At 51.3% G+C, this 70,250-nt stretch overlaps 4 protein-coding genes and 1 pseudogene across 4 annotated transcripts; 2 read left to right on the forward strand and 3 right to left on the reverse strand.

Annotated features, from left to right (window-relative positions):
• Positions 1-10,455: 10,455 nt before the first annotated feature.
• On the forward strand, positions 10,456-11,064 carry LOC139828726 (olfactory receptor 14J1-like). The gene has a single exon (XM_071812865.1). It carries the CDS (start codon positions 10,456-10,458, stop codon positions 11,062-11,064), a length of 609 nt encoding a protein of 202 aa, XP_071668966.1.
• A 6,432-nt stretch (positions 11,065-17,496) lies between these two features.
• LOC139828727 (olfactory receptor 14J1-like) lies at positions 17,497-18,039 on the reverse strand. The gene has a single exon (XM_071812866.1). It carries the CDS (start codon positions 18,037-18,039, stop codon positions 17,497-17,499), a length of 543 nt encoding a protein of 180 aa, XP_071668967.1.
• A 5-nt stretch (positions 18,040-18,044) lies between these two features.
• Positions 18,045-27,939, reverse strand: LOC139828728 (olfactory receptor 14J1-like). The gene is made up of 2 exons (XM_071812867.1): positions 27,379-27,939; positions 18,045-18,062 (listed from the first exon to the last, which is right to left on the reverse strand). The coding sequence occupies exons 1-2, from the start codon at positions 27,937-27,939 to the stop codon at positions 18,045-18,047; spliced, it is 579 nt and encodes a 192-aa protein (XP_071668968.1).
• Positions 27,940-44,748: 16,809 nt separating this feature from the next.
• Positions 44,749-48,930, forward strand: LOC139828729 (olfactory receptor 14J1-like; annotated as a pseudogene).
• A 1-nt stretch (position 48,931) lies between these two features.
• LOC139828730 (olfactory receptor 14J1-like) lies at positions 48,932-54,585 on the reverse strand. Its single transcript, XM_071812869.1, has 2 exons — positions 54,085-54,585; positions 48,932-48,940 (listed from the first exon to the last, which is right to left on the reverse strand). The coding sequence occupies exons 1-2, from the start codon at positions 54,583-54,585 to the stop codon at positions 48,932-48,934; spliced, it is 510 nt and encodes a 169-aa protein (XP_071668970.1).
• Positions 54,586-70,250: the final 15,665 nt, after the last annotated feature.

Raw genomic sequence — 70,250 nt, forward strand, 5'->3', positions numbered from 1 at the left:
GTGGAGAAGAGGTGATTGCAGCATTATCTGATGTTGATCCAGGGTCTCTCCTAAGCAGGTCTGGACTGGCTGGAGAAGCTGTCCCTTGAGCTCTCACACTGTGTGGACAACCTTGCTCCTCACCTCCCCAACCCCATCGTTTCTCTCATTGGCCCCCTGGGCCTTGCATCCCTTTTCCTTACACCAGATTTCTCCACTGCAGTCTGCAGCTGGATGTGCCAGCTCCTTTGCACCAGCTCCCACCTGCTCTCCTTGGAGACCTGGCTGCACACAGCAAACAGGGACTTTGCTTTACCTTTGAACAAACAAAATACAACTGATGAGAGTCATGATTTAAAGAAAACACACTCCTCAACTGTACACCAAGGACAAACTGCCACCACTGAGGTTCACCTTCTCCAAGGCAGAACCACGCAAGTAATGTTGTAGAGAGAAAGGAAACTCTAAAATAAACACAATAAAAGAGTTGTGTAAAGACAGAATTAGACAGACTACTGATAGGCAAGGAAGCTTTTAACTCCTTGAAGCTGAAAGCAGCAACTGGGTTGTTGACAGGTGCCTGAGTGATCAAACAGTAAGAGGAAGGAAAACCCAGAGAGCAATCGCAAGTGCTTGTGTGCAGATAACAGAGAGAGTGCAGAGAAGGGAAATGTTGTCGAAGATCAGAAGTTCTCCTCTTGTTCTTAATGCACAACCTGAAAAGTCTCTGTTTTCTCTCTTTTGAAAACACTGGTATTTAAAGTATTCAAAACAAAGAAAGGAGAATTAAAACACCAACAACATTTCATACCTCATGTTGCAAGAATACATTCCCTTCACTCTACATCTTCCATTTGGTTTTTCTCTCTTTTTCTTTTTTTTTATGTTCTCTAGATTTCTCTCCTATCAAAGCCTCCAGCATTAAGAAAGACAATCCTTGTGTCTTGTACAGAGTCGAAGGCACCAAACAATCGACTGCCATGGACTGTCAGTGCCACTTTTTACCCCTGGCACACAGTGAGTCATGCTGGAACCTGTGGACCACTCTGGGCTGATGGAGGAAAGAAGGAGAAAAAGGTTAATTGGAGTGTTCTCTTTTTAGATGGCCATATTGACAGTGATCTCAACAGATCTCTGTTATCTGTCTTTCTATGTGATCATAAGGAAAAATAAATATATATATGTGTTGGTAAATATATAGGAAAATACATAATTGTGTCCATTTACTCAGCAAAATACATTTCCTACCAGCACTCTCAAAGGAAGAATCTCTCTTTCGAGAAACTGCTGCCTCCCAAGCCTCTGTGACTGGAGACAGGAATCTGGAGAACAATCAGCAGTGGATGGGGATCAGGTCAGGGTCACTGGAACTAACACAACCCTCTCCAGTCTATGGGACAGCGGGGGCAGCATCCCAGGAGCTGAGACAGCAGGACAATGTCACAGTGAGGCCACTCTGCACCATCTTGGAAAGCTCATGGACACTGGGGGGACTCCCTGAGCACTGGCAGCTCTCACACAGTGTGTGCACTTTTCAAAGTGGCCAATGGGTGAGCAGTGGAACTAAGGGCTGTGCCCCAGAACATGTCCACTGGGACCCAATTTCTGGGTGTCTGGAAGAGAAGGTGACAGGGTTTACCCAGGGCAGGTTGTGTCTGTCCATCCTCTTTGCTTTCTGTGAGGAAAGAACAGGGTTGTGGACGTGGGGAGAACACTGATGGTCTGTTACCTGAAAGTCATCAAGACATTCAGTGTCACCCTCTAATATTCTTGTATCCAAGATAGGACATTATGGTCTGTGTCAGTGTGTAAGTAGATGGTCAAAAAGCTATTTGCATGGTTGGACTTGGAAAGGTGTTGTAGAAAGGGAGAAACTTTCCATTCCTGAGGACAGTCAAGCACTGGAAGCTGTTTCCCAGGAGTGCGCACTCAGTCTGTCCCAAAAAGTGACCAAGATGTGTTTGGATAAAGTCTGAGTGATCTGGACTGACCCTGCTTTGAGCAGGAGGTTGGTCAAGACACCTCCTGAGGTCCCTTCGAGCCCGAATGACGCTGTCCTTTCATCCTGTTCATGTTTTCAACTCAGAGAAAATTCTCAGGTTCTCTCTGACTCCAAGAATAATTCACATGAGCTGCAGGGCTGCTTTACAATTACCCTAAACAGCCCTGACCACATCTTGTGCATCCCTTTTCATTTGCCTCAACCCAGGGTCTTCTTGTTTGCTGCCCTAATACCCTTCCAGAAAGAACAGCCCCCCTTGTTGATCCTTTCAGAACAGGTTGTTCAAGAGGTGTCAGCATCCATGTACAGAGTCTGCACATCAGCCAGGCAGCAAAGCCACCGTTACAGAAATTGAGACGAGACACTTGACCAGCTCCTTGAACCCAGATATCAGCGTGACATGTCTGCTGAGATTCCCGGGAACACCTGAACTGTAAGAGCAGAGCATGTGAGTCCTCTTTGGGTATTCTGGCTCAAGTCCTGACCCATGTGGTGCTTCAGGTTGTGAAGAGAATCAAAACCAACTTTTTGACGGGGTTGGTTTATTTCACACGTGTCACAAAGAGCAGATGAAGGGAGCTCAGAACTTAAATCTCTGCTGTACTATAATGCTTGATACCCCATCCATAGTGGTTCTGATATTTAAATGGTTCTGATAAAGGGTGGTCTGGCAAACGTCACCCTTTGTGTCCCCAGGTGCATGGACACTGCTCATGTGCCTCTGTAGAGAACGACAGAAGCTGAATCCCTTTCTCAGGAGAAACTCCTTGCTGGAAAGACACGGCTACGGGGCTGGCTGAACAAGGTTTTATTGCATTTCACTCGGTATCAGATTTGATATATTGGATGCTATTCTGTGATAACACCAGTACAGATGATCACAGAAAGACAACCATTTCATAAGAGAAGGTTACAAAGGCCTGCCATGAACAACAAATGTCACCATGAGCTCTGGAGGCAGTGAGGAAGATTATAACAAGCACCAGGAAAAAACAAGGAGCTCCAGGCCTCTTCTGAACAGCTGGAGGCCCTGAGCAGCAGTGACCGGACATGTGTGGTGTGGGAGAAGGTCAGGGGATGTGGGGTAGAAAAGAGTGATGGCTGATGACTTCAGCAAATCCTTATAACCATGTCTGAGCCTGCAAGTGGAATGTGGTTGATGTCTGAGGGTGGAGGGGGAATAGGAGGAAGATTTTTGAGGGGTTATGAAAAGAAGGCATGCTACTCTTGGACTGATCTTAAAGGGCAGTGCCCTTTGCATGCTGTGGGCATGGCTGTGCCTGGGAGATGGGGAATGGCTGCTGCTGGCGTGGCTGTGCTCAGTCATGGCCCATGAGCTGACCCTGCTCTGCTCCTCTCTTACACTGCCCACACTTGGATGGTCCTCAGGAAACATCCATGAACCCGGAGGAAGCACCAGCATCCTGGAGTGTTGGCCCATTACTGGAGGACAAGAGTGCAAGGTTTGTGAGACACATGGCAGTGCAGGAAGAGAGTGGTCTATGTGTAGCAGTAAATGTGTTAAAGAAGAAGACCTAAAGACCATGGTCCAATCATGCTAATGTGGAATAGATTGATTTTCTTTTCTATTTTAGGGCAGCAGCAGGAGGAACGTGTGCATTTCAGTGCTGGGGCATGGATCCAAATTGAGGATTCAAGAGAGTTTGGGACTGGGACAGCTCAGGTGATTGGTGGCCAGTGCCAGGTCTATTAAAGAAGATGGGTGGGTTTTAAGGACCTGACAGGCATTGCCAAATCCTCAGAAAACCATAACCTTGTGGTTAAAGTGACAGCACTTGGCACCAAACTGATCCCCAAAACACAAATACCCTCCCAGTGACCCAAGGCAGAGCCTGAGAAACATTTGACTGAAAGGGTCTCCTTTGTCAGGCCCTGGGGGTCAGGACTTGGCCATTCTGATGAAGAACATCAAGGGCTGACGTGGCACCAGAGCCACCTCCACATCGCCTTTACCACCTATGACCATTGTCTCCAGGTTTTTCCTTGAGCAGCCTCCAGGGACAGGGACTGCTTGTGTCAGTGATGGCCCTTCATGGGGTCCCAAACACCCTCAGAAACTTGTGCTTTGCTTCTGCCTTTCACTTTATCAGAGCTTGTTCATTCTTTCAGTAGCTGCAGTTCAGGATCATGGCAGCAGAGGGCTCATTAACATCCAAAAGGCGCTTACAAGCCAAGTCTGGTGTGGATAATTAGAGAGATTTCAGGAATAGTCAAGCAGAGAGCATTTCCATAATAAATAGTAATAAAGCCATATTTCTTATATTTCCATCCCCCTCCAAGTGCCCTCATTTCCAGAACATCTGGCATCAACAATCTCCAGTAAATATTGATCTAGAGAATCTCCTGATAAGGACTGAATGTGTTAGAGAAGTGGGTGCCTAAATCACCACTTGAGCAAGGAGACAGTCCAGGACAGCTCAAGAGGAATCACACTCCTCTGGACCAAGAGGTGAGTGTTCCTGGGAATCTCAGGTGCCACAGCACAGCGATACCTGTGTTCATGGAGCTGGCCAAGTGACCCATCTCCTGTTCTGTAATGGTGTCTGAGTTTGCTCAGGTCACCCCTGACTTGAGCCCCATCCACTGCTGGGTGTTCTCCAGACTCCTGCCTTCAGGAACAAAGGCCTGGGAGACCATGCAGGAAAAGAAGCCATGAAGTACCTCAATCCTGTCTAATTCTACTCTTGTGAAGTTCAGCAGCAGGTTAATATTACCCTGGTCTATTCTTTTACTGTAAGCAAGCTGTGTCATCTTGGTGCCCTCAGCCTCCCCTGCAGGCATCATGTCCAGGGCAGCTTTGGCATCATTCCAACATCCATGGACAAGGTTTCTAAATTCCTCCTTTGCAGCTTCCCCTGCTTCCACCTCCTGTGTGATGCCTTTGTGCCCTGGAGCTCCATCAGTTCAGACAAGCAGCCTCACGAGATAAATGCTTCTTTTCATGGGTACTTGGAGAGATCATTCTCGTGCTTAGGAGCAGGCTGTCCTGTAAGGCCTGCCATATTTCCTGAGCTCCTTCACCCTTCAGATTTACTTCCATGTCACCACCTCGCCTGCCGTCCCCCAGTATGTCAAAGTCTTCTCCTCTGGAGCCCACCAGCCTGTGCTCTGCTGCTGGTCTTCCTCCCACCCCTCTGGTGCCTGGGACCCCACTGTATCCTGATCACAACAGCCAAGGTGGACACTGATGTTCAGATCCATCACCAGCTCTTCCTTCTTTCCCCGTTCCAGATCTGATGAACATCAATCTTGTTGCCCACCAGTCAGCTCTGTTAAGCATTTGGCCCACGATCCTCTGGACTGTTGGCATCTGCACCTTTGCCTGGCCAGTGACTGTCAGGGTAATTACAGTTCCCCATAGGAAGCTGCTCATTGACTGGTGACTTCCTTGAGTTGCCAACAAAAGATCTTTTCCATTTCTTCTCCATGATCAAGTAGATTATAACACCCAAAACATAGTCACCATATTTTGGGTTTACATGGCAAAGTCTTGGAACTGGGGTGAGTGTGGGTGTGCTACAGTTGTCGCCTCTCTAAGAAGACAACAGGAGTTTGACCGACGTCAAACGGAGCCGATTTCAGCTGCTCCAAGATGGACCCACTCCTTGCCAAATCTGAGCCACTCAGTGATGCTGGCAGCACCTCTGGGATATTGTATTTGGGAAAGGGTAAAAAACGCTGCACAACAGCAGGTGGGAGAGAGGAGGGAGGAAATTTGAGAGAAAAGCACTGCAGACACCAAGGTCATATCCCATAGGACCCAAGCAGGTCCCTCAGCAGGTCAAAGCTTGCTCTCCTGAAATCCTGCTCTTGGCCTTGTGATCACCTCCCAGGAGCCTCAGCTCCACTTTCCCATCCCTGGCTGTTCCATCCTGACCAACTCTTCCTGGTTTGTAAGTGTGAAGTCCCACAGGGCACCTCACCCCACTGACCCCTCAGTCACCCGTGTCAGGAAGATGTTGTCAATGAGCTCCAGCCCCTCCTGGATGGCTGGTTCCTTGTAGATATTGGGATATCTCAGGTCTGCCACGAGGACACCGCCCTGGAAACATGAGGTTTCTTTCATTTGTCTGAAGGAGGCCTCATCTAATTCCTCTGCCTGATCAGTGAGTCTGTAGCTGATGTCCAGTGACCACAACATTGCCCATGTTGTTCTGCCCTCTCTTGCTGACTCCTCAACCTTCATCTGACATTGTCTGTCCCCAGGCAGAGCTCCACACATTCCTGCTGCTTTTCCACATGAAGAAAAACTACCCCTTTGAATCCACACCTCTGGTATTATAAGTATCAGACACCCAATAGCCCACACTTTCTCCAGGAGATGGTGTTTGTAGTGCCCTGCAGCTCCTTATCCTGTTGTCTTGGGAGAGACACCCTAATCAGGTTAAACCATGTGCATGAAAACATCAATAGCTGAGTAAATGGAGCTTCAGTCCAGGGAGAGCAGCAACTTTGAGAAAATCTGGTGTTCACCCAGGTCTGGGTTTGATAAGAGGAAGTGACCAGTTCTATCCAGGGGCAGGAGAACAAACCCATCCATCAGGACATGGCAGGACCTGACACGCTGAGCAGTGACCCTGAGGAGAAGGGCCTGGGCACTCCAAGGTCCCCACACCAGCCCGTGGTGCACGCTCACCATGAACAAGGCAGCTGCACACGGGGCTGCATGAGGAGGAGCGTGGACACACAGACACCTGGAGTTCTCATCCCATTCGGTTCAGCACTGGTGTGACCCAACACACACGGAGGTGTGCCAGTGTGCGGCTTCCCAGTCTGGAGAAGCAGGGGGGAACTGGAGAGTGCAGGGCTCTGCCAAGGCAGGTTCAGCACCTTGTGCACATGGTGTGGGATGCTGAGGGACCTGGGCTGCTTTGGCCCAGCAGCGCTGAGGAGGCTGCAGCACTGCAGGGGTAGCCTGAGAGTGCTTGAAGGGTGGTTTCATACATGGTGGAGGTTTTCTGCGTAGTGGGAAAGAGCATGAGAAAGAAAAAATGGCACAAAGAGCAGCTGGGGAGGTCCAGGCTGGACATGAGCAGAAAGGAATGTGAATGGTAGGGCAGTGCTGTGGTGGAGCAGGTCAGCAGAGGGAGTCTGCATCAGCCCAAGGCTTTGTGCTTCAAGGAACAGCTGGGGAGGATGCAGAGATCTCAGCAAAGGGAGGAAGATGCTCAGACAAGAGCAAGGTGGGGCAGCAGGGGGGATGTCTGCAGCCTGCAGGGAAAGAGGTGCAGGGGATGCCACAGCACAGGACAGGCTGTGGTGGAGATGATCAAGGGATGTAAAGAGGCTGAAAGCCCCACCAGACATGAGCTCCTTCTCCCCTTGGCTATGGCTGTTGTCTGCACCTCTGATGCCTGTGAGGAGACACCTTGTCCTTCCAGCACAGGGGCCTCATGGCCTCCTTGTCCCCAGCCAGGAACCTGGGAGCTGTGGGACCATAGTCCTGCCCTTGGCCTTGCACAGCCCCACATCACACTGTTCCAGGAAGGGCCCTGGGCAACATGGGAGGGACAGGATCTGCCTTCCCAGGGCTGGGGTCAGATCTTCGCCTTTTGGTTAATGAAACACATCCAGGTTTACCGATCGTCAGAGGGACATTTACTTTGTTTTTCCTTACCAGTCATCATTGCTTCCAGTTTTCTGTTCTAACCAGACCCTGGGGACTGTTCCTCGATAGTGTCCTTCAGTGGGACCCATTAACAGTACAAGAAAATTTGGAGTTTGAATCTGACTTTGACTTCTTGAGAGGTTTCTTCACCTTCCTCCAGGGTCTGAGGTCCATGGACTCTGCACCAAAGCCACCAGAGGGGTCATTAAAGCGCCTTAGGCTGCTCCTGTGCTGCTGAGCTCAGCTGGGCTCCTGGGACAGAGGGAGCTCCTGGCAAGCGGCAGTGCTGCAGAGAGACAGCTCTGCCCAGGAGCAGCTCCTCTGCACAGCGCAGCAGGGCTGTGGGCTCTGCCCGCAGCACCAAGGGCACAGGAGCCAGGCAGAGAGAGAGAAACGCAGTCTGGGGTGGGAGAATGCTGAGAGATCACTGGAATCCACATCTTCACAGACATGAAGCCAGTGGCTGCAGGGCATTGCATCTGGCAATCACTGTAGGATCTCAGAAAGCTGTCGCATTGAAGAGCCTGCAAGAGATGTAAGTACAGTTCTCAGAAATTCTCTGATGCAGAGGAGAGGATGTGCTGCAGAGCAGGGATTGCTTTTTGCACGGTCAGAGTGACAAGACGTAAATGCTGCGTTCTCCTAATAATGGCTGTGGGGTGTAAATATAAATGTGCAGGCAGGGGTGCCCAGGACTGTCCTGCAGAGCAGGGTCCATGCACCCCAGGGCTGTGCCAGGGCAGGGACTCTGCCGCCTGCCAGGGTCAGCGCTCAGCCTGCCCGAGGAGATCCCCACGGTGCTGTAGAGTGAAGCTGTGAGGGGAAAGAACAAGCACTCTTGGGCAGGAAAGGTTCTTCTGCTTTGGAGAGGGTGCTGTGTGGGTCAGGGCTGCTCACAGATACAGATCACCCCCAGGATTTTTCCAAGGGGGGTGCAGGAAAGGATAAAACAAAAATGAGTTCTCATGCTTAAACAAGTCACCGAGACTCCTGAACTGCAACTCTGAGTGATCAGCACATCTGCCAGAAGGCTCATAACATCCCTTCCCCAACCCTCTGCCTGTGCACAGCACCTGCATCACCTTGGCTGGACCCCTCAGCCTTGTCTGACCTGTCCTGTTTTCCAACCTGCAAACAGGAAGATGCCCCCAGGCAGTGCCCTGTGAACAGGCAGGATCTGTAGGGCCAGGGGGAGGGCACAGAGGGTGGGATGGGGTCTGTGAGCACTGACAGGGAAGAGACATGGACAGGGAAACACCTCCCAGGGGAGAATCTCCAGGCAGCAGGGAAATGATCAGAAATGGGAGGAAACTGAACCTGGAATGGTTATGGGAGGGAGAACAGAGAAAAGTCCCTGTGATCCCCTGCAGTGCAGATCCCTCCTGTGAGCAGCCCCTTCCCTCCTGTCCCACCCAGCAAAGCCTCTGCCCTCAGGGCCGGGGACTCCAAGGCATGAAGCAGCTCCTGTGCAGCCAGAGCTCCAGTTCCTCTGCAGAGCACAGGGGCTGAGAGCAGCTGCCCGGCAATGTTGGTGTCTGGGAGGTGGCTGCACAGCTGGGGAAGGGTGACGCTGTCTGAGTGCCCGGCTGCCTCTGCCCTGGCCTCTCTCACACCCACCCTCACCGCATTGTCCTTCTTGCTCCCCTGCTCTGGGTCACTGCTGTTGGGATCTTGTTCTTGCTGTCAGGCTCCCTGGGGATGGCAGTTTCAGCTGCAGAGTCACAGCCTGATCTTGTGGGTCCTTTCCTGCAGGTGTGTCCATGGGAACACGTGTCCCAGCTTTGCTCTGAGCTGTGGGGCTGGGGACTGAACCATGTGTGTCTTGGGCTAAATGTGGGGAACTGAGACCTTAGGAAAGGGTGAGACATTTCATGGTCTGAGGTGGAACCCTGTGCTCTCAGCAGTGTCTGCTGGCTTTTCAGGATAACATGGGAGTGTGATCAGGCTCCATCTCAGAAAGGTGCCAGCCCAGGGCAGCTGGAGCCAGACAGAGGGACGGAGCAGCTGCCCTCACTCTGCACTGACCCACAGGCATCCTCTGGTCTCGCAGGACTCGTTCTGTTCTCCCTGAGTGCACCAGAAATGCTGAGGGTTTCTGACACCCAACACCACTCCCCAGGGTGGGAGGGCAGAAGGAGCTGTAGAAACACCAAACCTCTCCAACTCAGTTTCTCAGGCCTGGGGGTACAGATGCTGACAGTCCCTTCTGCACCAGGAGCGGTTCCAGCTGACAAAGCTGAACCCCAGGACTGGTCCCTGCCCCACCCAATCACACAGGTTCAGGCTGACTGATCAAGAGCCCCTGGGCAGAGACCCTGCTCTTCATTGCACACTCATCAAGCACCGATGAGGGCTCCAGCCAGGACGTTCTCCTGGGAAAATAGAAGTGTCTCTTTGTGGGAGGGTCTGTGGGAAATGGCTTTGGTTTCTCCCAGAGAAGTCTCATCTAAACCATCACTGTCTTTTCCTCCTTGCCAAGGTCCTCATGCCCAGAGACAGCAAATGTCCAACAGCAGCTCCATCACCCAGTTCCTCCTCCTGGCGTTCACAGACACACGGGAGCTGCAGCTCTTGCATTTCTGGCTCTTCCTGGGCATCTACCTGGCTGCCCTCCTGGGCAACGGCCTCATCATCACCACCATAGCCTGTGACCGGCACCTCCACACCCCCATGTACTTCTTCCTGCTCAACCTCTCCCTCCTTGACCGGGCTCCATCTCCACTACCCTCCCCAAATCCATGGCGAATTTCCTCTGGAACACCAGGACCATTTCTTATATGGGATGTGCTGCCCATATAAGAAATTTTCCTTTTTCATTTCAGCAGAGTTTTATCTCCTCACCATCATGTCGTACGACCGCTACGTTGCCATCTGCAAACCCCTGCACTACGGGACCCTCCTGGGCAGCAGAGCTTGTGTCCACATGGCAGCAGCTGCCTGGGCCACTGGGTTTCTCAATGCTCTGCTGCACACGGCCAATACATTTTCACTGCCCCTGTGCAAGGGCAATGCCCTGGACCAGTTCTTCTGTGAAATCGCCCAGATCCTCAAGCTCTCCTGCTCACACTCCTACCTCAGGGAACGTGGGATTCTTGTGGTCGGTGTCTTAGTAGCCTTTCCGTGTTTTGTTTTCGTTCTTTTCTCCTATGTGCAGATCTTCAGGGCCGTGCTGAGGATCCCCTCTGAGCAGGGACGGCACAAAGCCTTTTCCACCTGCCTCCCTCACCTGGCCGTGGTCTCCCTGTATGTCAGCACTGGCATATTCACCTACCTGAAGCCCCCCTCTATCTCTTCCCCATCCCTGGATCTGCTGGTGTCTGTTCTGTACTCGGTCGTGCCTCCAGCCGTGAACCCCCTCATCTACAGCATGAGGAACCAGGAGATCAAGGATGCCCTGTGCAAACTGATGACTGATATTTTCCTGAAGCAAGTCTTCTCGTCAGCTTCTGCATAGCAGTTATAGAACAATTCATTGTATTACATCTTCTCTTTTTGTGTGGTTTGTTTGTTTCTTTGTTTGTGGTTTGTTTTTCTTCTTTAATTTTGCCTTTTTATTTTTTTTTTTTTGTGATGGTGGTTTATTTTTAGTCACTAGAATATTGTCATCCCCTTTGTAATTCACAAACTTATGTGCCTTTCTGTCTGAGTGGATTTTTAAATAAAGTGTTGTTTTTATGTGTTTAACCTTAACAAAGGCCACCACAAATATTTGGGAATATTTCCTGAAATCCTTACTCCAAGGTATTTTTGGAGCTGCAGGGACAGTTTGTGCATTTGTATGGAAGGAAATAAGGTCCAGGTACAGCAGTGTCAGTGGGGAGCACTGTCTCTGGATCTTCGGGGGGCTGTTTTTTTTCCACTTCCACAGTTTCCTTCCCACCCCTTGTGTTGGTTCAAGGCTTGAGTGCTTGAGTCCTGCTGTGTGTGAGACCTGTAACCGCAGGCAAGGACAGGCAACGGGCACTGCTGTGACAGAGCTGGCATGCATAATGAAGGGTGATCTCCTCAGGGCAGTGCCTGTATGTTTATGTGTTTTTACAGAGTTTCTCTCAAGAACAAGCCCAAGAAAGTTGCGCACAGATGCAAACCCCATTGTACAGCTGAGCAGTGTGTGTGTGCAGGGCTGGCACACAGCAGTGTCCCCTCACAGCCAGGCCTCCTGCCAGAGACCTGCAGGACCAGCAGAGCAGGGTACGACTGGTGCCCGTGTGCACTGGACACCCCTTTGGAAGGAGCCTCAGGTCAATCATCATGCACTGGTCCCTCAGGACTACCGTTTCTAACCCTGGCCTCCCACCTTAGCTCAGAGAGGTTGTTCTTTCCATGAAGATACATTGAATGAATAGGTCTGAAGTCCATGTTGCACTGTACAGGTGAGTTGTAAATATGCACATCATGTATGTGAGGTGAGATGAACCCAAGTGAGCACAAATGCCATCAGCTGTTCCTTGGGGGTACCATGAAGGCCTGCTTCCTGAACTGGGATCTTCTTCCTTGAACCAAGGTCCATGTGTCCATTCCTCACAATGTGGGAAATCTGAGATGAGTACAGAGCAGGTGACACACCAAAGGGATGAGATACTTCCCATCCTTTGAGTGTCGTACTAGGAGGCCAGAGGGACTCTGTGACTCCTGCCTCTGCGTGAAAAAGGGACAGACTCAGTCTCTGAACATCCCTGGGTGCATAAGGAGTCCAGGAGGGCAGCTCAGATGCAGATGCTTGATGGAACCCTGATATTTGTTTGTGACTCCAGGAACAAACCTCGTTGGATCAATGAGATTCATCTCAGCTGCCTTGGACAGGATCATTGCAAGTGCTCCAGTCTGCTACGTCACCCTTAGCCATGATTCCGGATTGCGCTCTCAAATGTGTCATAGAAACCAGAATGATTCTGGGGTCTTCAGAAAATACAGACCCATCTTGAAGTAGAGCAGGAATAGGAACTCGGAGAATTACAGGCTGGCCACCCTACCTCCCTCCCTGGGAAGGGTATGGGACATGTGGTCCTGAAGCCATTTCCAGGAATGTGAAGGACAAGGAAGGGACTGCTGAACCCAAATGAACAGGGGAAAGAAAGGCATGTTGTGTACAGGGTGTTTGCAAAGCTCAGCAATGGTCTCCTTCTGGCCAGAGTGGTGCTGATGGGGCTCAAGAAGTGGATGCTAGGTGGGATGTTGTCTGGGTGGGAAGCTGGCACAAATATCATCAGTGGTACAAAGTCCTCCATGCAGCCAGTTACTGGTGTCATCTCTCAGTGATCAGCACTTGGACAACACTGTTGAACATCTTTATTCTCATCTTCTATGATATGTCATAGAAGATGACACAGAGCACGAGAAATCACCCAGAAGGAGCATGAGATCAGTCCATCTCCTTGTGTTTCAAGGAACAGAGCATAAGAGTGGAGACACATCAGTCAACGTATGGAAATACCGGGGTGAGAGCAAGGGGAGGAAGCAAGATGGGTGTTTACAGCCCGCAGGGAAACAGAAGCAGCTGTGGGACAGTGTAGGACAACCTGTGGTGGAGATGGCAAAGGGCACTGGCAAGGTTGGATGTCACCAAGATGACCCAAGTCTTTGTTCCCTTGGCTATGGCCATCACCTCTGCCACCAAGGCCTGTGAGGAGACATGTTGCCCTCAGGCACAGGGGCACCTCATGGCGTCCTTGCACACCCCCAGGAAGGCTGGGAACTGTCACAGCATTGTCCTTCACTCAGCACCACACAGCCCACATCCCCCTGCCCCAGGAAGAGCCCTGAGCAATGTGTGAGGGACAGGATCTGCCTTCCCAGGGGCTGGGGGTCAGGCCTTGGCCTCTCTGCTTCACCCAACAAAAGCAGGGTTTTCTCAGAACCTCAGCTGCCTGCACATTTCCCTTTGTTTTTCTGCCACCATGGCCTCCAATCCTCTGCTCTAATGAGTCCCTGGGAGGCTCTGCTGGTACTTGCCCTCAGTGGAACTCATTAATACTTCAAGGTACTTAGTACTTTGTTCTTCTGACTTTGTCTCTTTGTGTAATTTCCTTTTAGCCTTGTACAGTTAATTAAAGCGTTTTCCTAGTCTAGTTACAGAAAATGATTTCAAAAGCCTTCTAATAAAATTATTTTTCTTTTCTAGTAAAGTGTATAGTTTATCATTTTTCAGTGTGGAGAAGAGGTGATTGCAGAATTGATGCTGATCTAGGGTCTCTCCTATGTTCTAGAGTATTCTCCTGCAGCCTCACCTGGAGCACTGTTTGCAGGGCTGGGTGCCACAGTATTAAAAAGATATTACGTGCTAGAGAGTGTCCAGAAGAGGCTATGAACTTATTGCAGGGTTTGGAGGGGAAGCTGTATGAGAAGTGGCTGAAGTCACTTCTTTTTTTCAGCCTGGAGAAAACTGAGAGTTGAGCTTATCATGGTCTACAGCTTCCTCACAAGGGGAGGAGGAAGGGCAGGCTTTGAACTCTTGTCTTTAGTGACCAGTGACAGGACTCTAGGGAATGGCAGAATATGATCTGGGAGAGGTTTAGGTTGGACATGAGGAAAAGGTTCTTCACCCAGAGGTGCTGCACACTGAACAGGCTCCCCAGGGAGGTGTCACGGCCCCAACCTGACAGTGTTCAAGAAGAGACTGGACAACGTCCTCAGACACACGGGGTGACCTGTGGGGTGTCCTGTGCAGGGACAGGAGTTGGACTCGATGAGGGTGGTCAGCAGAATTGCTACTTTGGCCTTCCGAAAGGCAGACTTTGATCTGTTCAGAAGGCTGGTTGGCAGAGTCCCTTGGGAGGCAGTCCAGAAAGACAACGGAGTCCAGGAAGGGTGTTCTCTCTTCAGGAAGGTGATCTCAGAGGTGCAGGAGCGGCTGTGCCCTTGTGCCAGAAGGCGAGCTCTCAGGGATGAAGTTCCGGCCCGGCTGAACAGAGCTGTGGCTGGAACTTGGGAATAAAAGGAGAATGTATAACTTTTGGAAGAACTGGCAGGAGACTCAAGGGGACTACAGGGATGCTTTAGCTGGGCCCAAAGAGTTGTGTTGAATGAAGTCAAATCCAGTTGGTGACCGATTATGAGTGGTGTCCTCAGGGCTCAGTATTGGCGTCAGTTGTGTTTAATCTCTTTATCAATGGTCTGGATGAGAGGATCAAGTGAATCCTCAGTAAGTTTGCAAATGACACAAAATTGGGTGGGAGTGTTCATCTGCTGGACGGTAGGAAGGCTCTGCAGAGGGATCCGACTGGCTGGAGGGTTGGGCTGAGGCCACTTGTATGAGGTTCAACAAGGCCAAGTGCCGCATCCTGCACTTGGGTCAGAACAACCACAGGCAACGCTACAGTCTCAGGGAGAGTGGTTGGAAAGCTGCCTGGAAGGGAGGGACCTGCGGTGTTGATTGACAGCAGCTGAACATTAGCCAGTGTGTGCCCAGGTGGCCACCAGCCTCCTGGCTTCTTTCAGCAATAGTGTTGCCAGCAGGACTAGAGGAGTGATCATTCCCTCGTACTCGGCACTGGTGAGGTCGCACTTTAAATGACAAGGAAGACATCGACGTGCAGGAGAGAGATCAGAGGAGGGTGACAATGCTGTTAAAGGGACTGGAGCACAAGTGTGATGGGGAGCAGTTGAGGGACCTTGGGGGATTGAGTCTGGAGAAAAGAAGGCTGAGGAGAGACCTTATCACTCTCTACAGCTATCTGAAAGGAGGTTGGAGCATGGAGGGTCTCTTCTGCCAAGTACCAAGTGACAGGACAAGAGGAAATGGCCTCAGGACGTTCAGATTGGATAGTGGGAAACATTTATTCACCGAGAGGTTTGGAAGCAATGGAACAGACTGCTCAGAGAGGTGGTGGAGTCACCATCCCTGTAGGTGTCTAAAAGACAGATATACGAGGTTCTTAGGAACACGGTTTAATGCCAGATTTAGGTTATGGTTGGACTCGATGATCTTAAGGGTCTCTTCCAACCACAATTATTCTCTGATTCTATGATAAGTCATTTTGGATATTTTCTTTCTCAGAAGACCATGCAACCTCCCTGAGAGCCAGGACTTTTCTGAGATGTTGGAGAGATGTCTCACGGTCACACCAGCCAGTTCCACCAGCACCTGTCTGTCCCTTCCCGCACCAAAAGTTTTCTCTATATTTCAACCTTCCAGGCGAGTTTCTGGGACACAGCAAATCTTGTCCAGGTCCTCTGGGCCTGTTCAGAAGAGAGCAGCAGGCCAACATGTTGATGGGCTCTCTGCGCACCTCAAAGCTTTCCTGACCATTTTTCTCAATGCCTCACTTGTACTCAACCTTTCTGGTCCTTAAGCTGTGGATGAGGGGATTGAGCAGGGATGTGGGGATGGCCTAGAAAAAAACCTGTGTCAAACTGTCTTGTGAGGGCTGTTCTGGGCATCCCACAGTCAAGGATGAGAGTGCTGTAGAAAACAGTGGCACTGGTGAGGTTAGAGGAGCTGGTGGAGAAGACCTTGTGCCTGTCTACACTGGGGTAGAGAGCAGTGATGCATTCATGCGATGCCCATGTGAACAGGGAGGGGACAAATGGCTCTAAAATGCAAACAGTACATGTGAGAGTTGCAGGAAATAATCCTAACATGTCTGTGAGCAGAGATGGTGCCGCTGTCAGTCACAAAACTGGGGAGCAGCTGGGTCTGGGTGGTGGAGCTGTATCGGGTCTCCAGGGAGATCACACTGACCTTGGTTCAAGGAAGCACATTCCAGTACTGCATTCAGGTGGTTTCTTGGGGAAGTCAGCTTCAACATGAAGTGACCTTGATACACCACCCCACAGGCCTCCATGGCCCCCACACAAATAGCTGATGGCATTTGTGCTCATTTGGGTTCATTTCTCCCCACACAGGATGTGGATGCTCACATGTCCCCTCAGTGCACACCTGGACTTCTGACCTAGTCATCTGGTATCCTTCCATGGGGGGAAGAACAAGCTCTCTGAGCTGTGGTGAGAGGACAGTGATCAAAATGGTGGCTGCAAGAGGCAACAGCCCCAAGCTGGCAGCTGGCAGCATGACAGACTGTTTGCATGTCTCTCTTGCACACACACTGTGTCCTGCTCTTCACCTGGGACATCCCATCTCCCCACAAAGCCTTTGCCCAAGGAGAATACACCTGCACTGGCCTGGCTGCCATTCCTGCCCCCTGTCCCCATGCTCCCCACAGCCCCGAGCTGGGGGTTTTGCTCTGTAGATCAAGTGGGCTGTGGTGCCCGGGCTGTGATGACTCTGCGGGGCCATACTGGTCAGGCTGGGAGGCAGCCCCAGCTGATGGTGGTCACTGCCACTAACAACCTCCCACACAAACTCTTGGGTGGCCATGGAGGGTGCTCAGAGGGACCCTGCCTTATTCACCATCTGTGTGGGTGCTGGCCACCAACAAGCAACATCTGAAAAAACAGCTTGAAGTCCCTCAAAAGCCACACTGGGACCCTGATCCCACCACACTGAGTCCACAGAGAAACAAGCAAAGCAACGAGCATCTTCAGAGTCTATTCCTCAGGCATGTTCTTTAAAGCAGCTCTGGAAGAAGATCTAAACCTTCAGGCACTGTGCTAAGGAGATCCCCTTGCTGATGGAGATGCTGTTCTGAGGCCAGCTCTGTCACAGCAGTGCCCATCGCCTGTCCTGGTCACAGCACTGACACACAGCAGGACGGTGACCAAGCCTTGGGAGCGCTCGGGCCTTGCACCAACACAAGGGCTGAGAAGGAGAGTGTGGGAGTGGAAAGAGAAGGATTCTGGAAAGAACAAGGCTGGTGCTGCCTGGCAGAGCTGCTCTGCTGGAACTGTTTGCTCCATCTTTCCACACAGAAGAAAGATCTCAGACAAACATTTCAATGCAGGGTCATTTATTTTGAGAGAATCCAGTGATCAGTTTCTTCAGGGCATCCTAGAGCTCCTGGTTCCTGATGCTGTAGATGAGGGGGTTAACTGCTGGAGGCACCACCGAGTACAGAACAGACACCACCAGATCCACAGAAGGAGAAGAGATGGAGTTGGGCTTCAGGTGCACAAACATGGCAGTGCTGACAAACAGGGAGACCACGGCCAGGTGAGGGAGGCAGATGGAAAAGGCTTTGTGCCGTCCCTGCTCAGAGGGGATCCTCAGCACGGCCCTGAAGATCTGCACATAGGACAACACAATGAACACAAAACACGAAAATGCTAAACAGGCACTGACCACAAGAAGCCAAACTTCCCTAAGATAGGAGTGTGAGCAGGAGAGCTTGAGGATGTGGGGGATTTCACAGAAGAACTGGCCCAGGGCATTGCCCTTGCACAGTGGCAGTGAAAATGTATTGGCTGTGTGCAGCAGAGCATTGAGAAACCCAGTGGCCCAGGCAGCTGCTGCCATGTGGACACAAGCTCTGCTGCCCAGGAGGGTCCCGTAGTGCAGGGGTTTGCAGATGGCAACGTAGCGGTCGTAGGACATGATGGTTAGCATATAATACTCTCCTGCAATAAAAAGGAGAAACATAAAGACTTGTGCAGCACATCCCAAAACCGAGATGGCTCTGGTATTCCAGAGGGAGTTGGTCAAGGACTTGGGGAGAATAGTAGAGATGCAGCCCAGGTCAAGGAGGGTGAGGTTGAGGAGGAAGAAGTACATGGGGGTGTGGAGGTGCCGGTCACAGGCTATGGTGGTGATGATGAGGCCGTTGCCCAGAAGGGCAGCCAGATAGATGCCCAGGAAGAGCCAGAAGTGCAAGAGCTGCAGCTCCCGTGTGTCTGTGAACAGCAGGAGGACGAACTGGGTGATGGAGCTGCTGTTGGACATTTGCTGCCTCTGGGTATGTGACCTGTCATAGGAGGAAAAGATGAGACTTCTCTGGGAAAAACCAAAGCCGCTTCCAAAACACCCTCCCAGAAAGAGACACTTTTATTTTTCAGGAGAACGTCCTGGCTGGAGCCCTCGTCGGTGCTTGATGAGTGTGCAATGAAGAGCAGGGTCTCTGCCCAGGGGCTCTTGATCAGTCAGCCTGAACCTGTGTGATTGGGTGGGGCAGGGGCCAGTGCTGGGGTTCAGCTGTGTCAGCTGGAACCGCTCCTGGTGCAGAAGGGACTGTCAGCATCTGTACCCCCAGGCCTGAGAAACTGAGTTGGAGAGGTTTGGTGTTTCTACAGCTCCTTCTGCCCTCCCACCCTGGGGAGTGTTCTTGGGTGTCAGAAACGTGCAGCATTTCTGGTGCACTCAGGGAGAACAGAGCGAGTCCTGCGAGACCGGAGGATGCCTGTGGGTCAGTGCAGAGTGAGAGCAGCTGCTCTGTCCCTCTGTCCTGCTCCAGCTGCCCTGGGCTGGCGCCTTTCTGAGATGGAGACTGATCACACTCCCATGTTACCCTGAAAAGCCACCAGGCATTGCTGAGAGCACAGGGATCCACCTCAGAGAGCAACATGCCCAACCTTTCCTAAGGTCTCAGCACCCCACGTTTAGCCCAAGACACACATGGCTCATTCCCCAGCCCCACAGACTGCATTACCCACAGCTCCACAGAGCAGAGCAAAGCTGGGACACATGTTCCCATGGACACACCTGCAGGAAAGGACCCACAAGATCACGCTGTGACTCTGCAGCTGAAACTCCCACCCCCAGAGAGCCTGAGAGCAAGAACAAGATCCCAACAGCAGTGACCCAGAGCAGGGGAGCAAGAAGGACAATGCGGTGAGGGTGGGTGTGAGAGAGGCCAGGGCAGAGGCAGCCGGGCACTCAGACAGCGTCACCCTTCCCCAGCTGTGCAGCCACCTCCCAGACACCAACATTGCCGGGCAGCTGCTCTCAGCCCCTGTGCTCTGCAGAGGAACTGGAGCTCTGGCTGCACAGGAGCTGCTTCATGCCTTGGAGCCCCCGGCCCTGAGGGCAGAGGCTTTGCTGGGTGGGAGAGGAGGCCAGGGGGCTGCTCACAGAAGGGATCTGCACTGCAGGGGATCATAGGCACTTTTCTCTGTTCTCCCTTTCATAACAATTCCGGGTTTAGTTTCCTCCCATTTCTGATCATTTCCCTGCTGCCTGGAGATTCTCCCCCTGGGAGGTGTTTCCCTGTCCATGTCTCTTCCCTGTCAGTGCTCACAGACCCCATCCCAACCTCTGTGCCCTCCCCCTGGCCCTACAGATCCTGCCTGTTCCCAGGGCACTGCCTGGGGGCATCTTCCTGTTTGCAGGCTGGAAAACAGGACAGGTCAGACTAGGCTGACGGGTCCAGCCAAGGTGATGCAGGTGCTGTGCACAGGCAGAGGGGTGGTGAAGGGATGTTATGAGCCTTCTGGCAGATGTGCTGATCACTCAGAGTTGCAGTTCAGGAGTCTCAGTGACTTGTTTAAGCATGAGAGCTCATTTTCATTTTATGTTTTCCTGCACCCCCCACCCCTTGATAGAGGAAAATGAAAAGACAGGCTCAGGAAAGTTCCTTATCTGTCTGGTAATCCTTGCATTGCTCTTCTCCTTGAGTCATCCCCTTAGAAAGATGCTGGGGTTGTTCTGGATCTGTGAGCAGCCCTGACCCACACAGCACCGCAGCAGAAAAGCATTTCCTGCCGTATAGAGTTTACTCCTTTCACCCACATTTTCTCTCCTCAGTATTGTTGGGATCTCCCTGGGCAGGCTGAGCACTGACCCTGGCAGGCGGCAGAGTCCCTGTCCTGGCATAACCCTGTGGTGCAGGGACCCTGCTGTGCAGGACAGCCCTGGGCACCCCTGGGTGCTCACCTGGCTTCACAGCTGTTCAACACTGCCTGACAAGGGCCCCCTCCTTACAGATCTCACCAGCTGTGCCTGTGCCAGTTTTAGGAGATGCCTCCAGGAGCTACAGCTGCATTGCCCTGCACCCAGAGACTTACCATGGCAAGGGCTGCAAAGGTTTCTCCTCCAGTGAGCTCTCAGTCGTCCTCCCAATCCTGACCACCTTTAATCTCTCTCTGCCTTGCTCGTCTCCCTGAGATCCCCAGGCAGAGCCCTCAGCCCTGCTGCGCTGTGCAGAGGAGCTGCTCCTGGGCAGAGCTGTCTCTCTGCAGCGCTGCCGCTTGCCAGGAGCTCCCTCTGTCCCAGGAGCCCAGCCCAGCTCAGCAGCACAGGAGCAGCCCAAGGCACTTTAATGACCCCTCTGGTGTGTTTGGTGCTGAGTCCATGGACCTAGGACCCTGAGGTGGAGTTGATGCAACTTCTCAAGAAGTCAAATTCAGATTCAAACTCCAAAGTTTCTTGTAATGCTAATGGGTCCCCCTGAGGGGCACAATTGAGAAACCATCCCCAGGGTCTGGTTAGAGCAGAAAAATGGAGGCAGAGATGACAGCTCAGGAAAAGCAAAGTAAAGGTCTCTCTAATGCTGAGTAAACCTGGGTGTGTTTCATTAACCAACGGGCCAAGCCTTGACCCCCAGCCCTGGGAAGGCAGATCCTGTACCTCCCACGTTGCACAGGACCCTTCCTGGAACAGTGTGATTTGGGGCTGTGCAGGACCAAGGGCAGGACTCGGGTCCCACACCTCCCAGGTTCTTGGCTGGGGACAAGGAGGCCATGAGGCCCCTGTGCTAGAAGGACAAGGTGTCTCCTCACAGGCATCAGAGGTGGAGACTCCCTTCTTGTGAGAGAACAGCAGGTATGCATGAAGTTCAGCCTGGGGACAGACAATGTCAGCTGAACGTTGAGGAGTCAGCATGAGAGGGCAGAACAACATGGGCAATGTTGTGGTCACTGGACATCAGCTACTGACTCACTGATGAGGAAGAGGAATTAGATGAGGTCTCCTTCAGACAAATGAAAGAAGCCTCATGTTTCCAGGGCCGTGTCATTGTGGCAGACCCGAGATATCCCAATATCTGCAAGGCACCATCATCCAGGAGGGTTTGGAGTTCAATGACACGGGTGACTGAGGAGTCAGTGGGTGAGGTGCCCTGTGGGACTTCACACTTACAAACCACAAAGAGTTGGTCAGGATGGAACAGTCAGGGATGTGAAAGTGAAGCTGAGGCTCCTGGGAGATGATAACAAGGCAAAGAGCAGGATTTCAGGAGAGCAAGCTTTGACCTGCTGAGGGACCTGCTTGGGTCCTATGGGATATGACCTTGGTGTCTGCAGTGCTTTTCTCTCACATCTCCTCCCTCCTCTCCCCCACCTGCTGTTGTGCAGCATTTTTTACCCTTTCTCAAATACAATATCACAGGGGTGCTGCCAGCATCACTGAGTGGCTCAGATTTGGCAAGGAGTGGGTCCATCTTGGAGCCAACTGAAATCGGCTCTATCTGACATTTTCAGTCTCCTGTTGTCTTCTCAGAGACGTGACAACTGTAGCACACCCACACCCACCCCCCGTTCCAAGACTTTGCCATAAACCCAGCACAGGGTGACAGTGCGTTCGATGTTACAAAATAATTGATCGTGAAGAAGAAATTGTAAAGATCTTCTTTCAGCAACGCATGAAAGTCTCCAGTCAATGAGCAGGTTCCTATGGGGAACTGTAATTGCCGTGGCAGTCACTGGCTGCAGGTGCCAACAGTCCAAAGGATCTTGGGCCAAATGCTTAAGAGAGCTGCCTGATGGGCCAACAAGGGTGATGCTCACCTGGATATGGTACCAACGAAGAAGGAAGTGCTGGTGAGGGATGTGAACATGAGTGTCCACCTTGGCTGTTGTGACCAGGACACAGTGGGGTCCCAGGCACCAGAGGGGAGGGAGGAAGACCAGCAGCAGAGCACAGGCTGGGGGGCTCCAGAGGAGAACACTTTGACATACTGGGGGATGACAGGTAGAGGTGGTGATGTGGTAAAGTCATGGAGGGTGAAGGAGCTCAGGAAATCTGATCAGCCTTATAGGACAGGCTGCTCCAAGCACAAGAATGATCCCTCCGAGTACCCATAAAAAGAAGCATTTATCTTGTGAGGCTGCTTCTCTGAACTGATGGAGCTCCAGGGCACAAAGGCAGCACACAGGAGGTGGAAGCAGGGGAAGCTGCAAAGGAGGAATTTAGAAACCTTGGTCACAGATGCAGAGATGATTCCAAAGTTGCCCTGGACTTGATACCTAAAGGGGAGGCTGAGGGCAGCAAGATGAGCTGATACAGCTTCCTTACAAAAAAAAAAAAAAAAAGAATAGACAGGGCGATCATGGGCCTGCTGGTGAACTTCATACGAGTATAATCAGACAGGACTGAGGTTCTCCATGGCTTCTTTGCCTCCACCTTCAGCAGCAAGGTCTCCTGCGACTTTGTTCCTGAAGGCGGGAGTCTGGAGAACACCCAGCAGTGGATGGGGCTCAAGTCAGGGGTTACTCAGACACCATTAAAGAACAGGAGATGGGTCATTTGACCAGCTCCCTGAACACAAATATCGCTGTGTTATGGCACCTGAAATTCCCAGGTACAACCACCTCTTGGTCCAGAGGAGTATGATTCCTCTTGAGCTGTTCTGGCCTGTCTCCTGTCTCAAGTACTGCATCAGGTACTCACCTTACAGTCATATTGTTTTGTCTTCATCAGTAAATGCTCCAGATCAATAAAAATTGGAGATTGCTGATACCAACTCTTCCAGAAATGTGGCCGAGGGAGAGGGGGGAAGGAAATAGAAGAAATACTGCTTTATTGCTCTTTTTTATGGACATGCTCTCTGTTTGGCTCTTCCTGAAATCTCTCTAATCATCCACACCAGACTCGAAGCCTCTAGGAAAATGCTGCACAGAGCCTTGGCTTGTAAGAGCATTTTTGATATTAATGAGCCCTCTGCTGCCATGATCCTGAACTGCAGCTACTGAAAGAATGAACAAACCCCTAATGAAGTGAAAGGCAGAAGCAAAACCCAATAGGGTGTTTGGGACCCCATGAAGGGACCCACCAGGATCATGGAGTCCAACTCCTGTCCCTGCACAGGACACCCCACAGGTCACCCCGTGTGTCTGAGGACGTTGTCCAGTCTCTTCCTGAACACTGTCAGGTTGGGGCCGTGACACCTCCCTGGGAGCCTGTTCAGTGTCCAGCACCTCTGGGTGAAGAACCTTTTCCTCATGTACAACTGACCCTCCCCTGGCACGTCTCTCTTCCTTTCCCTTGGGTGCTGTCATTGGTCCCCTGAGTGAAGAGATCAGTACCTTCCCTTCCTTCTCACCTCGTGAGGAAGCTGTAGCCACCATGAGGTCACCTTTTAGTCTTCTCTTCAGCTCTGATGCTGAGAAACCCCCTGGTTTGCTTTCTGACGCAGAAAGGAGAAGCCATGACCTCCAGGCTCTTTCCCTGCAGACAGAAAACACCCATCTGGCTTCCCCACCTGCTCTCACCCCAGCATTTCTGCACCTTCACTGCTGTGTCTGCACCCTCACTGGCTGCTCTTTGGAACACAAAACATGGGCTGATCCAGCTCCCTCTGGGTGACCTTTTGCACCGTAGCACTGCCCTTCCTCCTGATACCCAGTCCTCACCTTCCAAGTTGCACTTTCTGACTTTTTTTTCCCGTCTTCTGCTTTTTCCTATTATCAAGGAAAGCTCAACCATCTCATAAGCTTCCCTTCATGCAGGTAACCCAACCCATTAGGCTCCTTGAGGTCTTTTACTTGATGCAAGACAAGTAACCTCACCATGATCTTTTAAATCCCAGGATTGCTGCTGGTCTTTCAGCTTCTCTCATAGACACGACCGTGTCCCTGCTGCTGTCCCTTCATGTTCTCAGGTGGGATGGACATGACAACCCATCTCCAAGGGCTCTTCCTGGGTAGGACCTGTGTGTACTCAGGCAGAGATACCTTCCCAGCTCTATTCCTGTTTCCGCGCTGTCACCTCCAGAGACAGAACTGATCTCACTGTCCCCTTCACAGTCAAAGTCCTCCAACTCAGTTATGAGTGTCGGAGACACAAGTGACCTCATAATCCCATACCCATCCATCACCCTCCTTATAACTCATGGCCTGACTAGATAAAAGTATGCTTGTTTTATCAAATTGATCAAATCTATTTCCTACTAAAGATCTGAGAGGAGAAGCATTCTTTACAGCAAGGTGAAATGTTGACAGCTTCTCTATGTCCTCCCATGCTTCTCTTACTTTTTGGTTATTTTCCTTTTTCCGGGTTGCTACTTGTGAATTCTCTACCCAAAGTGAAAAGCCAATCCCACACCCAGAAATGAGATATTGTTTATTACAGAGTTCTGCAAGTCTGGATGCTGGAATAAAGACAGCACAACAGATAGAGAACGAACATCTATTATATACAAATATTATCCCTTCATTCAGACCCTCCCAGCAGTCCTAAAGAGCCAAGTGTTTACACATTGACATATTGGTTACATAATAATTTTATCACCACACATGCTTGTTGAGGAAGGGTCCCGGGCTGAGCCTGGAGCTCCCATCCTAGGGATGTGTATTTTACTATTATAAGGAGCATATAAGGAACAAAGTTCAGCTAAAGGACCCTTTATGTAACAGTCTTGAGACAGATGTTGAAACAAGACTCAACTAATTGTGCAGGCTCCAGAGTAGACAGTACTCTTTGCAGGTTCTGATTAGGTGTTTTAAAAGTCACTTTTACCTTTGTTATAGGAGCAGACTGACCAAAACTGAGAGGATTTACATATTTTAGGTTAGCAATTGCAGGCAGAGTTCATTCTTTTAACTGGTAAGGACTACATATTCTGTCTTTAAATACCTCTCCAAGGTAAAGATTCATTGAACCGTAGAATAACTCAGGTTTGAAGAGAGCCCTGAACATCATCTTGTCTCACTCTCCTGCTCAAGGCAGGGTCCACCAGGTGAGGTTGTTCTAGGCCTCTGTCCAGCTTTGCATCATCCACAAAGGAGCTGAAAATGTGCTCCATGACACGATGAAGTGGCAGAATAAAGACATTCAACAGTGTTGGCCCCAGTACTTATCACTGAGGGATGCCACTAGAAACCGACTAAACACAGGACTTTGTACCACTGATGGTATTTGGGCTTGGTCATCCAGCCAACTTCCCACCCATCACAACATCCGCATCTTTATCCCAGATCTCCCCAAGCTGCTCTAAGGCCACCGCAGGAGACCATGTCTGGGGCCTTGCAAAACTCCATGTACACAACATGCCTTTCTTTCCCCTGCCCGTCTGGGTTCAGCAATCCCTTCCTTGTCCTACAACTGCCTGGACATGGCTGCAGTAGAATGTGACTCGTCACCCTCCCAGCGACAGACGTAGGCTGAGCAGCCTGTCATTCTCCCAGTTCTCCTTCCTGCCATTCCTGAAGATGGGTTTGACATCTGATTTTCTGAGGGACCTCTGATCCTCTCTGATTATTTTTGTACTTTTGAGAACACAATCCAGGATTTCCCACAGAGAAAGAGGAGCAGGTGTAGGACTGTGTAGAACAGCATGGCATGAAGATGGCAAAGGTGATACAGCAATCAGGGACACTTGCAATGAGCCTGTCCAAGGCAGTTGAGATGAATCTCACTGTGCCACTGGGGTTTGTCCCTGGAGTCACACACAGAAATATCAGGGTTCTGTCAGGTGTCCACATCTGAGCTGGCCTCATGGATTCTTAAAACACATTGAGATATTCAGGGACAGACACTTTTCCTTTTATGCACAAAGGCGGAGTCACAGTGTCCCTCTGCGCTCCTGTTCCTATTCCCAAAGGATGGGAGGCACCTCAGCCCTATGGTGTGTCACCATGTTCTACATTTATCTTTGATGTCCCTCATCATCAGGAATGGACATTGGCTCAAGGAAGCACATCCATGTGCTGCATTCTGGTGGTTTCCTATGACATATTAGTCTCAACATGATGTTGACTTCAATAAATCTGTATCACAGGCCTTCATGGAACCACAAGGAATAGTTGATGGTGTTTGTACTGACTTGGGTTCATATCGCCTCACTTACATGATGTGCATGCTCAGATCTCATCTGTACAATGCAAACATGGACCTCTGACCTATTCATTCAGTGTAATTCCATGGAGGGACAAAGAACTCTGAGCTGGGGTGAGAGGCCAGTGCTGGAAATGGTGGTTGTGAGGGGCCAGCCCATGACAATTGCCCTGGGAGTCCAGTGCACAGGGGCACAGCCCAGCCCCTGCTCTGCTGGTCCTGCAGGTCTCTGGCAGGAGGCCTGGCTGTGAGAGGACACTGCTGAGTGCCAGCCCTGCACACACACACTGTTCAGCGGAGCCCCGGGGTTTGTACCTGTGGCCACTTCTGTGGGCATGTTCTTGAGAGAAGGTTTCTAAGAAGACCTAAACCTTCAGGCCCTGCCCCGAGGAGATCACCTTTCTATCTGGAAAGGCTGTTGTGAGCCCAGCTCTGTCACAGCAGTGCCCATTGCCTGTCCCTGCCTGCGCTCACAGCACTGACACACAGCAGGACGGGGACCAAGCTGCCAGAGCACTCAGGCCTTGCACCAACACAAGGGATGAGAAGGAGAGTGTGGGAGTGGAACCAGAACAGCTCTGGAAGAACAAGTGCTGGTGCTCCCTGGCAGTGCTGCCATGCTGGACTCTTTTCCCTTCTACCCATGCACACAGGAACTGTCCCTGCAGCTCCAAAATAGTCCTGCAGGAGGGACACAGTGAAAAACAAGTCACTATACGAACCTTTATTTTGTTTAAACAAAAGGAGAGCACGGCTCCTCATTTATACAGCCAGTGGTTATAAAAAAAAGCAGACAGAGAATTGGAAAGGGGCTGAAAACATTCTAACAATAAAAAACCAACACACCAAAACAGAAAATCCAGATGACAGGCTGAGCCTGTAATAAGTCACTTTAAAACTCCTATGCAGAAGCAGAGAGGCAGTTTATTGCTCCAGAAAACACTTATATACGAGTTTGCACAGGGCATCCTTGAGCTCCTGGTTCCTCATGCTGTAGATGAGGGGGTTCACTGCTGGAGGTAACACTGAGTACAGAACAGACACCACCAGATCCAGGGATGAGGAGGAGACAGAGGGGGGCTTCAGGTGAGCAAATATGCCAGTGCTGACAAACAAGGAGACCACGGCCAGGTGAGGGAGGCAGGTGGAAAAGGCTTTGTGCCGTCCCTGCTCAGAGGGGATCCTCAGCACGGCCCTGAAGATCTGCACATAGGACACCACAATGAAAATGAAACACATGAAAGCTAAACAGCAACTGACCAGAAGAAGCCCAAGTTCCCTGAGGTAGGTGTCTGAGCAGGAGAGCTTGAGCATCTGTGGGATTTCACAGAAGAACTGGCCCAGGGCATTGCCCTTGCACAGGGGCAGTGAAAATGTATTGGCCGTGTGCAGCAGAGCATTGAGAAACCCAGTGGCCCAGGCAGCTGCTGCCATGTGGACACAAGCTCTGCTGCCCAGGAGGGTCCCGTAGTGCAGGGGTTTGCAAATGGCAACGTAGCGGTCGTAGGACATGATGGTGAGAAGAGAATATTCCGCTGTAGCACAGAACATGAGAAAAAAAAGCTGGGCACCACATCCTGTGTATGAGATGGCCCTGGTGTCCCACAGAGAGTTGGCCATGGACTTGGGGCCAATGGTGGAGATGAAGCCCAGGTCAAGGAGGGCGAGGTTGAGCAGGAAGAAGTACATGGGGGTGTGGAGGTGCTGGTCACAGGCTATGGTGGTGATGATGAGGCCGTTGCCCAGGAGGGCAGCCAGGTAGATGCCCAGGAAGAGCCAGAAGTGCAAGAGCTGCAGCTCCCGTGTGTCTGTGAACGGCAGGAGGAGGAACTGGGTGATGGAGCTGCTGTTGGACATTTGCTGCCTCTCGACATAGGACACTGACCAAAGAAGAAAAGGCAGTGACAAGTTAGGGGAGACTTCTCTGAGCAAAATCAAAGCTATTTCTCATACACCCTCCCCTGTTCCACACCCCCTTGTCCTTTCCCAGACCTTCCTCCAGCTCCGTGTCTGAGCCCTGGGTGGTGCTGCCTGGAGGTGCCGTGAGGAGCAGGGCCTGTGCCCACTGGCTGCCGAGGAGTCAGCCCTGCTCTGCACCAGGGGGCATGGGAACGGGGGACAGGGGACAGTCCTGGGATTCAGCTTTGTCACATGGAACCAAAACAAGTCTCATACTTTCCTAAAAAGCATTTTCTCAGTTGCAGCACCTCTGCACTTCTCCGAGGGGCTTTCAGATAACACACAGATGATATAGGACAGGTTTCCATCCTGGAGGGAAGCTCGCAGCTTGGAAGAAAACCTCAACGAGACAGACAAGGGTCCTAATGATGGCATTTGACTGGGGGACACTCAGCTCACTCCCCAGCCCCACAGCCTGCATTGCCCACAGCCCAGAGGGCAGAGGAAAGCTGGGACACGTGTTCCCATGGACACAGCTGCAGGAAAGGACCCACAAGATCAGGCTGTGACTCTGCAGCTGAAACTCCCATCCCCAGGGAGCCTGGGAGCAAGAACAAGATCCCAACAGCAGTGACCCAGAGCAGGGGAGCAAGAAGGACAATGCGGTGAGGGTGGGTGTGAGAGAGGCCAGGGCAGAGGCAGCCGGGCACTCTGACAGCGTCACCCTTCCCCAGCTGTGCAGCCACCTCCCAGACACCAACATTGCCGGGCAGCTGCTCTCAGCCCCTGTGCTCTGCAGAGGAACTGGAGCTCTGGCTGCACAGGAGCTGCTTCATGCCTTGGAGCCCCCGGCCCTGAGGGCAGAGGCTTTGCTGGGTGGGACAGGAGGCCAGGGGGCTGCTCACAGGAGGGATCTGCACTGCAGGGGATCACAGGGACTTTTCTCTGTTTTCCCTCCCATAACAATTCCGGGTTTAATTTCCTCCCATTTCTGATCATTTCCCTGGTGCCTGGAGATTCTCCCCCTGGGAGGTGTTTCCCTGTCCATGTCTCTTCCCTGTCAGTGCTCACAGACCCCATCCCAACCTCTGTGCCCTCCCCCTGGCCCTACAGATCCTGCCTGTTCCCAGGGCACTGCCTGGGGGCATCTTGCTGTTTGCAGGTTGGAAAACAGGACAGGTCAGACTAGGCTGAGGGGTCCAGCCAAGGTGATGCAGGTGCTGTGCACAGGCAGAGGGGTGGTGAAGGGATGTTATGAGCCTTCTGGCAGATGTGCTGATCACTCAGAGTTGCAGTTCAGGAGTCTCAGTGACTTGTTTAAGCATGAGAGCTCATTTTCATTTTACCCTTTCCTGCATCCCCCACCCATTGGGATGGGAAACTGAAAAGACAGGCTCAGGAAAGCTCCTTTTCTGTCTGGTAATCCTTGCATTGATCTTGTCCTTGAGTCGTCCCCTTGGAAAAATGCTGGGGTTGATCTCGATCTGTGAGCAGCCCTGACCTACACAGCACCACAGCAGAAAAACATTTCCTGCCCTATAGAGTTTGCTCCTTTCACCCACATTTTCTCTCCTCAGTATTGTTGTTATCTCCCCAGGCATGCTGAGCGCTGACCCTGGCAGGCGGCAGAGTCCCTGTCCTGGCATAACCCTGGGGTGCAGGGACCCTGCTGTGCAGGACAGCCCTGGGCACCCCTGGGTGCTCACCCAGCTTCACAGCTGTTCAACATTGCCTGACAAGAGTCCCTTCCTTACAGATCCCACCAGCTGTGCCTGTGCCAGTTTTAGGAGATGCCTCCAGGAGCTACAGCTGCATTGCCCTGCACCCAGAGACTTACCACGGCAAGGGCTGCAAAGGTTTCTCCTCCAGTTAGCTCTCAGTCATCCTCCCCATCCTGACCACCTTTAATCTCTCTCTGCCTTGCTCGTCTCCCTGAGATCCCCAGGCAGAGCCCTCAGCCCTGCTGCGCTGTGCAGAGGAGCTGCTCCTGGGCAGAGCTGTCTCTCTGCAGCGCTGCCGCTTGCCAGGAACTCCCTCTGTCCCAGGAGCCCAGCCCAGCTCAGCAGCACAGGAGCAGCCCAAGGCAATTTAATGACCCCTCTGGTGGCTTTGGACCTCAGTCTCTGGAGGAATTTGAGGATGAGAAACTCACACCTAAACTTCAAAGTTTCTTGTAATGTTAATGAAGCCACTGAGGGACACAACTGAGAAACCATCCCCAGGGTCTGTTTGGACAGAAAACTTGAAGCAGAACAAAGGGTAAGCAAGTGAAAGGTGGTTCTGATGCTGAATAAACCTCAATGTGTTTCATTAACCAAAGAACCAATCCCTGACCCCCAGCCCTGGGAAGTCAGATCCTGTTCCTCCCACGTTGCTCAGGGCCCTTCCTGGACAGTGTGATGCGGGGCTGTGCAAGGCCAAGGGCAGGACTATGGTCCCACACCTCCCAGGCTCCTGGCTGGGGACAAGGAGGCCATGAGGCCCCTGTGCTGGAAGGACAAGGTGTCTCCTCACAGGCATCAGAGGTGCAGACAACAACCATAGCCAAGGGGAGAAGGAGCTCATGTCTGGTGGGGCTTTCAGCCTCTTTACATCCCTTGATCATCTCCACCACAGCCTGTCCTGTGCTGTGGCATCCCCTGCACCTCTTTCCCTGCAGGCTGCAGACATCCCCCCTGCTGCCCCACCTTGCTCTTGTCTGAGCATCTTCCTCCCTTTGCTGAGCTCTCTGCATCCTCCCAGCTGTTCCTTGAAGCACAAAGCCTTGGGCTGATGCAGACTCCCTCTGCTGACCTGCTCCACCACAGCACTGCCCTTCCAGTCACATTCCTTCCTGCTCATGTCCAGCCTGGACCTCCCCAGCTGCACTTTGGGCCATTATTTCTTTTTCATGCTCTTTCCCACTATGCAGAAAACCTCCACCACCTCTGAAACCACCCTTCAAGCACTCTCAGGCTACTCCTGCACTGCTGCAGCCTCCCCAGCGCTGCTGGGCCAAAGCAGCCCAGGTCCCTCAGCATCCCACACCATGTGCACAAGGTGCTGAACCTGCCTTGGCAGAGCCCTGCACTCTCCAGTTCCTCCCTGCTTCTCCAGACTGGGAAGCCGCACACTGGCACACCCCCGTGTGTGTGGGGTCACACCAGTGCTGAACTGAATGGGATGAGAACTCCAGGTGTCTGGGTCCCCACGCTCCTCCTCATGCAGCCCCGTGTGCAGCTGCCTTGTTCATGGTGAGCGTGCACCACGGGCTGGTGTGGGGACCTTGGAGTGCCCAGGCCCTTCTCCTCAGGGTCACTGCTCAGTGAGTCAGGTCCTGCTCTGTCCTAATGCAGGACGTTGTTTTCCTGCCCTGATAAAAAAATGGACGCTTCATCCTGAGAAACTTCAGAAATCTGTAATGGTGGAACCCCAAATTTTCTCAAGGTCTGGACTCTCCATTTGCTGCAGCTGCAGCCCCTCCACTTAGGGGTCAGTATAAATACCATCTCCCAGAGATACTGTGGGGTCTTGGGGGTCTGATACTCATAATGCCTGGGGTCTGGAGCTTCTGAAGTTTCCTTTTGTGCAGTAGGAATGGGTGGAGCTCTGCCTGGGGACAGACAATATCAGCCTAAGGTTTTGTCAGCATGAGAGGGCAGAACAGCATGGGCAGTGTTGTGGTGCCTGGACATCAGCTACAGACTCACTGATCAGGTAGAAGAATTATATGAGGCCTCCTTCAGACAAATGAAAGAAGCCTCCTGTTTCCAGGGCAGTGTCCTCATAGCAGACCTGAGATATCCCAATATCTGCAAGGCACCAGCCATCCAGGAGGGGTTGTAGCTCATTGACAACATCTTCCTGACACGGGTGACTGAGGGGTCAGTGGGGTGAGGTGCCCCGTGAGACTTTACACTTACAAACCACAAAGAGTTGGTCAGGATGGAACAGTCAGGGATGGGAAAGTGGAGCTGAGGCTCCTGGGAGATGATCACAAGGCCAAGAGCAGGATTTCAGGAGAGCAAGCTTTGGCCTGCTGAGGGACCTGCTTGGGTCCTATGGGATATGACCTTGGTGTCTGCAGTGCTTTTCTCTCACATTTCCTCCCTCCTCTCTCCCACCTGCTGTTGTGCAGCGTTTTTTACCCTTTCTCAAACGCAATATCACAGAGGTGCTGCCGGCATCACTGAGTGGCTCAGATTTGGCAGGAGTGGGTCCATCTTGGAGCAGCTGAAATGGGCTCTGTGTGACATTGGTCAAACTCCTGTTGTCTTCTTAGAGAGGTGACAACTGTAGCATACTCACACTCACCCCCATTCCAAGATTTTGCCATGTAAACCCATTAGAGGGTCACAACGTGTTGGGTGTTGTGAACTACTTGATACTGGAGAAGAAATGGAAAACAACTTCTGTCAGCAAGGCAAGTAAGTCGCCAGTCAATGAGCAGATTCCTGTGGGGAACTGTAATTGCCCTGACATTCATTTGCCAGACAAAGTGGCAGGTGCTAACAGTCCAGAGGATCTTGGGCCAACTGCTTAAGAGAGATGCCTGATGGGCCAACAAGGGTGATGCTCACCTGGATCTGGAACTGGCAAAAAAAGAAAGGCTGGTGAGGGATGTGAACATCAGTGTCCACCTTGGCTGTTGTGACCAGGAAATAGTGGGGTCCCAGGCAGCAGAGGGGAGGGAGGGAGGCCAGCAGCAGAGCACAGGCTGGTGGGCTCCAGAGGAGAAGACTTTGACGTACTGGGGAATGGTGGGCGATGTGGTGACATGGAAGTCGGTCTGAAGGGTGAAGGAGCTCAGGAAATGTGAGAAGCCTTACAGGACAGGCTGCTCCAAGCACAAGAATGATCTCTCCAAGTACCCATGAAAAGAAGCATTTATCTCATGAGGCTGCTTGTCTGAACTGATGGAACTTCAGGGCAAAAAGGCAGCACCCAGGAGGTGGAAGCAGGGGAAGCTGCAAAGGAGGAATTTAGAAACCTTTTCCATGGATGTGGGGATGATGACAAAGCTGCCTCGGACTTAATCCCAGAAGGGGAGGCTGAGGGCAGCAAGATGAGCTGACACTGCTTCATTTCCAGTAAAAGAACAGACAGGGTGAATGTGGAACTGCTGGTGAACTTCCTAAGAGTAGAATCAGACAGGACTGAGGTTCTTCATGGCTTCTTTGCCTCCATCTTCTGCAGCAAGGTCTCTTGGGACTTTGTTCCTGAAGGCAGGAGTCTGGAGAACACCCAACAGTGGATGGGGCTCAAGTCAGGGGTGACCTGAGCAAACTCAGACACCATTACAGAACAGGAGATGGGTCACTTGACCAGCTCCCTGAACACAAGTATCCCTGTGCTGTGGCACCTGAGATTCCCAGGAACACCCACCTCTTGGTCCAGAGCTGTGTGATTCCTCTTGAGGTGTCCTGGACTGAAAGCTCTCTAATCATGCACACCAGACTTGAAGCTTTTAGGAAAATGTTGCGCAGTGGCTTGGCTTGTAAGAGCATTTTCGATGTTAATGAGCCCTCTGCTGCCATGATCCTGAACTGCAGCTACTGAAAGAATGAACAAACCTCTGATGAAGTGAAAGGCAGAAGCAAACCCCAGGTTTCTGAGGGTGTTTGGGACCCCTTGAAGGGCCATCACTGACACAGCTGTGAAGAAAACAACCAGTGCAGGTCCCTGTCCCTGGAGAGCGGTGAAGGAAAGAATTGGAGACACTGGTTACAGGTGATGAGTGCCATGTGGAGGTGGCTCTGATGCCATGTCAGCCCTTGATGCTTGTTCATCTCCAGAATGGCTGAGCCCTGACCCCTGGGACTTGGTAGATTTTTCTCCAGTGTTTTTCAAGTCTTTTCCTGTGGTCAGTGTGAGTGTTTTGTGTTTTGGGTTGGGTTTTCTGTGCTGTTGTTTTAAGTGCAAGGCTCTGGTTTGCTGTGGAGCTGGAAATGCCTGTGAGTTCCTCACAACTCATCCACCTTCCTTCATACATCTGGCAATGGTCACCAATCACCTCAATGTCCCAGTCCCACACTTGCTTGAATCCTCTATTTGGATCTATACCCCATCACTCCAGGAGGTTCATGGATCCACCAGGCTCATGGATGATTCCTGAGGTCCATCCAAGTGTGGGCAGCGTAAGAGAGGAGCAGAGCAGGGTCAGCTCATGGGCCATGACTGAGCACAACCACCCCAGCAGCAGCCATTCCCCATCTCCCAGGCACAGCCAAGCTCACAGCATGCAAATGGCACTGCCATACATGAGTAGCCCAAGAGAGGCCTTTCTTCCTTCCACATTCCCAGGAAAATCTTCCTCCTGTTCCTCCTCCACCTGCAGACATCAACTGCTTTCCATTTCTGGGTTCAGACATGGCTGGAAGGGTTCAATAAAGCCATCAGCCATCTCGTTGCTTCTTGAAGGATAGTTCTTGACTTTTAACATGATTATCCACAGAAAGCCACCAGCTTTGCATCTCAGGAACTGGAATGTCAGAGTTCAAGGGCAGGATGGTTTGGGCTCTGTCCTGGGATCTGGAAACTGAAACGTGCTCCCATCTCCCAACCCCCTGCCCTCCTCAGTGATGTGTGAGACATTCTGACAGCAAGGCCTGAACTCACAGTCATGACCAGTATCTTATGTCCAACTGCAGCCAATGGTGTCCTGACAGCTCAGGAGTGGAGCTTCCATTGCTGGAGGTATTTAGAAGATGTGGAGATGTGGCGATTAAGGATTTGATTTACATTTGTATTCTATGTTGTAAAGGGTCTTTTCCAAAATAAATGATTCCATGATACTATAATTCTATGATTTGGGTTGGAACCATTTCAGTTCCATCACCTCCAGCTTCCCTCAGCGGCTGCTGTTGTGTGGCACAGCTGTCCTGGCTCTCCAGGCAGGTTGGGCACTGGTTTGTTGCCTGCATTGGCAGTTTTCCCCTTCCTGGGGTAAAAGACTGTTGAGGAGAGACAGTTGTAGAGGTTTGGGTCACAGGGGTTTGAAGCAATCCCTTCAAAATCTGAGCAGGCTGAGCTTTGGAGCCCAGGATGAATGGAGATGCTCTGACGGATGTTTTTGAACAGTGGTACTGTCACTAGTAACAGTAACAGAAAACTCCTTATTCTTGGTTATGCTAATGAACTAAAGCTCTTTAATGTCCTTCCGAACAGTCATTCTCAATTCTCAGAACAGATACTACATTTCAGTAGTTAGCCTCTTGTATGAAGTTCTTAGAACAGTGCTTTCTTTCACTTCTACCTTTTTTATCATTGAAAGAATACAACTCTTGAACAAAATTGCTCCCATTTCATCCGTATTCCATACATTTTCTCCTTTGTTTTTCTGGTGTGAGGGGCAGGTGGCATAAGGGGGTTGTTTCCTTTTTAGCCGTAGAAAGCCAAACAGATCGCGGGGTAGTGAAAAGGCACAAAGAAAGCCACAAACTTTATGTAGTGTGCACTGACAGAACATTTTATCCTACATTTCCAATCTCTGAAGTCCCAGTCGTACAGCAGAGATTGGAGTTCTGAGCTCCCTTCATCTGCCCTCTGTGACACATGTAAAATGGAACTACTGCAGTCAAGGAGTTGGTTTTGATTCTCTTCACAACCTGAAGCACCACATGGGTCAGGAGATCGTTGCAGCCACAAGGTGGCACTAGCGACCTGGTTCAGTAACAGCACGGCGACCACCCTCTGGCCACTCGATCGATCAGCTCGCAGACACCAATGTGGTGGATGGCAAATGGCGTTTATTGATAGGTAACACAGCAATATATACCTTGAGTTTTACAACGTCACATCCATCTGCTTAGATCACACACTACACACTACACCTATCAAGGGAGGGGCTACTATCTTTCCGTACAGCGCAAGATCTTCCGGCCGCCAGACAGGAGATGAACCAGGATGCTCAGATAGGACTAAAAATTCTCCGGTCCTAAACTTCAGGGCTTCACTGTAATCTCAGCAGACCTCTCACACTGATATCTGGGTTTAAGGAGCTGGTCAGGAGCCTCGTCTCCATTTCTTTACTGGTGGCTTTGCTGCCTGGCTGATGTGCAGACTCTGTACATGGATGCTGACACCTCCTGAGCAACCTGCTCTGAGACGCTTAACAACATGGGCAGTTCTTTTCGGAAGAGTATTAGGACAGCAAAAAAGACCCTGGATTGAAGCAAATGAAAAGGGACGAAAAAGTTGTCGTCAGGCCTGTTTACTGTTACTTGAAAAGCAGCTCTGCATGTGATGTGAGTTATTCCTGTGGTCAGAGAGAACCTGAGAGCTGTCCCTAAATGGAAAACATGAAGACGATGAAAGGACAGCGTCATTCAGGCTGGATGGGACCTCAGGAGGTGTCTTGACCAACCTTCTACTCAAATCAGGGTCAGACCAGATTACTCGGGGCTTTATCCAAACACATCTTGGTCACTTTCTGGGACAGAGTGAGTGCGCACTCCTGGGACACAGCTTCCAGTGCTTGACTGTCCTCAGGACTGGAAAGTTTCTCCCTTTCTACAGCACCTTTCCAAGCCCAAACATCTAGATGGCTTTTTACTCATCTACTTACACACTGACACAGACCATAATATACTGCCTTGGGCACAAGAATATTGTGGGGGATGATGCTGAATGCCTTGCTGACTTCCAGGTAACAGATCACCAGTGTTCTCCCCACGTCCACAGCCCTGTCCTTTCCTCACAGAAAGCAAAGAGGATGGACAGGCACAACCTGCCCTGGGTAAACCCCATCACCTTCTCTTCCAGACACCCAGAAATGGGGTCCCAGTGGACATGTTCTGGGGCACAGCCCTTAGTTCCCCTGCTCACCCATTGGCCATTTTGAAAAGTGCACACACTGTGTGAGAGCTGCCAGTGGTCAGGGAGTCCCCCCAGTCTCCATGAGCTTTCCAAGATGGTGGAGAGTGGCCTCCCTGTGACATCGTCCTGCTGTCTCAGCTCCTGGGATGCTGCTGTCCCATAGACTGGAGAGGGTTGTGTTAGTTCCAGTTACCCTGACTTGATCCCCATCCACTGCTGGTTGTTCTCCAGATTCCTGTCTCCAGTCACAGAGGCTTGGGAGGCAGCAGTTTCTCGGAAGAGATATTCTTCCTTTGAGAGTGCTGGTAGGAAATGTATTTTGCTGAGTAAATGGACACAATTATGTATTTTCCTATATATTTACCAACACATATATATATTTATTTTTCCTTATGATCACATAGAAAGACAGGCAACAGAGAGCTGTTGAGATCACTGTCAATATGGCCATCTAAAAAGAGAACACTCCAATTAACCTTTTTCTCCTTCTTTCCTCCATCAGGCCAGAGTGGTCCACAGCTTCCAGCAGGACTCACTGTGTGCCAAGGGTAAAAAGTGGCACTGACAGTCCATGGCAGTGGATTGTTTGGTGCCTTCGACCCTGTGCAAGACACAAGGATTATCTTTCTTTGTGCTGGAGGCTTTGGTAGGAGAGAAATCTAGAGAACATTTTTTTTAAAAATGAAGGGAAAAAGAAACCAATTGAAAGATGTAGATGAAGAAAATGTGTTTTGTAACTTTAAACATCAAAAGTTGTTGGTGTTGTAATTCTCCTCTCTTTGTTTTGAATACCTTAAATAGAAGTGTTTTCCCATGAGATCAAAATGAGACTTTTCAGGATGTGCATTAAGAGCAAGAGGAGAACTTCTGATCCTCCACTACATTTGCCTTCTCAGCACTCTCTCTGTTATCTGTGCATCTGATCTCCCTCATCCTCCATGTATTTCCTCCTGCCCTAACTAAACTGACCATGTCTGAAGTCCCATTTCCAGCAGCTGATCTGCACACAAGCACTTGCAATTGCTCTCTGGATTTCCCTTCCTCTTACTGTTTGATCACTCAGACACTTGTCAACAATCCAGTTGCTGCTTTCACCTTCAAGGAGTTAAAAGCTTCCTTGCCTATCAGTAGTCTGTCTAATTCTGTCTTTAGCCAATTCTTTTATTGTGTTTATTTCATAATTTTCTTTCTGTCTAAAACATTTCTTGCATGTTTCTGCCTTGGAGAAGGTGACCCTCAGTGGTGGCAGTTTGTCCTTGATGTACAGTTGAGGAATGTGGGTTTTTTTAACCATTACTCTTATCAGTGTTATTTAGTTTGTTCAAAGGTAAAGCAAAGTCCCTGTTTGCTGTGTGCAGCCAGGTCTCCAAGGAGAGCAGGTGGGAGCTGGTGCAAAGGAGCTGGCACATCCAGCTGCAGACTGCAGTGGAGAAGTCTGGTGTAAGGAAAAGGGATGCAAGGCCCAGGGGGCCAATGAGAGAAACGATGGGGTTGGGGAGGTGAGGAGCAAGGTTGTGCACACGGTGTGAGAGCTCAAGGGACAGCTTCTCCAGCCAGTCCAGACCTGCTTAGGAGAGACCCTGGATCCACATCAGATAATGCTGCAGTCAGCACTTCCCCAAACTGAACAGTAATGAAATACACCCTTTTCAACAGAAAGACATTTTTATCAGTAGCTTTTTGAAATCTTTCTCCATAATATACACAAAGAACATTCTTTAATTCACAGTACAAGACTAGAAGATGATTACAGGAAAAGAAATGGTTTCTTAGGGGTTTCTTCAGTGTAATGAACCCCATGGTGCATTTGATGCAGAGTCCTTGAACATTTCTCAGAGGCTGAGAGGAGATTGCACAAATCTTTCCAGAAGTCAAAGCCAGAAGAAAAAAGTACTAAGTACCTTGAAGTATTAATGAGTTCCACTGAGGGCAAGTACCAGCAAAGCCTCCCCAGGGACTCGTTAGAGCAGAGGATTGGAGGCCATGGTGGCAGATAAACAAAGGGAAATGTGCAGGCAGCTGAGGTGCTGAGAAAACCCTGGTTTAGCTGGGTGAAGCAGAGAGGCCAAGGCCTGACCCCCAGCCCCTGGGAAGGCAGATCCTGTCCCTCACACATTGCTCAGGGCTCTTCCTGGGCCAGGGGGATGTGGGCTGTGTGGTGCTGAGTGAAGGACAATGCTGTGACAGTTCCCAGCCTTCCTGGCGGTGTGCAAGGAGGCCATCAGGTGTCCCAGTGCCTCAGGACAACATGTCTCCTCACAGGCCTTGGTGGCAGAGGCGATGGCCATAGCCAAGGGGACAAAGACTTGGGTTCTCTTGGTGACATCCAGCCTTGCCAGTGCCCTTTGCCATCTCCACCACAGGTTGTCCTACACTGTCCCACAGCTGCTTCTGTTTCCCTGCAGGCTGTAGACACCCATCTTGCTTCCTCCCCTTGCTCTCACCCTGGTATTTCCATACATTGACTGGTGTGCCTCCACTCTTATGCTCTGTTCCTTGAAACACAAGAAGATGGACTGATCTCGTGCTCCTTCTGGATGATTTCTTGTGCCACAGCACTGCCCTTTGAGGGACATTTCTTCTTCCTCATGTCCAGTCTCCACGTTCCAAGCTGTGCTGTGTGGCAGTGTTTCTCTGCTGTAGAAAGGAGGACCCTGAAAACTACTGACCTGTCAGCCTCTTACCTGTGCTTGGAAGATCATGGCACAGATCCTCCTAGAAGCTGTGCTAAGGCACAAGGAGGACAGGGAGGTGATTTGAGATGGCCAGCAGGGCTCCACCAAGGGCAAGTCCTGCCTGACTAACCCAGTGGCCTTCTACAATAGAGTACAATAGAGTAACTACATGGTCCCTCACAACACCCTTCTCTCTGAATTGCAGAGATACAGATTCGATGACTGGACTGTTTAGTATGTGAGGAACTGGCTCAATGGTTGCACCCAGAGAGTGGTGGTCAATGGCACAATGTCTGGATGGACACTGGAGACAAGTGGTGTCCCTCAGGGGTCCATACTGGGATCAGTACTGTTTAATATCTTCATCAATGACATAGTGGGATCAGGTGCACCCTCAGCAAGTTTGTAGATGACACCAAACTGAGTGGTGTTGCTGATACACCTGAGGGACAGCAGCCATTCAGACGAACCTGGATAAGCTGAAGAAGTGGTTCATGTGAGTCTCCTGAGGTTGAACAAGGCCAAACACAAGGTCCTGCACCTGGGTTGGGGCAACCCCTGGTATCAGTACAGGCTGGGGACGAAGGGATTGAGAGCAGCCCTGATGAGAAGGACTTGGGGATACTGGTGGGTGAAAGACTGGACAGGATCCAGCAATGTGCGCTTGCAGTCCAGAAGGCCAACCATATCTTGGGCTGCATCCAAAGGAGCATGACCAGCAGGTCAAGGGATGACATTCTGCTCCTCTGCTTCACTCTGGTGAGACCCCACTTGGAGTCCTGTGTCCAGCTCTGGGGTCCTCAGTACAGGACAGACATGGAGAGACCAACACTCTCCATGCTCCAACCTCCTTTATGTAGTTGTAGAGTGAGAAGGTCTCCCCTCAGCCGTCTTTTATTCAGACTAAACAGCAACAGTTTCCTCAGCCACTCCTCATCAGACTTTTGCTCCAGCCTCTTCACCAGGACCATTGCCCTTCCCTGAACCTGCTCCAGCACCTCAAGGTCTTTCCTATAGTGAGGGACCCGAAACCAACCACAGTATTTGAGGTGGGACCTCACAAGCACCAAGTACAATGAGACAATCACTAACCTGGTCCTGCTGGCTGTGCTACTCTTAATGCAAACCAGGATTCTGGTGGCATTTTGGCCACCTGGGCACATGCTGCCTCACCTTCAGCTGGCTCAATCGACACCCCAGATCCCTCTTTTCCAGGCAGCTTTCCAGCCCCTCTTCCCCAAGACTGTAGTGCTGCCTGTGGTTGTTGTGACGCAAGTGCAGGAACTGGCACTTGGCCTTGTTAAGCCTCAAATATTTTCCCTCAGGTCATCACTTTGCCCAGTCCAGATCTCTCTGTAGACCCTTCCTACTCTCCATCGGGAAAACATTCCCAACCAATTTGGTGTCATCTGCAAAATTACTGAGGGTGCATTAGATCCCCTCATCCAGATCACTGATAAAGAGATCAAACAGAACTGGCCCCAATACTGAGCCCTGGGGACACCACTCATGACCGGCCACCAATCGGATTTGGCTCTGTTCACCACAACTCTTTGGGCCCAGCCCTCCAGCCAGTTCTTTAGCCATCGCAGATACACCATCCAGGCCAGGAGCTGCAGCTTCTCCAGGAGATGCTGTGGGATACGGTGTCAAAGGCTTTACTGCAGTCTTAGGACACAACACCCACAGCCTGTGTGGTGGATTCACTCCCCACCACAGACTTTCCCTCATCTGCTCAGCCGGTCACCTTGTCATAGAAGGAGATCAGGCTGGTCAAGCAGGACCTGCCTTTCACAAAGCCATGCTGATTGGGCCCGATTGCTCGTCTTGTATGGGTGACCTCACAGTCCTTTCCCAGCCATGTTCCTGCTGTTGGCCTATCCCCTGCAGAGGCAGAAGTGACCTCACAGTGCCCTGCACAGCCATTGGCTTCCTACTGGACTATGAGTTCCTGAGACACAAGTGACCACATGGCATCGTACCCAGCCATCACCCTCCTTGTGGTCCAGTGTGTGAGCAGATCAAACTGAGCTGCTTTCATCAAATTTATCCAATAGATTTCCTATCAAGGGTTTGAGTGGAGAAACGTTCCTCAGAGGAGCTGCTGTATTTACACTGGGCCATTTATACCTCTGCTTCTGCCTCTTTTCTCTCTTCTTCCTCCATCTGTGTTTGTTGAGGAAGGGTCCTGGGCTGAGCCTGGGTCTCCCATCCTAGGAATGTGTATGTTAGTATTATTATGACTGTATAAGGAGCAAAGTTCAGCTAAAAGACACTTGATGTAACAGTCTTGAGACAGATGTTAAAACAAGGCTCAACTAATTGTGCAGGCTCCAGAGTGTCTGCACTGCAAGGACAGTATTCTTTGCAGGTTCTGATTAGGTGTTTTAAAAGTCACTTTTATATTTATTAGAGGAGCAGACTGACCACAACTGAGAGGATTTACATATTTTAGTTTAGCAATTGCAGGCAGGATTCATTCTTTTAACTGGTAAGGACTACATCTTCTGTCTTCAAACACCTCTCCAAGGCAAAGATTCATTGAATCCTAGAATAACTCAGATTTGAAGAGAGCCCTGAACATCATCTTGTCTCACTCTCCTGCTCAAGGCAGGGTCCACCAGGTGAGGTTGTTTTAGGCCTCTGCCCAGCTTTCCAGCATCCACAAAGGAGCTGAAAATGCACTCCATGACATAATGAAGAGGCAGAATAAAGACATTCGACAGTTTTGGCCCCAGTACTCATCACTGAGGGATGCCGCTGGAAACCGGCTAAACACAGGACTTTGTACCACTGATGATATTTGGGCTTGGTCATCCAGACAACTTCCCACCCATCACAACATCCACATCTTTATCCCAGATCTTCCCAAGCTGCTCTAAGGCCACCACAGGAGACCATGTCTGGGGCCTTGCAAAACTCCATGTACACAACGTGCCTTTCTTTCCCCTGCCCATCTGGGTTCAGCAATCCCTTCCTTGTCCTACAACTGCCTGGTGATGGCTGCAGGAGAATGCGACTTGTCACCGTCCCAGCGACAGACGTAGGCTGACCAGGAGCAGCTCTGCACAGCGCAGCAGGGCTGAGGGCTCTGCCTGGGGATCTCAGGAGACGAGCAAGGCAGAGAGAGATTAAAGGTGGTCAGGATCGGGAGGATGACTGAGAGCTCACTGGAGGAGAAACCTTTGCAGTCCTTGCCATGGTAAGTCTCTGGGTGCAGGGCAATGCAGCTGTAGCTCCTGGAGGCATCTCCTAAAACTGGTACAGGCACAGCTGGTGGGATCTGTAAGGAGGGGGCTCTTGTCAGGCAATGTTGAACAGCTGTGAAGCCGGGTGAGCACCCAGGGGTGCCCAGGGCTGTCCTGCAGAGCAGGGACCCTGCCCGGGGAGATCCCCCACTGTGATGTGAGGAGAAGCTGTGGGTGGAAGAAGCAACCCCTATCAGGGCAGGAAAGGTGCTGTGTGGGTAAGGACTGCTCACAGATCCAGCATTTTTCCAAGGCGATGCCTAAAGTACAAGATCAATGCAAGGATTACCAGACAGATAAGGAGCTTTCCTGAGCCTGTCTCTTTCTTTTCCTTTGCCAACTGGTGGGGGGTGCAGGAAGGATAAAATGAAAATGAGCTCTCATGCTTAAACAAGTCACTGAGACTCCTGAACTGCAACTCTGAGTGATCAGTACATCTGCCAGAAGGCTCATAACATCCCTTCACCACCCCTCTGCCCGTGCACAGCACCTGCATCACCTTTGCTGGACCCCTCAGCCTAGTCTGACCTGTCCTGTTTTCCAGCCTGCAAACAGGAAGATGCCCCCAGGCAGTGCCCTGGGAACAGGCAGGATCTGTAGGGCCAGGGGAAGGGCACAGAGGGTGGGATGGGGTCTGTGAGCACTGACAGGGAAGAGACATGGACAGGGAAACACCTCCCAGGGGGAGAATCTCCAGGCAGCAGGGAAATGATCAGAAATGAGAGGAAGCTAAACCTGGAATTGTTATGGGAGGGAGCACAGAGAAAAGTCCCTGTGATCCCCTGCAGTGCAGATCCCTCCTGTGAGCAGCCCCCTGGCCTCCTCTCCCACCCAGCAAAGCCTCTGCCCTCAGGGCCGGGGGCTCCAAGGCATGAAGCAGCTCCAGTGCAGCCAGAGCTCCAGTTCCTCTGCAGAGCACAGGGGCTGAGAGCAGCTGCCCGGCAATGTTGGTGTCTGGGAGGTGGCTGCACAGCTGGGGAAGGGTGACGCAGTCTGAGTGCCCGGCTGCCTCTGCCCTGGCCTCTCTCACACCCACCCTCACCATCTCTGTTCCTTATCATTGGGAAAGTAAGTCTTCACGGCCCTTCTGTGTTAGCAGAACCAGGACAGTCCCCACTGCAGAGCTGGGCTGATTTATCGAGAACCCATGGGCAGAGGCCCTGCTCTTGGTTGCACGTTTGGCCAGCACTAAGCAGGGCTCCAGGCACAGTGCTGGAGAAAGTTGTCCTAGAAAAAGAGTGTCTGTGTGTGACAGGGGAGGGTCCGTGGGAGTTGGTTTGACGTTTGTCAGAGAACTCTTCCCTGGCTTCTCACTGTGCTTTTTTCTCATGACAGTGTGGCATACTCAGGAAAAGCAGATGTCCAACATCAGCTGCATCACCCAGTTCCTCCTCCTGGCATTCACAGACACACGGGAGCTGCAGCTCTTGCACTTCTGGCTCTTCCTGGGCATCTACCTGGCTGCCCTCCTGGGCAACGGCCTCATCATCACCACCGTAGCCTGGGACCAGCACCTCCACAGCCCCATGCACTTCTTCCTGCTCAGCCTCGCCCTCCTTGACCTGGGCTCCATCTCCACCAGTCTCCCCAAGTCCATGGCCAATTCCCTCTGGGACACCAGGGTCATTTCTTATATGGGATGTGCTGCCCAACTGTTTTGCTTTGTCTTTTTCATTTCAGCAGAGTATTCTCTTCTCACCATCATGTCCTATGACCGCTACGTTGCCATCTGCAAACCCCTGCACTACGGGACCCTCCTGGGCAGCAGAGCTTGTGTCCACATGGCAGCAGCTGCCTGGGCCACTGGGTTTCTCACTGCTCTGCTGCACACGGCCAATACATTTTCACTGCCACTGTGCAAGGGCAATGCCCTGGGCCAGTTCTTCTGTGAAATCCCCCAGATCCTCAAGCTCTCCTGCTCACACTCCTACCTCGGAAATTGGGCTTCTCATATTTGGTGCGCTTTTTTTTGAGGGATGTTTTGTGTTCATTGTGCTGTCCTATGTGCAGATCTTCAGGGCCGTGCTGAGGATCCCCTCTGAGCAGGGACAGCACAAAGCCTTTTCCACCTGCCTCCCTCACCTGGCTGTGGTCTCCTTGTTTATCAGTACCGGCACGTTTACCTACCTGAAGTCCCGCTCCATCTCCTCCCCATCCCTGGACCTGGTCGTAACTGTTCTGTATTCACTGGTACCCCCAACATTGAACCCCCTCATCTACAGCATGAGGAACAAGGATCTCAAGGATGCTCTAAGGCAGCTGATGACTGGATGTTTTTCAGGAGCCACAGGCTGCCTGATTTTCCCTGCAAAGGCCTCCCTGTGTATGTCATGACTGGCCAAGTCTGATTTCCTTCTCTACTTTTTTTTTCCACTTGTGATATTCTTGCTCTCAAACAAATGTCGCTATTCAACCCCTGTTGCTAAGGTATCTGTTCATCTTGGGTGACCCAGAGACTTGTGTGAATGGGGAGTTGCTCATTGTAATTAAGTGAAATAAAAGAAGCTACAGCAACTTTTTTTTTTTTTTGGTCAGAGATCCATCTTCTACATAGCCAGAATTAATGGGAAATGAAAACAGCTTTCTGACTGTACCAGGTTTGGAAAGGCTGCTCTGTGCCTGGAGCAGTAAGAGCTCTTGAGGACCTTAAGGACCAGGGCTTTTGTGCTGGCCTGGGGAGAGGGGATGGCATGGAGGAGCTGCAGACCTCTCAGGATCTGCTGGAGAGGAGAGTGAAGGACACACAGGTGCCTCCTTTTCCTATTGCTGTGCATGTTCATCCACCTCTGGGGTGACCCCTCTCTGAGCCCCAGGAGCTGCTGTGCCCTTCAGAGGGGCAGAGGCTGTGGGGTGAGTGCCCAGAGCACCTGCAATGGGCACTGGTGTGGGACCAGCCCTGACTGGGCTTTGCTGGGCAGAGGGCATTAGGGGTAGAGAGAAGGTGGAGGAGGTGGGAGAGACTCGAGGAGCTGGACTGGGTTGGAAAGGACCTGAGAGAGAAACATCAACCTGTATCTCGTGCTGCATGGCCATGCAGGGTGAAGACTCACACCAGGGGTTGTGATGCAGAGCCAGGGCTTGTGTGAGGGATCAAAGACATGCAGGTGCAGAAGAGAGGAGGCTGCTCTGTGCCCTTGGTATCATAGACAGACCAGGAAGGTGGCCCAGGACTTTTGTCACCCCCCAACCACTCATCATCTCTCGTGGGCCATGTCCAGCACTGGCCGCTCAGCTCATGTTTATGGGTGAGGTTCCCTGTGAGACCATGTCCATCCTCCTGCTGGTCTCAGGGCCTGTCTCAGGGAATGGCCAGCCCTGCCCAGCCTCTCTCCCGGCCCAGACCCGGGCAGAGCCTGGCACAGGACCGTCTTTGACCCCATGGGTGACACGACCTCTCCAGGAGCTTGGAGAGGCTGCCTAACAGAAAGGCCATGGGGTGACAAGGCACCATGGACTGATGTGGGCATCACATCAGGAGACCGTTCCCTATCGCGAATGCACTCTGTCCTGTGCTGAGCCTGCACCATGGTCCATCTGTGGGGCAGCAGGGCTGGACTGTCACAGCACAAGGTGGAGGCAGGGGCCACAAAGCTGCTGCCAGGGGTGACAGCAAGGGCAGGTGCAGACAAGGAGTTCATGTGCATTAGCTTTGCTGAGCAGGGATGACTTTGGGAAAGGCAAAGCTCACCTGGAGTTGGTGGCTGCAAGAAAAGTCCAGAGCAAAACCAAGATCTTCAACAACTGTGTCAGAGACCACGGCTGAAGAAGGGAAACACAGAGCTGCTGCTGGGTGGGGAGGGGAATTCAATAACAGCAGACACTGATACTAGTGCTGAGGGACTCAATGACTCCTGTGCCTGGGTCTTTACTGAAACATCTCCCAGGCCTCTGTTCAAGGGGTTCAACGAGGAGAATATTTCTTAGCAGGACCCTCAGGAAACCTCAGCAGGACCAACATCAGTGTCTGCCCCTGCAGGGAACTCACCCGGCAATGGCACAGGCTGGGGATGTCTGGTTGGGAGCAGCTGTGGGAAAGGTCTGTGTGGGCAGGGAGCTGGACAGGAGGCAGCGTGTGCCCTGGTGCAAGGGAGGCCAGGAGCACCCTGGACTGTGTCACCAGGTGCTCGGCCAGGAGGTGGAGGGAAGGGATTCTCTGAAATACTCCATCCAGATCTCAGATCCCAATTCAGGAAGGATATTGGCAAGCAGAAGTGGGTTGAGCAAAGGGCCTCAGGACAGCCAGGGACTGGAGCACTTGTCCTGTGGGGAGAAACTGAGGGTGCCGGGCTTGTCCAGCCCAGAGAAGGGAAGGATGACAGGGACCTCATCACAGCCTGTCAGCACCAATGAGGAGGTCATGGAGAACACACAGCCAGGCTCTTCACCGTGGTGTGTGGCAGAAGGACAAAAGAGAATGTGTGGAAGGTGAAAGAGCAGAGGTTCAGCCAGGACATCAGGAAAAGCTTTTTCCCTAGAAGAAGGGTGGCAAATTCATTTTCACCAGGCGTCACATCAGCCTCATGGTTGCCTTCAAAGGACCGAATGTAATTTTAGGACCGTATAAAAGTAACTACTCCTAGATTTATACACTCCTTAAATTACATTTGGCCCTTTGAAGGCAACCATGAGGCTGATGTGGCCTCCAGTGAAAAAGAATATGACACCCCTGCCCTATGAGCTCAGCCAAGTCCTGTCTCAGGTCACTCAGAGAAGCTCTGCAGCCTCTGTCCTTGCAGGTTTTCAATCTCTGATTGAATCAAGGCTTGAACACCTTGGTGTGACCCAGTTGGTGACAGGTTGGACTGCAGACTCCTGAGGTCCCTTCAACCTCAGTTCTCTTATGATCCCATGGTGATGTTGGGCTCTGTTTCTAACTGGAGCAGAGCAGACGATGATGGGGTAGGATCCACCTGTGCTGTAGGTGACCATCTAAACCAACATCTCAGCCAGGGAACCAGCCAACACCTCAGTGTGACTCGCTCTGGGTAAAGTGTGAGGAGTCCAGGGCAGGGAAGGTTCAGAGAGCATGGGGTGCTATGCAAGACACAAAATGATCTTGGCTTCTTGCTTGTAAACTCATTGTATGTCAGCTAATGTCAATGAAAATTAAAATAAGAAGAACTGAAGACAAAGATCCAAAGCAAAGGAAGGTGTCAACATACTTCTTATTTGTTTATTTATTTATTCACTCATTTATTTATTTATTTATTTATTTATTTGCTATTTATTTATTTATTTATTTGTTTGTTTGTCTTTCTAGGAGGGTTACTTTTCTTTGAAAGAGTTTTCCAGAACTGTGCATGGATTTAGGACACAGATTTCTTCACCTCCAGGGACACAAACACCTGGTGCCAATGTAGGTGGCCCAGGAACCCCTGCCCAGGCTCCACCTGCATTACAAGGTGCTCTGGTCTCCCCAGGTCCTGTGTGATAGATGCCAATTCCTGGCAGGCACCTCAGGTACAGTGGGGCCGTAAAATGGCACTGGCTGTTCATGGTGACACAACAGATGACTGATGTCTGCCTGGAAAGGTGCACTTCTTTGTTGTTGTTTTTTGGTTTTGTGGGTTTTTTGTGGGGCTTTCTTTGTTTGTTTTTTCTGTGTGTGGTTTTTGTGTTTGCTGTGGTTTTTTGGTTTTTTTGGTGTGTGTTTTTTGGGTGTGATTTCTGGTCTTGTTTTGTGCCTTTTTGGTTTTTGTTGTTTTTTTTTTTTTTTTTTTACTTATTAAAACAAACAAAGGAAAAAAAAAAAAAAGCCACAAAAGTGAATTACCGGTAAGTGTACTAAGGATAGGAGAAGATATACTGGTCTTCCCCTGTACTTCTATTACCAACACTCTATTATTACATCTCCCTCATCTTTCAGGAGTTTCCGCCTCTCGTGATTCAATGTCCCTGTCAAAGGACAACTTTCCAGCACTGTCTGGACATTTTCCTTCCCAGTGCTCTCAGGTTTCTCCTCCACTTGCTCTTTGGTCATTCAGTTCCTCTCAACTGTCTGGTTTCTGCTTCGAGCTTCAGGGAGTTACAAACTTCACCCATTCTTCAGAGCTCTAATTAACATGGCAGTCAACACGTTCATTTGGTTTATTTCTATCCTTTCCTATCTCTCTGTCTAAACCAGTTCTTGTGTGGATGTCCCTTGTGGATGGCGGACCTCATCTGATCCAGCTTACACACACAGCTGAGGAAAGTGTTTTACTGTTTATTAAACTGTGCAGTGTTTGCACAGGAGAGCAGGTGGAGCTGGTGCACAGGAGCTGCAGCATCTCCTGCAGAGCTCAGTGGAGAAGTCTGATGTGAGGAAAAGTGATGCAGTCTCTGGTGGCCAATGAGGGAACCGGCAGACTGGGGGTGGGGGGTGAGGAGCGAGGTTGTCCATACAGTGTCCAGCCTCAAGGGACTGTTCTCCTGCCTGTGCAGATGTCTTCAGGAGACCCTCTGGATCAATGTCCAGTGTAGAATGCTGCTGTCACTTCTTCTATACACTGAAAAATGACAGAAAATACCCTGGAAAGAAAAAGCCCTGCTTTATGAAATCTTCTTTGAAATCTTCATCACTAAGTGTCCCATTGAAACCTCTCCAGTTACTTCTACAAGTCTTAAAAGATTTGAATGAAATTACAGAAAGAAACATCACTCGTTAGGGCTTTCTGTGTTTTAATGAGCCCCATGGTGTATTTGGTGCTGAGTCCATAAACCACAGATAGCAAGCACAGACTGAAGAATCTGCTCAAGAAGTCCAAGTCAGAAGCAAACTCCAAAGTATCTTCACGCATTAATGGGCCCCATTGAGGGCTGTTACTGACAAAGCCTCCCCAGGGACTCTGAGAAAGACCAGAGCATTGGAGGCAGTCATTGCATCAGGCAAAGGCAAAGTGCAGCAGTTCTGATGCTGAGAAAACCCTTGGTTTGTTTGATGAGGGACAATGGCCAAGCCTTGAGCCCCTGCCCCTAGGAAGAGAGATCCTGTCCCTCACGTGTGGCTCAGGGCTCTTCCTGGGGATGTGGGGAGTGCGATGCCCAGTGAAGGGCAATGGTGTGACACTCCCTGGGGGTGCAAGGAGGCAATGGGTGCCATGGCCATGACAACCATGTGTCTCCTCTTAGGCCTCACTGGCAGGGACATCAGCCATAGGCAAGGGGACAAAGACCATGGGTCTTTCAGAGACATCCAGCCTCAGCCATGGCCATGTCCATTATGGTCCATCCTACACTGTCCCAGGCCTGTGGCTGTTTCCCCACAGGCTGTAGACACCCCATGTGCTTCCCCACCTTGTTCTCACCCTAGCGTGTCCCCACCTGTGCTGCTGTCTCTCCACCCTCACCAGCTGTTCCTTGAAACACAAAGCCATGGCTGATCCAGAGTCCATCTCAATGACCACAGCCATGTGCTCAGAATGACATTTCTTTATCCTGAGCTCCACTCTGGACCTCCAGAGCTGCAGTTTCTGATGGTTTTCCTTTCTCATGCTGCTTCCCTCTACTAAAAAGAAAAAGTGCCATCATCTTGGAAAGTGATTTTCAACATTTCTGAAGCTACTACTACCTTTTCTTGTCATGATTTTACCACAGCCACCAACTAAGACCATGAGAGCTGCTCACATCCTGCTTCCAGTCCTCAAGTGGGATAAGAGAGAGAACTGAAAGGGAAGAGAGAAACCTGTGGGTTTATAAAAAAATATAATAAGATAATGAAAATAATACACTGCTACTTCTAATATGCTTATACTAAAATACACGTAAAGTAAAATATATGATACTCAGTGCAATCCCCCACGTAACTCCAGTCGTGCTGAACAGGCAGCCCAAAAGAAGCGAGCACCCTGGTCCTGAACAGTTGATCCCAGCAAGAGAAAGTAAAAGTGCAAAAGGCAGAGAGGCCCAAGGGCCAAATGAAAATCAGGAAAACGTCATAAAACTGAACTAACACTGAACTCCCAATAGAATGGAACTTCCAAACAGAGCCAACCAAAGTAGCCGGCAAACCAAAACTAACTGGCTGGAAAGGGCATCTCCAGCGCTATACTGAGGATGACACTAATGGTAGAGAACAGCTCATTGATTGACCCGGATGTCAATCCAGGTGCTGCCCTGTCTGTGTCCCCTCTTGCCAATTTGCATCCCCAGCTGGATGGCCAAAGAAATCCTTGGTTTCCCTGACAACAGCCAAGATCTCAGTGAGTTCTGACATTCCTTTCATAGCAAATGGCAAACACAGTAAAGCTGCTAAAAGACAGAATTAACTCTATCCCAGGGAAGAAACTGTGTTATCTCACTGTTCTCATAGGAAATCTAAACAAAAGACTGTACTGGCTGTGAAGGACAGAGGTTCAAAATGCGTGAAGGACAGAGGTTCAAAATGCATGAAGGAAATTAACTCAATTTCAGTAAAACCAGCACGTTTCCTCAGCCTCCCCTTCACCAGGCTAAAGAAGTTTGGGTATCTCAGCATCTCCACACATGACCCAGACTTTCTCTGGCCACACGACAGCTCCTCCCCGTTCCTCTTCCTAAGGGCCTCCAAAGGGCATGGGGATGGTCTACAGTTTCCTATATGCTGCCTTTTCTGGTGGAGGCCACAGAGGCTGCCAGCCCTTTAGAGGACCCAGGACAGGCCTTGTCCTTCCTCTGGGCACAGCTGGACCCCAGTTCTCCAGCTCAACCCCAGCTCAGGAACCTTGTCTAGGGGTGACTTTTGGGGTAAGGTTAACAAGAGGGATGCGTAAGTTTGTCTTAAGAACATGTGATGAGCACCAGCACTGAAATACCAGAGCAAAATGATGTGGCTTCTGGGTGAATACTTTCTTCAGTGCAAGTCCTGACACAGGGTCCCAGACTTGCTTTCCATGCCACCCTTCACGAGGGATGGTGCACTAAGGGATGGCAAGTGGGGAACACCAATCCTTCTCCAGCTACTTCCCAGGCCTGGTGAAGCACCAGGACAGCAAGGATTTCTGGCCCTGCACCCTAAACTCTGGGTATAATCATGGGGCAGTTGAACAACAGCATTTTTCTCTCCAAGGCCATTTCCAGCCCAGGTCAGCTCCTGTGTGATTTCCCCCATTCCTCCTCTGATCTGCTCAGGTGCTCCTGGTCCCATCCTGTTCTCCCCACTGGGCCCCAAACCGGCAGTGATGCTCTGCAGAGCAGGTTGGCTGCAGAACCATGGGGTGACTGCACACTGGTTGTGCTGCTCAGTGAGGGACACAGATGCAGCTGGATGGGCTGCACCGTCACTGAGCTCTTTCCTGGGGGTCTAAAGCTCTGGAATGGGTCCAGAGCATTTCTTGGGACTCATTGGGTTTTCCGCTCATTTCTGTTCAGCAATCCCTTCCTTGTCCTTCAGGTTCCTGGAAACTGGTGCAGGAAGACATGTCCTATCCCCTTCCCAGGGACAGAGGTATGCTGGCCACCCCTACATTCTTCAAATTCTCCGTCCTGCCCTTCTTGAAGATGGGTTTGATATCTTCCTTTCCTGAGGACCTCAGAACTTCTCTGATTCTGCTGTCACTCTTGGTAGCACAATCCAGAATCATGGGCAAGGGTGAGAGAGCGCTTGAAATGAGCCTGTCCCAGCAGCTGAGATGAATCTCACTGGGCCACTGAGGTTTGTTCCTGGAATAACACACAGAAATGCCACGGTTCCAACAGGCATCCATATCTGAGTTGGTCTCAGGACTCCTTCTGCACCCAGGGATGCTCACAGACAGAGTCTGACCCTTTTGCACATAGAGGCCGTAGTCTCAGTTTCTCTCTGGCCTCCTGTTGCCACTCCAAAGGGATGGGAGAAGCCTCAGCCCTGTGCTGTGTCACCTGCTCTGCACACATCTGAGATGTGCCACGTAATGAGGAATGGACACGGGGACGTACGTTCAAGGAAGAAGATCCCAGTGGGTGGTTTCCCCTGGGCTGTTACTCCCAATGTGAAGTGACCTTGAGACACTGTCTGTGCCACAGGCCTTCATGGAACCCCCAGGAAGAGCTGCTGTCGTTAGTGTTCACCTGGATTCATCTCACCTCTCGTACATGATGTGCATGCTCACATCTCATCTCTACAATGCAGACATGGATTTCTGACCTACTCATTCAGTGTCCATCCATGGAGGGAAGAGCAATGTCTGTGAGCTGGGGAGAGAGGCCAGGGCTGGTAGTGCGGGGCCAGACCATGACGATGCCCTGGGGCAGATTCTGTGGGGTGTCCAGTGCACAGGGGCACAGCCCAGCCCCTGCTCTGCTGGTCCTGCAGGTCTCTGGCAGGAGGCCTGGCTGTGAGAGGACACTGCTGTGTGCCAGCCCTGCACACACACACTGTTCAGCTGAACAATGGTGTTTCATATGTGGGTCACTTTCTTGGGCATGTTCTTGAGAGAACCTTTGTAAGAAGACCTAAACCTTGAAGCCCTGCCCATAGGAAATCACCTTTCTATCTGGAAAGGCTGTTTTGAGTCCAGCTCTCTCACAGCAGTGCCCATTGCCTGTCCCTGCCTGCGCTCACAGCACTGACACACAGCAGGACGGGGACCAAGCTGCCAGAGCACTCAGGCCTTGCACCAACACAAGGGATGAGAAGGAGAGTGTGGGAGTGGAACCAGAACAGCTCTGGAAGGCCAAGTGCTGGTTCTCCCTGGCGCTGCTGCCATGAGAGAGCTCTTTTCCCTTCCATCCATTCACACGGGAACTGTCCCTGAAGCTACAGAAAGGTCTTGGAGTTAAGATGCCAGTAGAAAAAAAATTGTTGAAGGTCCGTTTATTTTACTTAAACACATAGAACACGAATTCCTCACTGACACAGCCACTTACTGAGAAAAGAAAAGCAGGCAGCGAATTGCAAAGGGAATTAAAATCTTTTCATAATAAACAAACACAAGGAGAAACAAAAAATACTGCAGACAGGATGAATCTACAATGAGTTAGACTATAACTCTTATATAGAACAAGATAGAGCCAGTTTATAGCTTCAGAAGTAATCCAGTCATCTGTTTCCCCAGGGCATCCTTGAGCTCCTGGTTCCTCATGCTGTAGATGAGGGGGTTCACTGCTGGAGGCACCACTGAGTACAGAACAGACACCACCAGATCCAGGGAAGGAGAGGAGATGGAGGGGGGCTTCAGATAGGCAAACATGGAAGTGCTGATAAGCAGGGAGACCACGGCCAGGTGAGGGAGGCAGGTGGAAAAGGCTTTGTGCCGTCCCTGCTCAGAGGGGATCCTCAGCACGGCCCTGAAGATCTGCACATAGGACAGCACGATGAACACAAAACACCCACATCCTATTAAGACACTAAACACAATAAGCCCCAGTTCCCTGAGATAGGAGTGTGAACAGGAGAGTTTGATGATCTGGGGGATTTCACAGAAGAACTGGTCCAGGGCATTGCCCTTGCACAGGGGCAGTGAAAATGTATTGGCCGTGTGCAGCAGAGCGCTGAGAAACCCAGTGGCCCAGGCAGCTGCTGCCATGTGGACACAAGCTCTGCTGCCCAGGAGGGTCCCGTAGTGCAGGGGTTTGCAGATGGCAACGTAGCGGTCGTAGGACATGATGGTGAGAAGATACAACTCTACTAAAATGAAAAACACAAATGAAAAGAGCTGTGAAGCACATCCCAACTATGAAATATTCCTGGTGTCCCAGAGGGAGCTGACCATTGATCTGGGGAGAGTGGTGGACATGGAGCCCAGGTCAAGGAGGGTGAGGTTGAGCAGGAAGAAGTACATGGGGGTGTGGAGGTGCTGGTCACAGGCTATGGTGGTGATGATGAGGCCGTTGCCCAGGAGGGCAGCCAGGTAGATGCCCAGGAAGAGCCAGAAGTGCAAGAGCTGCAGCTCCCGTGTGTCTGCGAACGGCAGGAGGAGGAACTGGGTGATGGAGCTGCTGTTGGATATTTGCTGCCTCTGGGTATGTGACCTGTCATAGAAGGAAAAGATAGTGAAGATTTACATAAGACTCACAGACCGTCACAGCCCATCACACAACGAGACACTTTTTTTCAAGGAGAACATCCTGGCTGGAGCCCTCGTCGGTGCTTGATGAGTGTTCAATGAAGAGCAGGGTCTCTGCCCAGGGGCTCTTGAGGAGTCAGACTGACCCTGTGTGATTGAGTGGGGCAGGGGCCATTCCTGGGGTTCAGCTTTGTCAGCTGGAACCGCTCCTGGTGCAGAAGGGACTGTCAGCATCTGTACCCCCAGGCCTGAGAAACTGAGTTGGAGAGGTTTGGTGTTTCTCCAGCTCCTTCTCCCCTCCCACCCTGGGGAGTGTTGTTGGGTGTCAGAAACCCTCAGCATTTCTGCTGCACTCAGCGAGAACAGAGCGAGTCCTGTGAGACCAGAGGATGCCTGTAGGTCAGTGCAGAGTGAGGGCAGCTGGTCTGTCCCTCTGTCTTGCTCCAGCTGCCCTGGGCTGGCACCTTTCTGAGATGGAGCCTGATCACACTCCCATGTTACCCTGAAAAGCCATCAGGCACTGCTGAGAGCAGAGGGAGCCAACTCAGACCATGACACGGCTCACCCTTTCCCAAGGTCTCGGCACTCCACATTTAGCCCTGGACACACGGCTCATTTCACAAACTCAACAACATTTTTGCTGTTGTAGCATCTCTGTGCATTTACATGGGGTTTTCAGATAACACAAGGATGCTGTAGGACAGGTTTGCATTCTAGGAGGAAACCTCACAGCTAGGAAGGAAATCTCAACGAGACAGTCAGGAATTCTAAAGATGGCATTTGATTCAGGGAGACTCAACTCATTCCCCAGCCCCACAGACTGCATTACCCACAGCTCCACAGGTCAGAGCAAAGCTGGGACACGTGTTCCCATGGACACACCTGCAGGAAAGGACCCACAAGATCAGGCTGTGACTCTGCAGCTGAAACTGCCATCCCCAGAGAGCCTGACAGCAAGAACAAGATCCCAACAGCAGTGACCCAGAGCAGGGGAGCAAGAAGGACAATGCGGTGAGGGTGGGTGTGAGAGAGGCCAGGGCAGAGGCAGCCGGGCACTCTGACAGCGTCACCCTTCCCCAGCTGTGCAGCCACCTCCCAGACACCAACATTGCCGGGCAGCTGCTCTCAGCCCCTGTGCTCTGCAGAGGAACTGGAGCTCTGGCTGCACTGGAGCTGCTTCATGCCTTGGAGCCCCCGGCCCTGAGGGCAGAGGCTTTGCTGGGTGGGACAGGAGGCCAGGGGGCTGCTCACAGGAGGGATCTGCACTGCAGGGGATCACCGGGACTTTTCTCTGTTCTCCCTCTCATAACCATTCCAGGTTCAGTTTCCTCCCATTTCTTACCATTTCCCTGCTGCCTGGAGATTCTCCCCCTGGGAGGTGTTTCCCTGTCCATGTCTCTTCCCTGTCAGTGCTCACAGACCCCATCCCACCCTCTGTGCCCTCCCCCTGGCCCTACAGATCCTGCCTGTTCCCAGGGCACTGCCTGGGGGCATCTTCCTGTTTGCAGGCTGGAAAACAGGACAGGTCAGACTAAGGCTGAGGGGTCCAGCCAAGGTGATGCAGGCGCTGTGCACGGGCAGAGGGGTGGTGAAGGGATGTTATGAGCCTTCTGGCAGATGTGCTGATCACTCAGAGTTGCAGTTCAGGAGTCTCAGTGACTTTTTTAAGCAGGAGAGCTCATTTTTATTTTATGTTTTCCTGCATGCCCCATCCTTTGGGAGAAGAAACTGAAAAGGCAGGCTCAGGAAAGCTCCTTTTCTCTCTGATAATCCTTGCGCTGATCTTGTCCTTGAGGCATCGCCTTGGAAAAATCTTGGGGCAATCTGGAGGTGAGAGCAGCCCTGACCCACACAGAACCCTCTCCGCAGCAGAAGCACATTTCCTGCCCTATAGAGTTTGCTCCTTCATGCGACATCTTCTCCCCTCAGTGTTGTTGGGATCTCCCTGGTCAGGCTGAGCGCTGACCCTGGCAGGCGGCAGAGTCCCTCCCCCGGCACAGCCCTGGGGTGCAGGGACCCTGCTCTGCAGGACAGCCCTGGGCACCCCTGGGAGCTCCCCCTGCAGTCACCCTCGGCAGAAGGTGCCATGATGCCCTTTCCCATTGATGATGCCGCAGGGAAACCCCGCTCTGGAGTGTGTTCTTCTCTACAACAGAGATACTGTGAGAGAGACCTGACAGATCCTGTAAATTGTGGGATGGATCATCTTTAGGGTCTCCCTCCAGGAAATGCAGCTACATTGTCCTACAGCCAGAGACTTAGCATGTTAGAACTGTGAAGATTTGTCTCTCAGTGAGCCCTCAGCAACGAACCACCTACATTGCCTTTCCCCTCTCTCTGCCTGACTCCTGTGCCCTCAGTGCTGCAGGCAGAGCCCTCAGCCCTGCTGCGCTGTGCAGAGGAGCTGCTCCTGGGCAGAGCTGTCTCTCTGCAGCGCTGCCGCTTGCCATGAGCTCCCTCTGTCCCAGGAGCCCAGCCCAGCTCAGCAGCACAGGAGCAGCCCCTCATGTCCCTTTCTCTGTCTCCTCTGGGCTCCCTCCACATGCCTCTGGGGCATGCTACAGCAAATTTCTGCAAACTGGGGGAGAAATACCTTCAGTTGAATTAACTTAGGCATTTTGTTCTGCTTTTATACTCTTAGGTGTAAAGGGACATTCATCAGTCTTTGGCCATGTCATGTCTATGCTCTGAGGCAAAGCCTTTGCACACGTGGGCTCTTGGACACTTGGTACCAGGTTTCTTGTGGCAGGTCAGAGCTGGGCTGGTGCCACAGCTGGGGTGGTCCAGCCCGATGTGAGGCAATGGCCTCAGATGGGAACCTGACTGGGGGAGCTGGAGCTGTCAGTGCTGCAGACAGAGCTGTGACACGGATGGAATGAACTGCCAGGCAGGGTGGCAGAAGTGAGTTCATCTGGTCTACTAGGACAGCAGCCTCCAAGCACAGCAACAATCCAGATCAGAACTCAGTCCAGACCTGTAAGGCAATTCAAGGGCCCATAATGAGCTGCTACTACTGCAGGAACAGTTAAAGGAGAAACAAGGACATTGTGTGGCCACTGATGAACTTAATAAGAGCAAGAGCTGAGAATCTCTGTGTCCTCTTGTCCTCCCTGTTTACCAGATGGGGATCAAATGAGGGGTCACTGGAACTATCGCAATCTTGACCATTCTATGGGGCAGGAGGGGCAGCATCCCAGGAGCTGAGACAGCAGGACGATGTCACAGGGAGGCCACTCTCCACCATCTTGGAAAGCTCATGGAGACTGGGGGGACTCCCTGACCACTGGCAGCTCTCACACAGTGTGTGCACTTTTCAGAATGGCCAATGGGTGAGCAGGGGAAATAAGGGCTGTGCCCCAGAACATGTCCACTGAGAGCCCATTTCTGGGTGTCTGGAAGAGAAGGTGATGGGGTTTACCCAGGACAGGTTGTGTCTGTCCATCTTCTTTGCTTTCTGTGAGGAAAGGACAGGATCGATGTAGGGAGAACATTGATGGTCTGTTACCTGGAAGTCAGCACGGAATCCTGCATCATTCCTTGCAATAGTCTTGTATCCAAGGTAGGATAAAGCCCTGAGTAATCTGGTCTGACCCTGCTTTGAGCAGGAGGTTGGTCAAGACACCTGCCAGGCTCCCTTTGAGCCTGAATGATGCTGTCCTTTCATCCCCTTCATGTTTTCAATTTAGACAAAGCTCTCAGGTTCTCCCTGACCACAGGAACAATTCAGATGAGGTTCAGGGCTACTTTACAGGTACCCCTAAACAGTCCTGACCACAACTTTTGCACCCCTTTTCATTTGCCCCAAGCCAGGGTCTTTTTTGCTATCATAATACCCTTCCAGAAAGAACTGCCCATGTTGTTAACCCTTTCAGAGCAGGTTGTTCAAGAGGTGTCAGCATCCATGTACAGAGTCTGCACATCAGCCAGGCAGCAAAGTCACCATTCCAGAAATGGAGATGAGACACTTGACCAGCTCCTTGAACCCAGATATCAGCGTGACATGTCTGCTGAGATTCCCGGGAACACCTGAACTGTAAGTGCAGAGCATGTGAGTCCTCTTTGGGTATCGTGGCTCGTCTCCTGACCCATGTGGTGCTTCAGGCTGTGAAGAGAATCAAAACCAGACATTTGACTGGGGTAGTTCCGTTTTACACGCGTCCCACAGGGCAAATGAAGGGAGCTCAGAACTCCAGACTCTGCTGCACAGCTGGGACTGCAGAGACTGGGAATGCAGGTGACAGTGTGTGTCAGTGCACACCACATAAAGCTTCTGGCTTCCTTTGTGCCTCTGCACTGACCTGGGATCTGTTCCTTGGCCTTCTTTATCTCAAAAAGAAAATATTCTCCTATGTCAACAACACCTCACACCAGGGAAAAAAAAGGAAAAGTTATGAAAGAAGGATGATTTTGGGTAATTCTGTCCAAGAGGTGTACTCTTTAAATGATTAAAAAAAAAAAAAAAAAAAAAGGAGAGAAAAAGCATTGCTCTAAGAACTTATTTCAGGACACAACTGCTGAGGTGTAGTAGATGTTTTGAAAAGTAAGAATGACTGTTAGGAATGAAATTGAAGAGGTTTAGTTCATCATCATCTGCAGTGAGAATAAGGAGTTCCCTGTTACTGTTATCAGTGACAGTACCACTGTTCAGAAACATCCTTCAGAGCATCTCCATTATCTCCATTTTTTTCTGGGCTCCAAAGCTCATCCTGCTCAGATTTTGAAAGGATTTCTCCAAACCCCTGTGACCCAAATCTCTACAACTGTCTCTCCTCAATAGCCTTTTACCCCAGGAAGGGGAAAACTCCAAATGCAGGCACCAAACCAGTGCCCAACCTGCCTGGAGAGCCAGGGCAGTTGTGCCACACAACAGCAGCCGCTGAGGGAAGCTGGAGGTGATGGAATTGAAATGGTTCCAACCCAAATCATAGAATCATAGAATCATTTAGGTTGGAAAAGACCCTTAAGAACATGGAGTCCAACTGTAAATCAAACACTGGCAACTCCACCACAAAACCATATCCCTAAGTGCCACATCTCCATGTCTTTTAAATACCTCCAGCAATGGAAGCCCCACTCCTGAGCTGGCAGAACACCATTGGCTGCAGTTGGACATAAGATACTGGTCATGACTGTGAGTTCAGCCCTCGCTGGCAGAATGTCTCACACATCACTGAGGAGGGCAGGGGGTTGGGAGATGGGAGCACGTTTCAGTTTCCAGATCCCAGGACAGAGCCCAAACCATCCTGCCCTTGAACTCTGGCATCCCATTTCCTGAGATGCAAAGCTGGTGGGCCTTCTGTGGATAATAATGCTAAAAGGCATGAATAATTCTTCAAGTGTCTGTGTAATTTGTCTAGGAATGTGAGTCGTATATGCTTAATAGTACTCTGCATGTGTGGTAGCCCCTCTTGCAATGACAATTAAATAGGTATTTGCACTATAAAGCTTCATACCTCATCCACAAGCACACATCTAAGTGGTTCAGATGAACGGTGGTCTGGCAAACGTCACCTTTGTGTCCCCAGCTGCATGGACACTGCTCATGTGCCTCTGCAGAGAGTGGCAGAGGTTCAATCCCTTTCTCAGGAGAAACTCCTTGCTGGAAAGACACAGCTACGGGGCTGGCTCAGCAAGGTTTTATTGCATTTTGCTCGCCATCAGATTTGACATATTTGTTGCATTTCTGTGATAACACCTGCACAGATGATCACAAAAAGACAACAGCTTCATAAGAGATGGTTACAAAGGCCCTGTCATGAACAAGAAAGCTCAGCATGAGCTCTGGAGGGAGTGAGGAAGATTACAACAAGCACCAGGAAGAGCCAAGAAGCTCAAGATATCTTCTGAAGAGTGAGAGGCGCTGAGCAGCAGTGTCCGGCCATGTGTGGTGTGGGAGAGGGTCAGGAGATGTGGGGTAGAAAAGGGTGACAGCTGATGACTTCAGCAAATCCTTAGAACCATGTCTGAGCCACAAGTGGAATGGAGATGGTGTCTGTGGGTGGAGGGCGAATAGAAAGCAGATTTTTGGGAGTAGGCTTCCCTCGGACTAATCATGTATGGCAGTGCCATTTGCATGCTGTGAGCATGGCTGTGCCTGGGAGATGGAGAATGGCTGCTGCTGGGGTGTTTGTGAGACACATGGGAGTGCAGGAAGAGAGTGGTCTATGCGTAGCAGTAACTGTGTTAAACGCAAGAAGAGGACCTGAAGAACATGAGCCAGTCATGCTAACGTGGAATAGACTGATTTTTCTTTTTCATTTTAGAGCAGTAGAAGAAGGAACGTGTGCATTTCCGTGCTGGGGCGTGGATCTAAATTGAGGATTCGAGCAAGTTTGGGACTGGGACAGTTTAGGTGATTGGTGACCATTGTCAAGTGTTTGAAAGAAGATGAATGGGTTTTGAGGACCTCACAGGCATTGCCAAATCCTCAGAAAAACAGAGCCCTGTGGTTAAAGAAACAGCACTTGGCACCAAACCTACACCCAAACCACAAATACCCTCCCAGTGACCACAGGCAGAGCCTGAGAAACATAAGAGAGAAAGGGTCTCCTTTGCCTGGTCCTGCGGTCAGCCATCCTGACGATAAAGAGACATGAAGGGCTCACGTGGCATCAGAGCCATCCCCACATCACCTTTACCACCTGTAACCAGTGTCTCCAAGTCTTTTCTTCAACAGCCTCCAGGGACAGGGACCTGCACTGGTTGTTTCCTTCACAGCTGTGTCAGTGATGGCCCTTCATGGAGTCCCAAACACCCTCAAAAACTTGGGATTTGCTTCTGCTTTTCACTTCATTGGAGGTTTGTTCGTTGTTTCAGCAGCTGCAGTTCAGGACCATGGCAGCAGAGGGCTCATGAGCATGTAAAATGCTCTTAGAAGTCAAGGCTCTGTGCATCATTTTCCCGAAGTCTTCAAGTCTGGTGTGGATGGTTACAGAGATTTCAGGAACAGCCAAACAGAGAGCATTTCCATCATAAACAACAACAAATCAGTATTTCTTCTATTTCCTTCCCTACTCGCCCTTCCCTCCCTTTCCAGAATAGTTGGTCTCAGCAGTGTCCTGTTCATATTGATCAGGAGCGTTTCCTGATAAATATTGAATATATCGGAAAAGTGGATGTCTAAATCACCATGTGAGTGGGGAGACAGGCCAGGACACCTCAAGAGGAGTCACACTCCTCTGGACCAAGATGTGGGTGTCTCTGGGAATCTCAGGTGCCACAGCACAGTGATACTTGTGTTCAGGGAGCTGGTCAAATGACCCATCTCCTGTTCTGTAATGGTGTCTGAGTTTGCTCAGGTCAGCCCTGACTTGAGCCCCATGCACTGCTGGGTGTTCTCCAGACTCCTGTCTTCAGGAACAAAGTCCCAGGAGACCTTGCTGGTGAAGATGGAGGCAAAGAAGCCATGAAAAACCTCAGTCCTGTCTGATTCTACTCTTACAAAGTTCAGCAGCAGGCCCACGATCACCCTGTTTGTTTCTTACAGTAAGGAAGCTGTATCAGCTCATTTTGCTGCCCTCAGCCTCCCCTGCAGGTATCAAGTCCAACGGAGCTTTGGCATCATCTCCACATCCATGGACAAGGTTTCTAAATTCCTCCTTTGCAGCTTTTCCTGCTTCCACCTCCTGTGTGCTGTGTTTTTGCCCTGGAGCTCCATCAGTTCAGAAGAGCAGCCTCACAAGATAAATGCTTCTTTTCACGGGTACTCACAGAGATCACTCTTTTGCTTGGAGCAGGCTGTCCTGTAAGGCTGATCAAATTTCCCGACCTCCTTCACACCCACTTCCATGTCACCACTTGTATTGTCCACCACCCCCCAGTATGTCAAAGTCTTCTCCTCTGGAGCCCACCAGCCTGTGCTCTGCTGCTGGCCTTCCTCTCTCCCCTCTGGTGCCTGGGACCCCACTCTTTCCTGGTCACAATAGCCAAGGTGGACACTGATGTTCACATCCCTCACCAGCTCTTCCTTCTTCATCAGTACCAGATCCATGCAAGCATCACCCTCATTGGCCCACCAGGCAGACATGTTAAGAAGCTGGCCCAAGAACATCTGGACTGCTGGCACCTGCCACTTTGACTGGCCATTTACTGCCAGGGCCATTACATTTCCCCATAGGAATCTACTCATTGACTGGAGACGTCCTAAGGTTGTTGACAGAAGATCTTTTACATTTCTTCTCCATGATCAAGTAGTTTGTAACATCTGACTGAATTTACATGGCGATGTCTTGGAATTGGGAGTGGGTGTGGGTGTGCTACAGTTGTCACATCTCTGAGAAGACAACAGGAGTTTGACCAACGTCAGACAGCCGATTTCAGCTGCTCCAAGATGGACCCACTCCTGCCAAATCTGAGCCACTCAGTGATGCTGGCAGCACCTCTGGGATTCTTTTACTTGAGAAAGGATAAAAAACAACTGTGCTTTTTGCCTTGTTATCATCTTCCAAGAGCCTCAGCTCCATTTTCCCATTCCTGACTGTTCCATCCTGACCAACTCTTTCTGGTTTGTAAGTGTGAAGTCCCACAGGGCACCTCACCTCACTGACCCCTCAGTCACCCGTGTCAAGAAGATGTTGTCAGTGAGCTCCAACCCCTCCTGGATGGCTGGTACCTTGCAGATATCGGGATATCTCAGGTCTGCCACGAGGACACCGTCCTGGAAACAGGAGGCTTCTTTCATTTGTCTGAAGGAGGCCTCATCTAATTCCTCTTCCTCATCAGTGAGTCAGTAGCTGATGTCCAGTGACCACAACATTGATCATGTTGTTCTCCCCTGTCATGCTGACTCCTCATTGTTCAGCTGACATTGTCTGTCCCCAGGCAGAGCTCCATGCATTCCTGCTGCTCTCTGACATAAAGAACAACTTCCCCTCAGAGTCCAGACATGGCGTTACGAGCACCAAACCCACAAGACCCCACAGTTTCTCCAGGAGGTGATATTTGTAGTGTCCTGTAACTCCTCATGCTATTCTCTTGTGAGAGACACCCTCATCAGGATAAACCATCTGCATACAAACATTAACAGCTGAGCTTCAGTCAAAGGAGAGTCCAGAACTTGAGAAGCTTTAGGGTTCCACCATCAGGAATCTCATAAATTTTAAAAGAAGTGACCAGTTCTGTATTGGGGCAGGAGAACAACCCCATTCATGAGGACAGAACAGGACCTGACACGCTGACCAGTGACCCTGAGGAGAAGGGCCTGGGCACTCCAAGGTCCCCACACCAGCCCGTGGTGCACGCTCACCATGAACAAGGCAGCTGCACACGAGGCTGCATGAGGAGGAGCGTGGGGACCCAGACACCTGGAGTTCTCATCCCATTCGGTTCAGCACTGGTGTGACCCCACACACACGGGGGTGTGCCAGTGTGTGGCTTCCCAGTCTGGAGAAGCAGGGAGGAACTGGGAAGGGCTTCAAGGAACAGCTGGGGAGGATGGAGAGATCTCAACAAAGGAAGGAAGATGCTCAGACAATAGCAAGGTGGGGCAGCAGGGGGGATGTCTGCAGCCTGCAGGGAGAGGTGCAGGGGATGCCACAGCACAGGACAGGCTGTGGTGGAGATGATCAAGGGATGTAAAGAGGCTGAAAGACCCAACAGACATGAGCTCCTTCTCCCCTTGGCTATGGCTGTCGTCTGCACCTCTGATGCCTGTGAGGAGATACCTTGTCCTTCCAGCACAGGGGCCTCATGGCCTCCTTGTCCCCAGCCAGGAACCTGGGAGCTCTGGGACCGTAGTCCTGCCCTTGGCCTTGCACAGCCCCACATCACACTATCCCAGGAAGAGCCCTGGGCAACGTGAGAGGGACAGGATCAGACTTCCAAGGGCTGGGGGTCTGGGCTTGACCCTTTAGTTAATGAAACACATCCAGGTTTACTCAGAATCAGAGCCACCAATACTTTACTTTTCCTGACCTGTCTTCACTGCCTCCAGTTTTCTACTCTAACTGACCCTGGATATTGTTTCTCAGTAGGTTCCCTCAGTGGGACCCATTAACATTACAAGAAACTTTGGAGTTTGAATCTGACTTTGACTTCTTGTGAAGTTTCTTCAGCTTCCCCTCAGGGTCTGAGGTTCATGGTCTCAGTACCAAAGCCACCAGATGGGTCATTAAAGCACCTTTTGTGCTGCTGAGCTGGGCTGGGCTCCTGGGACAGAGGGAGCTCCTGGCAAGCGGCAGCGCTGCAGAGAGACAGCTCTGCCCAGGAGCAGCTCCTCTGCACAGCGCAGCAGGGCTGAGGGCTCTGCCTGCAGCACTGAGGGCACAGGAGCCAGGCGGAGGGAGGGGAAAGGCAATGTAGGTTGTTGGTCGCTGAGGGCTCACTGAGAAACAAATCTTCACAGCAGTAACATGGTAAGTCTCTGGCTGTAGGACAATACAGCTACATTTCCTGGAGGGATCTCCTGAAGCTGGCACATGACACAGTTTGCAGGATCTGCCAGGTCTCCACAGCATCTCTGTTGTAGAGAAGAACACTCTCCAGAGCAGGGCTTCCCTGCTGCACTGTCAGTGGGGAAGGGCATGATGGCAAATACTGCTGCGGGTGACTGCAGGGGAAGCACCCAGGGGTGCCCAGGGCTGTCCTGCAGAGCAGGGTCCCTGCAGCCCAGGGCTGTGCCGGGGCAGGGACTCTGCCGCCTGCCAGGGTCAGCGCTCAGCCTGCCTGGGGAGATCCCAATGACAAGGAGGGGAGAAGCTGTCGCATGAAGGGGTAAACCCTCTTGGACAGGAAAGGTGTTTCTGCTGTGGAGAGGGTGCTGTGTGGGTCAGCGCTGCTCACAGCTCCAGATCACATGCAGGACTTTTCCAAGGGGATACCTCAAGGACGAGATCAATGCAAGGATTAGCAGACAGGTAACGAGCTTTCCAGTCTTTTCAGTTTCCTATCCCAAGTGGTGAGGGGTGCAGAAAAGGATAAAGTGAAAATGAGCTTAAACAAGTCACTGAGACTCCTGAACTGCAACTCTGAGTGATCAGCACATCTGCCAGAAGGCTCATAACATCCCTTCACCACCCCTCTGCCTGTGCACAGCACCTGCATCACCTTGGCTGGACCCCTCAGCCTTAGTCTGACCTGTCCTGTTTTCCAACCTGCAAACAGGAAGATGCCCCCAGGCAGTGCCCTGGGAACAGGCAGGATCTGTAGGGCCAGGGGGAGGCCACAGAGGGTGGGATGGGGTCTGTGAGCACTGACAGGGAAGAGACATGGACAGGGAAACACCTCCCAGGGTCCGAATCTCCAAACAGCAGGGAAATGGTAAGAAATGGGAGGAAACTAAACCCAGAATTGTTATGGGAGGGAGAACAGAGAAAAGTCCCTGTGATCCCCTGCAGTGCAGATCCCTCCTGTGAGCAGCCCCCTGGCCTCCTCTCCCACCCAGCAAAGCCTCTGCCCTCAGGGCTGGGGGCTCCAAGGCATGAAGCAGCTCCTGTGCAGCCAGAGCTCCAGTTCCTCTGCAGAGCACAGGGGCTGAGAGCAGCTGCCCGGCAATGTTGGTGTCTGGGAGGTGGCTGCACAGCTGGGGAAGGGTGACGCTGTCTGAGTGCCCGGCTGCCTCTGCCCTGGCCTCTCTCACACCCACCCTCACCGCATTGTCCTTCTTGCTCCCCTGCTCTGGGTCACTGCTGTTGGGATCTTGTTCTTGCTCTCAGGCTCTCTGGGGATGGCAGTTTCAGCTGCAGAGTCACAGCCTGACCTTGTGGGTCCTTTCCTGCAGGTGTGTCCATGGGAACACGTGTCCCAGCTTTGCTCTGACCTGTGGAGCTGTGGGTAATGCAGTCTGTGGGGCTGGGGAATGAGTTGAGTCTCCCTGAATCAAATGCCATCTTTAGAATTCCTGACTGTCTCGTTGAGATTTCCTTCCTAGCTGTGAGGTTTCCTCCTAGAATGCAAACCTGTCCTACAGCATCCTTGTGTTATCTGAAAGCCCCATGTAAATGCACAGAGATGCTACAACAGCAAAAATGTTGTTGAGTTTGTGAAATGAGCCGTGTGTCCAGGGCTAAATGTGGAGTGCCGAGACCTTGGGAAAGGGTGAGCCGTGTCATGGTCTGAGTTGGCTCCCTCTGCTCTCAGCAGTGCCTGATGGCTTTTCAGGGTAATATGGGAGTGTGATCAGGCTCCATCTCAGAAAGGTGCCAGCCCAGGGCAGCTGGAGCAAGACAGAGGGACAGACCAGCTGCCCTCACTCTGCACTGACCTACAGGCATCCTCTGGTCTCACAGAACTCGCTCTGTTCTCGCTGAGTGCAGCAGAAATGCTGAGGGTTTCTGACACCCAACACCACTCCCCAGGGTGGGAGGGGAGAAGGAGCTGGAGAAACACCAAACCTCTCCAACTCAGTTTCTCAGGCCTGGGGATACAGATGCTGACAGTCCCTTCTGCACCAGGAGCAGTTCCAGCTGACAAAGATGAACCCCAGGACTGGCCCCTGCCCACCCAATCACACAGGGTCAGGCTGACTCCTCAAGAGCCCCTGGGCAGAGACCCTGCTCTTCATTGAACACTCATCAAGCACCGACGAGGGCTCCAGCCAGGATGTTCTCCTTGAAAAAAAGTGTCTCGTTGTGTGATGGGCTGTGACGGTCTGTGAGTCTTATGTAAATCTTCACTATCTTTTCCTTCTATGACAGGTCACATACCCAGAGGCAGCAAATATCCAACAGCAGCTCCATCACCCAGTTCCTCCTCCTGCCGTTCGCAGACACACGGGAGCTGCAGCTCTTGCACTTCTAGCTCTTCCTGGGCATCTACCTGGCTGCCCTCCTGGGCAACGGCCTCATCATCACCACCATAGCCTGTGACCAGCACCTCCACACCCCCATGTACTTCTTCCTGCTCAACCTCGCCCTCCTTGACCTGGGCTCCATGTCCACCACTCTCCCCAGATCAATGGTCAGCTCCCTCTGGGACACCAGGAATATTTCATACTTGGGATGTGCTTCACAGCTCTTTTCATTTGTCTTTTTCATTTTAGCAGAGTTGTATCTTCACACCATCATGTCCTACGACCGCTACGTTGCCATCTGCAAACCCCTGCACTACGGGACCCTCCTGGGCAGCAGAGCTTGTGTCCACATGGCAGCAGCTGCCTGGGCCACTGGGTTTCTCAGCGCTCTGCTGCACACGGCCAATACATTTTCACTGCCCCTGTGCAAGGGCAATGCCCTGGACCAGTTCTTCTGTGAAATCCCCCAGATCATCAAACTCTCCTGTTCACACTCCTATCTCAGGGAACTGGGGCTTATTGTGTTTAGTGTCTTAATAGGATGTGGGTGTTTTGTGTTCATCGTGCTGTCCTATGTGCAGATCTTCAGGGCCGTGCTGAGGATCCCCTCTGAGCAGGGACGGCACAAAGCCTTTTCCACCTGCCTCCCTCACCTGGCCGTGGTCTCCCTGCTTATCAGCACTTCCATGTTTGCCTATCTGAAGCCCCCCTCCATCTCCTCTCCTTCCCTGGATCTGGTGGTGTCTGTTCTGTACTCAGTGGTGCCTCCAGCAGTGAACCCCCTCATCTACAGCATGAGGAACCAGGAGCTCAAGGATGCCCTGGGGAAACAGATGACTGGATTACTTCTGAAGCTATAAACTGGCTCTATCTTGTTCTATATAAGAGTTATAGTCTAACTCATTGTAGATTCATCCTGTCTGCAGTATTTTTTGTTTCTCCTTGTGTTTGTTTATTATGAAAAGATTTTAATTCCCTTTGCAATTCGCTGCCTGCTTTTCTTTTCTCAGTAAGTGGCTGTGTCAGTGAGGAATTCGTGTTCTATGTGTTTAAGTAAAATAAACGGACCTTCAACAATTTTTTTTCTACTGGCATCTTAACTCCAAGACCTTTCTGTAGCTTCAGGGACAGTTCCCGTGTGAATGGATGGAAGGGAAAAGAGCTCTCTCATGGCAGCAGCGCCAGGGAGAACCAGCACTTGGCCTTCCAGAGCTGTTCTGGTTCCACTCCCACACTCTCCTTCTCATCCCTTGTGTTGGTGCAAGGCCTGAGTGCTCTGGCAGCTTGGTCCCCGTCCTGCTGTGTGTCAGTGCTGTGAGCGCAGGCAGGGACAGGCAATGGGCACTGCTGTGAGAGAGCTGGACTCAAAACAGCCTTTCCAGATAGAAAGGTGATTTCCTATGGGCAGGGCTTCAAGGTTTAGGTCTTCTTACAAAGGTTCTCTCAAGAACATGCCCAAGAAAGTGACCCACATATGAAACACCATTGTTCAGCTGAACAGTGTGTGTGTGCAGGGCTGGCACACAGCAGTGTCCTCTCACAGCCAGGCCTCCTGCCAGAGACCTGCAGGACCAGCAGAGCAGGGGCTGGGCTGTGCCCCTGTGCACTGGACACCCCACAGAATCTGCCCCAGGGCATCGTCATGGTCTGGCCCCGCACTACCAGCCCTGGCCTCTCTCCCCAGCTCACAGACATTGCTCTTCCCTCCATGGATGGACACTGAATGAGTAGGTCAGAAATCCATGTCTGCATTGTAGAGATGAGATGTGAGCATGCACATCATGTACGAGAGGTGAGATGAATCCAGGTGAACACTAACGACAGCAGCTCTTCCTGGGGGTTCCATGAAGGCCTGTGGCACAGACAGTGTCTCAAGGTCACTTCACATTGGGAGTAACAGCCCAGGGGAAACCACCCACTGGGATCTTGCTTGCTGAGGGCTCATTGAGAGACAAATCTTCACAGTCCTTATATGGTAAGTCTCTGGCTGTAGGGCAATACTGCTGCATTTCCTGGAGAGAGACCCTAAAGATGATACATCCCACAATTTACAGGATCTGTCAGGTCTTTCTCACAGTATCTCTGCTGTAGAGAAGAACACACTCCAGAGCAGGGCTTGCCTGTGGCATCATCAATGGGAAAGGGCATCATGGCACCTTCTGCTGAGGGTGACTGCAGGGGGAGCTCCCAGGGGTGCCCAGGGCTGTCCTGCAGAGCAGGGTCCCTGCACCCCAGGGCTGTGCTGGGGCATGGACTCTGCCGCCTGCCAGGGTCAGACAGTCAGACAGTCCCTTCTGCACCAGGAGCGGTTCCAGCTGACAAAGCTGAACCCCAGGACTGGCCCCTGCCCCACTCAATCACACAGGGTCAGGCTGACTGATCAAGAGCCCCTGGGCAGAGACCCTGCTCTTCATTGCACACTCATCAAGCACCGACGAGGGCTCCAGTCAGGACGTTCTCCTGGAAAAGAAAAGTGTCTCTATATGTGATGGGGTAGGGGGGTCTATAGGAAATGGCTTTGGTTTTTCTCAGAGAA

This window comes from Patagioenas fasciata, chromosome 10, assembly GCF_037038585.1.
Source record: "Patagioenas fasciata isolate bPatFas1 chromosome 10, bPatFas1.hap1, whole genome shotgun sequence".
Taxonomy (NCBI): Eukaryota; Metazoa; Chordata; class Aves; order Columbiformes; family Columbidae; genus Patagioenas; species Patagioenas fasciata.

Coding starts and splice junctions, on each gene's coding strand:
- LOC139828728 (XM_071812867.1), bottom strand. CDS start 27,939: ATGTCCTACGACCGCTACGTTGCCATTTGCAAACCCCTGCACTACGGG.
- LOC139828727 (XM_071812866.1), bottom strand. CDS start 18,039: ATGTCCTACGACCGCTACGTTGCCATCTGCAAACCCCTGCACTACGGG.
- LOC139828726 (XM_071812865.1), top strand. CDS start 10,456: ATGTCGTACGACCGCTACGTTGCCATCTGCAAACCCCTGCACTACGGG.
- LOC139828730 (XM_071812869.1), bottom strand. CDS start 54,585: ATGTCCTACGACCGCTACGTTGCCATCTGCAAACCCCTGCACTACGGG.